The 72,089-nt window shown below is 33.1% G+C and overlaps 2 long non-coding RNA genes across 3 annotated transcripts; one reads left to right on the forward strand and one right to left on the reverse strand.

Annotated features, from left to right (window-relative positions):
- Nucleotides 1–35,941: 35,941 nt before the first annotated feature.
- Nucleotides 35,942–36,691, forward strand: LOC149987515 (uncharacterized). Its single transcript, XR_016498127.1, has 2 exons — nt 35,942–36,069; nt 36,280–36,691. It is a non-coding gene; the product is annotated as an uncharacterized LOC149987515 (long non-coding RNA).
- A 366-nt stretch (nt 36,692–37,057) lies between these two features.
- LOC141046395 (uncharacterized) lies at nt 37,058–38,466 on the reverse strand. 2 transcript variants are annotated; one of them, XR_012219325.2, is made up of 2 exons: nt 38,125–38,466; nt 37,058–37,761 (listed from the first exon to the last, which is right to left on the reverse strand). It is a non-coding gene; the product is annotated as an uncharacterized LOC141046395 (long non-coding RNA). The 2 variants fall into 2 exon arrangements; XR_012219324.2 differs by having other exon boundaries at nt 37,952–38,464.
- Between the last annotated feature and the right edge of the window lie 33,623 nt (nt 38,467–72,089).

The following is a 72,089-nucleotide window of genomic DNA, read 5'->3' on the forward strand; positions in this document are numbered from 1 at the left end:
AAAGATATCATATCGGATAGGGGAACTCAATTTGTGTCGAGATTCTGGAGGACTCTTTTCAAGATTTTAAAAGTGGACATAAAGCTATCTTCAGCTTTCCATCCTCAAACTGATGGACAAACAGAGCGCGTAAACCAAGTCTTGGAACAGTATTTAAGGTGTACCATCAACTACCAACAAGATGATTGGACAAACCTTCTGCCATTGGCAGAGTTTGCTTATAATAATACGGTACATTCCTCCACGCAACAAACACCTTTCTTTGCCAATTATGGCTATCATCCACGACTTGATACTTTTGATTTTTCAAAAGTTGATAATCCTGCAGCAGAAGATATGGCAAATCGGTTGTCAGAGTTACATGCAATAATGAAGGCGCAGTTGAAGAAAGTTCAAGAACGACAAAAGATAAATGCAGATGTATATCGTAAAGAGCAACCACAACTCAACGTGGGTGATAAGGTATGGCTACTTCGTCGCAATATCAAGACCACTCGACCTTGTGACAAATTGGACTATCGTAGGCTTGGCTCCTTTTCTGTTTCTGAACAGATCAACCCAGTTGCATATCGGTTACATCTACCGGAGTCAATGAAGATCCATCCTGTATTCCACGTGTCTCTTCTTGAACCATATAAGACAGTGGATATACAAAAAAGAAGACAAATGCCACCGCCTCTTATAGAAGTAGATAATAATGAAGAATTTGAGGTGGAAGAGATATTAGACTCAAGGCGGCGCCGAAATAAGCTGGAATATCTTGTTCATTGGTGCGGATATGATATTAGTGAATGCACATGGGAGCCATCCAGGAATCTAGCAAATGCATCAGTTAAATTCAAAGTTTTTCATCAACGACATCCATCAAAACCAAGATGAAAACCTCTTTTATAAAAGAGACAAGATTGAGGCAAGATAACATTCAATTTCCTATCCTTGTTTGTAACTTCTTTACATTTTGTGACGCTAATTAGATGGAGAGCCAACAACCAGCGGATTCAACTCAAGAACCTTCGTTTGCTGACTTATCGGATGAGACATTGCGATTGTTACAACCTTCAAGACGACGCAACCGAGATGAAGACCCTCAAGAACGACATGTTCTTCCTCGAATAGATGGTGAGATACAACGCGTTTGGTATCACGACCTTGGAAGAGATTCTCGATGTTTGGTGATATTATTGGAGATAGGAACGACTCCTGATGGTGTTTCAAATGTATTATTTGAAGAAAGTTATGAAGGCCTCAATAGTGATCAAATAACAGGGTGGTCTTCTCGCCCTGGAATGGGACACTATCGATGGCTAAGAGGACCCATCAACTATCTTCGAAGAGAACAAAGATCAGAGTATGTAGCAAATACAATTCGCCGCATATTAGATTTTCTCAATATATAATCACCGCTCCTCGTGGAACTCGTCCCTAGAAGGGGGGGTAATGTCACGGACATACATATAATTACCTATATGAATAGATAAAAGTATGTAAAAGTAGATAAAAGTAGGTTAATTGTGTAATATCTTCTAGAGAAGCTTCATAGATGCTGCTTTGACTTTATAGGAGTCTATAGTTGACTTTTAGGTTAGAAACTTGGTCAACAAGTTAGCCATGTGCCACACATGTTGGAAGCTTAAAGAACAAGCTAACTACGTGGTCCATCCATAGAAAACTTGCCTTGCAAGCAAAGGCATGTGGCTTAGAAAGTCAACATATATTGGAGGTCTTATAGAAAATCGCCACGTGGCTTCTAGTTAGATAGTATATATAGAGGCAAGAGTGAAGCCCTCTTCACTCTTGTCAACTCCTTTCTTGCTTCTAGTCTAGTTTCAAGGGTCTCTAGTTTTCTTGTATTTTGGCAATAGCCATTCCAGTTTCTTTCTTAATATACATATTTCTATTTTGTCCTATTTCTTTTTGAGAAAAGTCTCACTTACTCTTTAGCTTTCATCGAGTTTTTGTCCTTGACAGTCTGATGCATCTGTTTCCATAAAAAATGGCTTAGAAAAATTGATGCAATACAAGATTGGTGCAGAAACAAAGGCTGTCTTCAAAGCTTCAAATGCTACTTTTACTTCTTGATTCTATTGAAGTTTGTCTTTACAAGTCAAACGTGTAAGTGGAGCTATAACTTCAGAGAAGTCTTTGATGAAGATCCGATAGTAGTTAGTAAATCCCAAAAAGCATTGGACATCTCTTATCATTTTTGGGATCTTCTAATCCATAATAGTTTGAACTTTTTTAGGATCTATTATAAGTCCATCATTTGAAATGATGTATCCTAAGAAGTCGACTTGAGTAGTGTGAAATACATACTTTTCTAACTTGGCATAGAGTCCCACATCTCTTAGTTTTTGTAATATATGACCAACAAGAAGTTCATATTCTTTTATGTTCTTAAAATAGATTAAGATGTCGTTTAGGTAACAGATTACAAAATCATCTAAAAACTCCCAAAAGACATCATTCATTAGATGTTAGAATATTGTTGGTGCATTTGTAAGTCCAAAAGGCATGACATTGTATTCAAAATATCCATACCTTGTTTGAAACACAATCTTCCATTCATCTCTTTCTTTGATGCATACCAGATTGTATGCTCCTCGTAGATATATTTTTGTATAGATCTTAGCTTGATTCAACTGATTAAAAAGTCTAGATATCAAAGATAGTGGGTAGCTATTTTTAATAGTGATTTTGTTGAGTCCTTGATAATCGACACACATCCGCAATGATCCATCTTTTTTCTTCACAAATAAAATTGGAACTCCTACTGAAGATTTGGAATGGCATATGAAGTTCTTGACCAAATTCTCTTCAATATACTCCTTGAATTCAGCCAACTCATTTTGAGATAAATTGTAGATTGGTCTAAATGGCGATTATGCTCCTTCTTGAAAGTCAATTGAGTAGTCATAGGAACAATGTTCCGGAAGAGTATTCGCATTCTTCTTCTCAAATACATCTTAAAAATCTTGATATTGGCTTGGAATGCTACTTGAAGTCTTTCTACTAGTAGAAACAAGTGTGGCATAAATAACACAAGGTGATCCTTCTTTTGCAGTATCCAAGAAAGCTCTTGCACCTACAAATATAGGTTTAATTATACTAGACTTATGACTTTCTATTTGATTAACTATACTCTTAGTTATACTTTCAAAAAAGTCAAGACTATGAGAAATCCAATCTATTTTAGGATTATATTTTTCTAGCCATGATAAACCTAAAATGACTAGATTAGAAAGAGATTTAATGATATTAAATATTACAAAGCTACTATGACCATTAGTTCCTATTTTTATAGAAAGAGTTTCATTAGTAATATCTCTTAAAGACAACGGACGACCATCTATGATTTTTGCATGAACAAGTTTAGTTTTCTTCACTAAAAATATGCTATATCTTTTAGCAAATTCTTCATCTAAGAAACATGCTGAGGCTCCTAAATCTAGCAAAATAGAGGCTTTGTGATGTTTAGGTCTTAGAATAACATTTATCGTAAAACATAGAGAGGGTTCTGAGGAGAAGATAGGACCTTCACTAGGCATTGTACAAGGTTCCAACCACACGGTTCCTATTGTAGCTGGACAAATTCGTTTTTCGACATGTTAACTTTTTTGATCGCCGTACTCCTCATTTTATAGTTGCGTCACTTCTTTAGGCAATGTTGAGCAGTGTACTTAGGTTCTCCACAATATAAGCACAATCCTTCTTGACAACAACGAGTCTTTTCTTGCTTAGTAAGAGGTTTGAAACGTACCACATCAATTTGCATATTATCTATTTTCAAATGTATGTGCTGAAGAGATGTTGGTGTTGCCATTGAATTATAGTAATATTGAGGTCCACTTATATGGTTCTCAAATTGAAATTCAAAAAGACGATTGTTGCACTTCACAACAAAGTCAATTACTTGATTTAATGTTTGAGGATCAAGTAAGTTGAGCATTAATTTTTTTACCTCATATTGTAATCCGTAGAAAAATTGGCTTATAAGTGTAGTACCATCCCACATGATATCAGTTGCAAGTTATCGAAATTTTGAAACATACAACGTTACTGATCAATTGCCTTATTGAAAAATATGGATCTTGTTGGTTGCAACACAAATTACATCATGTTGTCCATACATGGATTGAAACTCTGCTAAAAAAGCCTCTAGATTATCCAATATTGGATCTCGTTATTCAAAAAAAGATGAAAACCATGATAATGCTGAACCTCAAAGAAGCGTACCAATGAATCTAACTTGCGATCCTGGAGTTGGATAGCTTTGGGATTGAAGTTCAATCACAACTTGTACTTGATTGATAAATCTTCCAAACTTTGATCTAGTGCCATCAAACTTCTCGGGTAGGATAATTCTTAGTTCTCTAATACTGGAAAGGTATTCCATCATAGGAAAAGGGACATAATTTGATGCAGATGTTGAAGCAGCTCCAATCATTTTTATATCTTTACTTCTTGCCAATCTTGTTCTTCTTTATGGTGATAAATTGAATTGATGCATTGCAAGCATTAACTTCCTCAATTGCTCTTCCATTTGTGCCATTGCACTCTTCATTTCAACAACTTCTACTATAATAACACTTACAAAAGAAAAGATGTCTAATATCGTTGAATACAAATAGAAGAGAGGACTTGAGAACAAAGAAAATACTAAGGACAATATCAGTTTAGAAAGGATAATCTGTAACTTCTAATATGCTTATATCTTATCAAGAGAAAGAGATAATCCACTCTTAATTAAGATTAGATAAAGCTCTGATATTATAAGTATACTCTTGTCAATCTGGTAACGATAAGAATATGATAAAAATAAATAAACAAGTGAGACTTCTCTCAAAGAATGATGAAAAAATAGAAATATCTTGATATGTATATTAAGAAAGAAATTAGAATGGCTATTGCCAAAAGCTAACAAAACTATCTAACTAAGGACTACATGGCGATGTTCTATAGAACCTCTAATATGTATTGACTTTGTAGGACACATGCTTTGACTTACAAGACAAGTTTTTCTACGTGTGGGCCACATAATTAGCTTGGTCTTCAAGCTAACATGTGTGGTACATGGCCAATTTATTGACTACGTTTCTAATCCAAAAAGTCAATTAAAGACACCTATAAGGTCAAAGCAGCGTCTATGAAGCTTTTAAGAAGCTTTCATAGCAAATATTCTAGAATTAACCTTTTTTTACTTCTATATATTTATACATATAATTACTGGCTTACATGCATATGTCCATGGTAGTTTCATAATTTTGATAACTTGCAACTAATATTAATTGGAATGATACTACACTTGTTAGTCAATTTTTTTATGGATTACAATATGAAATAAAAAATTTTAATATTCAACTTATTCAATTTTTAAATATTGAATCAAGCAATTGATTTTGTAATGAAATGTGACAATTAACTTTTTGAATTTTGATTTGATAGTCATATAAGTGCACCTCAACATTACTATAATTCAATAGCAATACCAATATTTTTTCAATATATACATTTAAAAATATAAGATATGCAAATTCATGTCGTACGTTTAAATTTCTTATTGCACAAGAAAAGACTCATCTTTATTAAGAAAGATTATACTTGTATTATGGAGAATCTAAGCACACTACTAAAGAAGCAATGTAATCACAAAGTAAAGAGTATGATTGTTAAAAAAGATAATATGTCAAAAAATGAATTTATTGAAATATAATAGGAATCGTGTGGCTGGAACCTTGTACAATACTTAGTGAAGATCTTATTCTTTCTTTAAAATCCTCTATTTTTTTTACAATAAATATTATTTTAAGACCTTAACATCACAAAGCCTCTGTCTTATTAGATTTAAGAGCTTCAACGTATTTCTTAGATGAAGAATTTGCTAAACAACATAACATACTTTTAATGAAGAAAATTAAATTTATTCATATAGAAGTCATAAATGATCATCCAAGGTCTTCAAGAGATGTTACTTATGAAGCTCATCCTATAGAAGTAACAATTAATGGTCATAGTAGCTTAATAATATTTAATATCATTAGATCTCTTTTTAATTCAATCATTTTAGATTTATCATAGGTAAAAAAATATAATCCTAAAATAAATTAGATTTCTTATAGATTTGATTTTTTTAAATTATAATTAAGGAAATACTTAATCAAGTAAAAAATTATAAATCTAATGCAACTAAACTTATATTTGTAGATGCAAGAGCTTTCTTGTATGTTGCAAAAGAAAGATTACCTTATGTCATTTATGCCACACTTATTTTTAATGGTAGAAAGGCTTCAAGTGGCATTCTAAGCCAATATCAAGATTTTTAAGATATATTTGATACTCTTCCAGAACATTGTTCCTACAATTGCTCAATTGATCTTCAAAAAAGAGCTGAACCACCATTTGGACCAATCTATAGTTTATTACAAAATCAATTGGTTGAATTTAAAGAGTATATTGAAGAAATTTGGTCAAGATTTTCATATGCCATTCCAAATCACTAATAAGAGTTTCAATTTTATTTATAAAGAAAAAATATAGATCATTGAAGATGTATGTTGATTATCAAGGATTCAATAAAATCACCATAAAAAATAAGTACCTACTACGTTTGATATTTAAACTTCTTAATCAATTGAATTAAGCTAAGATCTATACAAAAATAGATCTAGAAGGATCATACAATCTCATATGCATCAAGGAAGGAGATAAATAGAAGATTAAGTTTCAATATAAGTATAGACATTTTAAATATAATGTCATACCTTTTGGATTTACAAATGTATTAACAACTTTTTAACATCTATTGAATAATGTCTATTGAGAGTTTTTAGATGATTTTATTGTTTTTTTCTTAAATGACATCTTAACCTATTGTAAGAATACAAAAAAATATAAACTTCATGTTTGTTATATATTATAAAAACTAAAAAATGTGGGACTCTATGTCAAGATAAAAAAGTATGTATTTTACATTACTTAAGTCGACTTCTTAGGATATATCATTTCAAATCATAGACTTATGATGGATCCTAAAAAAGTTCAAACTATTATAGATTGGAAGATTTCCAAAACAGTAAGAGATATTTAATATTTTTTATGTTTTGCTAATTACTATCAGATCTTCATCAAGAACTTTTCTCAAGTTGTAGCTCTACTTACATGTTTGATCTATAAAGACATATTTCAATGGAATCAAAAAACAAAAGTAGCATTTGAAGCTTTAAAAACAACCTTTATTTTTGCACTAATCGTATATTGTATTGAATTTTTTAAGCCATTTTTTATAAAAATAGATGGATCAAAATTTTCTTTATATACTATATTATCACAAATGAGAATAAATGATAAACTTCATTCAATAGATTTTTATTCAAGAATTTTTTTAGTAATCAAGATCAATTATAAGATTCACAACAAAGAACTTGTAATTATGGATTTATTTCAAGAATGGTGCTATTATCTAGAAGGCACTTTTAATCTAGTCACTATTTATATGGACCATAAGAATCTTAAATATTTTATGTTAACATGTATTTTGAATCGTTGTCAAGCTTATTAGAGCATGTTTTTGTTAAGATTTGATTTTAAGATCACTTATTGATTCGAAAAAAAATAAAATTTATTAGACTTCCTATCTAAATATTCTTATCTTATATTAAAAGAAGAAAATGCATCTTTTGATTGACAAAGAACAATTTTCTTAAAGCGAGAGCATTTTCATCTTCAAATAATAAAATCAATATTAATTATTGATTCAATCTTTGTAAAAAAAATTCAATCAAGTATATCCTTTGATTTTCTTATTTATGATATCAAGAACCCTTCTTTTAAGTCTCATAATACTTCTAAGTTCAAGTTCAAAAATAACCTACTTTATTTCAAAGAATACCTATATATTCCAAAAAGAGAAGCACATTTATGTGTTTTTCAAGCACATCATGACTTTCTAGTGATTGAATATTTTGAATACAATAAGAATTTGAAGCTTATATCTAAAGATTTTTGGTGGTTGCAAGTGTAGAAACTATTAGTAATGTGATATTTATTCAAGGTCAAAAACTCCTTGCTTTTGATCTTATGGACTTCTCCAACTATTGCCAATACCTAAACAACCATGGTCTTCTATTTATATGGATTTTATCATAGATCTTTTAATCTTAGATTTGTATGATTTTATATTTATAATAGTAGATTATTTTATCAAAATGAAAAATTTTATACCATGTACAAAATATATCACAAGTGAAAAAATACCTAAGTTTTTTCTTGAAAATATCTATCACTATCATAAATTATCCAAGGATATTATATTAGATAGGGAGACTCAATTTGTATCAAGATTTTAAAGAATCTTTTTTAATATTCTAAAAAAAGATATAAAATTAGCTTTGGCCTTTCATCCTCAAATTGATTGATAGATGGAGCGTATTAATTAAGTTTTGGAGCAATATTTGAAGTATACCATCAACTATCAATAAGATGATTGGATGACTCTTTTGTCATTGGTAGATTTTGCCTATAATAATATGGTACACTCCTCTACTTACTAAATATCTTTTTTTTACTAATTATGGATATTATCTATGATTTGATGTTTTTGACTTTTTAAGAATTGAAAATTTTGTGATGAAAGATTTTGCAAATTATTTCTTAGACCTAAATACAACAATAAAGGCGAAATTAAAAAAAGCTTAAAAAAATGAAAGATAAATAGAAATGCTTATTGCAAGAAATAACTTTAATTCAACTTAAATGATAAGATATGATTATTTTATTATAATATCAAGAGTACTTGTCTTTATGATAAGTTAGACTATTGTGAACAAATCAATCAAGTTGCTTATCAATTATACCTACTATAGTCAATGAAGATCCATCCTATATTCTAAGTGTCTCTTCTTAAATCATATGAGATAATGAATAAACTAAGAAAAAAAATAGATACCACCTTCTCCAATAAAAGTAGAAAATAATGAAGAATTTGAGATGGAAGAAGTTTTAGACTCACAGTGGCACCAAAATAGGTTGTAACATCTTGTTCATTGGCATGGATATGATATTAGTGAATGTACATAAGAGCCAATAAAAAATCTTATAAATGCAACAAAAAAAATAGAGGCTTTTCATCAATGACATCCATCAAAATCTAGATAAAGAATAGTAAATCTTTGCTATAAAAGAAACAAGATTAAGAGAAGATAATATTCTATATTCTATCATTATTTGTAGCTTTTGTATATATTGTAGCACTAAGAAGATGAAAAACCAATAATCAGTAGATTCAACTCAAGAGCTATTATTTTCTAACTTGCTAGATAAGACATTGCAATTGTCTCAACCTTCAAGATAATGTAATTAAGATGAAGATCCTTGAGAATGACATATTCTTCTTTGAATAGATGGCAAGATACAACATATTTAGTATCATGACGTTAGAAAAGACTTTGAATGTTTGGTGATTTTATTAGAGATACGAAAAATTTGTGATGGTCTTTCAAATTTTTTATTTGAAGAAAGTTATAAAGGCCTCAACAATAATCAAATAACATGGTGGTTTTTTTGCTTTGGTATATAACATTATCAATGGTTGAAAAGATCTATCAACTATCTTAAAAGAGAATAATAATTAGAGTATGTCAAAAATATAATTTGTTGTATCTTAGATTTTTTTAACATATGATGATTGCGCCTCATGGAACTTATTCCTAAAAAGAGAGATAATGTCATGAATATACATATTTACTCTAGTAATTACCTATATAATTAGATAGAAATAAGTAAAAATATATAAAATTAAATTAATTTAATATTATCTTCTAAAGAAGCTTTCTAGAAGTTTTATAGATATGGTTTTGACTTCATACATATTTGTAATTGACTTTTAGGTTAAAAACTTGGTCAATGAGTTAGCCACATGTCATGCGTTATTATGTTGTAATACAATTATATGATGAAAATATAATCAAAAATAAATTTTTAGTTAATATTTAATTATCTTAATTCAATAATAATTATAAATATTTAAATATGACTTTTATTAAAGCCTCTTAGTTTATTTTCTTATCTTAATGGCTAGTAGATTAAAAATTGATTAATAATTTTATCTTCTAGGATGTACAAATTCTTTTACTACCTAAAAAAGACCATAAATTAATAAAATTAGGTTAAAAGAGATAAATAATTAATATGGTTGATACTAGGATTAAATTGAAGATAGTGTTGGGCTAAAAAATCTCTAGGATAGATTAGATTGATACTTGAGGGTCGACCATTTGTAGCACAAGATTGATATCAAACCTCTAGCCACTAAAACAATCACTTAAGACAAAGTAAGAAGGCAATCAAAGATCGACAATTAGAATTGGTGAGTTAGCTTCAAGTTAATTTCAAAGGTTTAAGGCTTATTTTCAAAAGATTTGGAATGACTTTGCAATTATTGTTCAAAGTTAAGGTTTGTATCGCTGACTTGAGATTTATATAATATAATTAGAGCTAGCATTTTTGACTAATTCGTGCAATTGATGTCACATCTATAATTTAAAATTTGATAAAATTTAGTTAATTGAGTTTATTAAGTGTGTATAATTTTTTTTATTAATTTAATGATATAATTGAAAGATATCTAGATTTGAGTACAAGAGGGTATCAAAAGTTGGTAGTTTGATGTTGGATAGGGTTTCTATGTTATTTGAAGATCTACTAGTTGGATCAAGGTAAAATTTGGCATGGTAATAGAAGACTTTAAGATCAAGCTATACACCAATTTTCAATTGAAATTAATAATTGTAGATGAAAAAATTGCTACTAGAACATTTGCATCAACATTGAAGTTGGTAGCCAAATGACATTAGTGTGGTTTTTGAGATTTCTCTTTTAATCTGTAAGTTGGATTGAATTAAATTTTTTGAATATATAAAAGGCTTATAGTGGCATTTGTGTGCAAAATTTTGCACCAAGTAGACTATCAAATTAGGAATTACAACTTGCTAAAGCTTACTAACTAAGATTAGGATTTACAAAGAGAAATCAAAATTACCTAATTATGAAAGTATTAAGGCAATTGAGATTTATGTATGATTGAGGTTATTAAGAAGAGTATTTTTGAGCACTTTGTATTTATTTTTAGTACTTTTGAATTAAATTCAAATTTTATTCTTTTTATATAGATGAAACCTATTAAGATTTTTTAAATATTCATAGAATACGACTTCACCTTCTATAGTTAGGTGCCCAATGTATTTTCAAACAAGACAATACATATTACAAGAATATGTAGATAGCTTGTGGAACAAGCTAATTATAAAGCATACACATAGAAAACTTATCTTGCAAGTTAAGACATGTAGTTTGCAAAGCCAATACATGTTGGAAGTCCTATAGAATGTAGCGATGTAGCTCTTAGGTAGATAGTAAATAAAGAACCAAAAATAAAGCCTTCTTTACTTCTGTCAATTCTATTCTTGTTTTAGTCTAGATTCAAGAGTCTTTAATTTTCTTGCTTTTAGCAAAGCCATTTTAGTTTCTTTTTAATATACATGTTTTCTTACTTTTATTTTGTTATATTTCTTTAAAAAAAGTCTCACTTGGTTATTTGTTTTCATTGAGTTCTTGTCCTTGATACTTCTAATACAACATTGTTATTGTTTTAACGTAATTGATCATTCTTTTAGAAACATTCAGGATATTAATCATACATTTAGAAGAACTACAATAGTTTTTGATAGAGTTTTTTGTCAAATATTACCAATGGTTGTGAAAGAAATTCAAGAAGAAATTGTAGCAAGATCTTTTTGACATTTAACACTTTAAAAAAAAACATGAAGTTAAATTCAAAAGCACTTCAAGCAAATATCAAGTTTGTTAATTGGCTTCTTTAGGTATAGAATGCTTACACATGTTGTATATATTAATGATGGTGCATTTTAATTCTTTATGGCTGAATTATTATTAATTAATATTTTTATTTTTTACCTATCAAATTAAAAATAATATAAATTTATTGTCCAATAATGTAGTTATGCTTCTTGATTATATGATTGTTGATCAATAATTAATGTCCTTACTTCATATTGTTTATCCAAGGTTGGCAAAATACAGTGTTGTAAATAATGCCTTCTTAAGAGATAGAATCATTTTATCCACACGGAATGATGATATAGAGAATGTTAATAAGAAGATTATGGCTATATTTCTAAAAGAAGAAAAAGAATATGTAAGAAATAATAAAATTGTTGTCAAAGAATATGTAAGCAATAATAAAATTGTTGTCAAAGATGGTGTTGACAATAATAATGTTTATCTAGTTGAATTCATTAAGTTTCTTAATCCATGTGGAATAGCTAGAACAAGGCTTTGTCTTAAGATTGAGACTTTGGTGATGCTACTAAGAAATATTACTCTTTACTAAGGACTTTGCAATAGAATCCATTTGATAATTACACAACTACATAGATCAAGTTCTTGAAGCAAGAATTCTTAGAAGAAAATGATGTTCATTTCGTGAATTACATTAACTTTTACAACAAAAGAACTTCCATCCATTCTAAAGAAAAAGAAATTTCCAATCCGTCTTGCAATAATAATAAACAAATTCTAAAGACAATCAATGAGGCACGTTAATTTGGATCTACAACAACCTATTTTTTTTTCCATGGTCAACTTTATGTAGCACTCTCTTAATGCACTTCCTTCCATTCTATTAAGATTCTTCTTCCTAAAAATGACAATTTAAATTCCACATTGAATATTGTTTTCTCAAAAGTTTTAATTAGATAAATATTAGTAATTTATTTTTATATTTTGTATTTTAATTAATTAATTTATTGACTTTAGTGCATCTTTAAATATCTTAATATACTCTTATGATTTTTAATGTAATTTAATGTTTTTTTAATATTTTCACAAGTAGTTCCTTGAACAAAATTAACTACTTTATTGGGGCATATTATGGCTTTACCTATCCTTCTTCGTAGCTGAAAGCTCAATTGTATGTTTTATTGTGTTTTGAATTTGAAAAATATGCTTTGACTCAAAAAATGCTTCATTTGAATCACACATTTGAAGTAAAATAAGATAAAACAAAACCAGAAACTGTGACTTCTCCGGACAAAGGAGGTTCGATGGAGCACAGACAAGACGGGACTGGCAGTTCGGAGGTGACTAGAATTTCGAGCTTCAAAGGATGGACCGGTCGAATTCTGGAGAATCCCGCCCGATTCTTACGAGTTCAACGCACCTTGAGCTGGGAATCTATTAATGGATTCTAGTTATAGATAAATGCTACCACTTGAGTCTAAGCGATGCACATGATTGGCAAGGGTCTGGTCCACGCGTTCGTATTCCCCCATGGACCGCGCAAGTTCAACGGACCCTGGAACATGGATCTATTAATAAAAATCGCAGTTTTGGATGGTCGACCCACTTGTTGCCCCGAGAGCGCCGCATGGATCTCGCACTGGTGGACCCGTTTCCAAGCGAATGGAAGGAATCTCAGCGTGGCTGGGTTGACGAAGGTGGTCTCTGCAGCTCTTTACGGTGCTTAGCCTGCACCCGGCTGTGTCGGCGATGACAGTGGCCACGCCACCCATTCCCCGAAGCCATGTGATCAGTACTTGAATCTGGTTTACTGCGTAATTCATTATTCCGTCATAGTTCATGCACCTGTGATGTCTTTCACGATGAATGATGGCCCTCTCGGCCGACCGCTAGGCCCCACAGAACCGCGCTGTGGGTCCTATCGAAAGCTCAGCAGAAGATACGTGCTTCGGCAGGCGGGAATCTTCACAGTACTGTTCTTTCGAACGGCTCGCCGAACGTAGAGAGTACCGGAAGTTTGACTAATATAAAATTTTCAGTCTTGTAAACCTGAACTCTTCCAGGAGGGCTGGCGACTTTCGAGAGGATCGACGATTGGAGTGGCGGCCAAAGGTGCATTGGGACCTTCGATAGCTTGGCGGGCTTCAATCATGAACTCGCCAAGGTCTGGAGGGAAGTTTCGCAAAGAAGTGATCTCGGTGCGATGATTGGTTTGTCAGGAAGATCACTAGAGGTGGTTCAGTAAACATGTTGGATGTGGCACCTCGCAATGACTATTACATGAAAGTTTCGTCAAAGATAATCAATCATCAAATCCTCTAGACACGTGACACTGATGTTTAACTGCATTCGGGCATCAACTCCTGCGAAAGGAAGAAGGAACACGTCTGGAGGGCGAAGCAGGAAGTGGATGTGTGTCATAGCCAAGGCGTCTGTCAGGATGGAGCCACGTGCATGGATATGTAAGCTACATCAAGTCCCAAGTCAAATTTTTAAAGTATTCATGCAGTTGGGGCTTCCAGAAATCATAGGATAGTGAGGTCCAGCAATCGGCGCTCAGTGCAATTGATCACTCGAAATTTCGCTGCTGAACGGTGGACACAGGAGATGATTGAAAGCAGGTGTCCTATCCAGTCTAGCAACTTGACTGTCCAATAGCCTAGAGCCAAAGTGGATGCACCGATAGGTAACATAAGACGATTTCCACATGTATTAAATCAGTACTTGACAATGCATATTGTGCGCCAATAACCAGTTAAAATATTTCGCCTTCTGCATTAATGAATTAGTTGCAGTAATAGCGCCGGTAGAGAATTGGGATATCTAACATGCATTCGTAGACAAATGTCCAAACGGAAAATATTGAGACACAGCCCAAGCTGGATCGACAATCTCATTGGGTCTTAATCTGTCAAGAGTATTTTCAAGTCGAGACTGTAAGTATCATGTATCCCGTAGGTGGCGAAGATTTGCTGATAGCCTATCATACGATTGAAGCTGTGTGAGACGACAGAAGACCTGTACCAACACTTACCAGAAATGGAAGTTGTACTTCGTCAAACTATAAGGTGTGACATGTAACGATCAATGCATCACTGTCACTGCCCTTAGATAGTAACAAGGTTTCTTCCACCCAATCAGTCACCAAGATCACTCAGTTATACATCCAAGATCCAGGAAAGAAGTGCAGTGATCAATGATCCATTCCAACCGACCATGTTGAATATGACTCGATCAGCCGTGGGGATCGAGTTTCCAGCTTCCAACATGCACTTGGTAAAGTGGGAGAAGCCACATGATTCAAAAATGAAGATCATGCACAAACTTCCTGTGTTGAGATTGAGGGAGATTTCGAAAACATTTTCTTCAACTTTTAAAAAATGTGAAGTGGTAAACAGAATAACAAAAACAGGAATTGAACCATGATTGATTTTTACCACACATTGTTCAGTCTTTCCTTACTATTGTTAGATTTACTAATACATGTTAGTAAATATAGAAATACTACTTCTCTCCACAAGACATTGTATGTATTGTTATGTATATAAGATATTGTATAATATTGTTATGTTATATAAGGCTCTTATTATTGTTATGTAATCAAGTTATTTTATTAATGTACTTCATTGTATGTATTGTTATGTATATAAGTTATTGTATAATATTGTTATGTTATATAAGGCTCTTATTATTGTTATGTAATCAAGTTATTTTATTAATATACTTCATACGTTATTTTATCATTCTTAGAGTTCTTTCTCTTATATGGTATCAAAGCACTAATTTTCCTTCATTTTCTTTAATGTAAGTGGAAAATTTCACCCACCATGTCTTTTCATAATACTTCTTGATCTCTATTAATATCTTCATTGTTTGCAAATAATTATTGTACTTGGAATATTAAATTGGAGGCTCTTTTGAATTGAATGGAATTATAGAGAGTAATTAATGGCACTAAAGTTGCATGTGATGCAAGCAATTTGATGAATCATATTTGGAGTTTGAAGGATGTAAAAACCTATGCAAAAATATGTTTGTATTGTGGAGATAAATAACTTGTGATATTATGCAAACTACCTACATCAAAGGCAATTTGGAATCACATCATGCATATATGCAAACAATCAAATAAAGCTTTTTAGATACATTTCGATAAGAAACTTTGCTACTTAACAATAGATGAGAATGAAGATCACGCATTCATTAAAAATTGACAATATATCCTTAAAAAAGCTACCATTGCTGATGTATTTTTAGTAAATCACAACAAGTAATTTATTATTGAGTGCTTTACTTGATTCATAGAGTACATTTATGACCACCTAAGATAGAATTAATGACTTAAGATTTTTAACATTACCATCTAATATCTTACAACAAACAGATATTAATTATTTAAAATAAAATAATTTAAAAATAAATATATTTTATGTAAAAGAAAAATTTATTAAGCATAATAAATCCCCAAATACTTGAAGTTCAAATAGTACATCATGTCAATAGTATTATTCTAAATCACCCTTTTCTTTACATTTCAATTAACTAACCAAAAATATTATTTATTATTATTATGAAAAGCAAGGACATAAACTCCCAAAATATCACAAAAAACAAAGAAATCAAATTAATAAATAAAACTTGTAAGATCTTATATTGTTGAGGCACTATTATACCTATTTATTGTAATATTTGTTGATATTTTTAGTTAATTGTGATATCTAGATTCTAAAGCCAACAACCACATGTCTCCTTTAAGACACCTTTTCAACAATTGAATTTCATTGATTATACCAAAATTTATTTTATTAGAAGATATCAATTCACATATTACTTAAAGCATTGAATTTGTCATCTTACAATTCAAATTTGATTGATATATATAAATTTTAGATATTTTGTAAATTCTAGGATTAAAAATAATCTATTATTAATAACTCAAATAATTAAAGTTAAATATAAAAAAATTATTTTTTTAAGTAATACATATATAATCAATAATAAATCATCTTACTCTATTGAGGTTGATTATTTTTCAATCTTTAAATATAATAATCTACATTCTTTAGATGAAGGAATTTTATCAACATTATTTCAATTTAATATATACAATAATCACCATCAATGCTTAATGATAACTTCATAGTAACTAATTGTTAGGGACATAGTCCTTAGAACCTTCTAGAGACAAGTTTCTAGAACCTTCTAGAAGCAAGTCTCTGGAACCTTCTAGAAGCTTCCTAGTTAGTGGAAGTTGCTTGAGAAGCTTCCTAGTTAGTAGAAGTTGCTTGAAAAGCTTCCTAGTTGGTGGAAGTTGCTTGAGAAGCTTCCTAGTTGGTGGAAGTCGCTTGAGAAGCTTCCTAGTTGGTAGAAGTTGCTTGAGAAGCATCCTAAATAGGAGTATATATTGGAATCTAGGCTGAAGAGTTCTTCAGTCTCGACAACACATCTCTTGGAGCTCTAGCTCACCTCTTTGGTGTTGTTCTTATATTCATCTGAATAATCTAGTTCTTGCCAATTCTTCTTGAACTTCTTGTTAGATCTCGAGCCTGTATTTCTGTATCTATGATAGTTTGTCGAGACTGAACTCATCTCAGATATCAGAGCTAGTTTCTTCCTTGTTAGAGTGTGGATTACCCCTCTGCTTGAAGGTATACTAGCATTTTAGAGGTTGTGGATTACCCTCCTCTAAATTGATACTTCTTTTGTTACAATATTGGAGTCTTATTCTTCTTGGAGAGAGTGGATTATCCCTTTTCTTGAAGCTCTTTAGACATTTTAGAGGTTGCGGAGTATCTTTTTCTAAACCAATATTGTCTTCTTGTAGAGTCATTTCTGTCCTTCTCTTAGAATGGCTAGAGGCCAAGACATTAGTATGACAGAAAGTTTGGAGTCCAAGTTGGATGCTATCATGAATGCCCTCGATACGTTATCGCAAAGAACTACAAAAATTGAAGGAGTCGTGGGAAGGCTTCATAATGATGGAACATCTAGGATGGCACAATCTAGGTTGCACCAACCTCAAACTTCTACACTTGGAGAAGCAACTTTGCCTCAGGTTCGACAAGCACTATTAGTTCTACAATATAAGGAGCTCGGAGTTAGCCTTCCGGGCAAGTTCGATGGTATGCGTTCCAAGTTTTGAAGATTTGTCAATCAAATCAGGTTGATAACAGTTTTACAGCCCGAACGCTATCCAACAGAGGAGTCACATGTTGGGCTTGTTGGAACCTTACTTACAGGGTAAGCTCTATCATGGTTTGCTCCTTTGTTTGAGAAATGATCATCCATATTAAACAACTTTGAAATCTTTTTGGAGGCGTATGAGAAAGCATTTGGTGAACATGACAAGGTTCGATGGGCTACAACAAAGATCCGGTCACTACGACAAGAGATGCGCTCTATATCAATCTATGTATTGGATTTCAGGTAACTAGCATGCGACATCAATTGGGACGAAAAAGCATTTTTAAGTCAATTCTATTGGGGTTTAAGGGACGATGTGAAGGATTTGCTGCTAACTCTTCCTGATCCGCGAATGCTCAACGAAGCTATTAGGCAAGCTAAAAAAGTGCGATAACCACCTATTTCAACGTCACCAAGATCAACGCTCAAGACAACATATGGTTTGTCACACCCCAAGTATATGTTAGGGACATATTCCTTAGAACTTTCTAGAGAGAAGTTTCTAGAACCTTCTAGAAAACAAGCCTCTTGAACCTTCTAGAAGAGAAGCCTCTGGAACCTTTTAAAAAGAAGTTTCTAGAAACTTCTAGAAAGGAAGTCTCTGGAACCTTCTAGAAGAGAAGTTTCTAGAAGCTTCTAGAAAGGAAGCCTCTGGAACTTTCTAGAAGCTTCCTAGTTAATAGAAGTAGCTCGAGAAGCTTCCTAAGTAGGAGTATATATAGGGATCGAGGCTGAAGAGTTCTTCAGTCTCGACAACACATCTCTTGGAGTTCTAGCTCACCTTTCTGGTGTTGTTCTTGTACTCATCTGTTTAATCTAGTTCTGCCACTTTTTCTTGAGCTTCTTATTAGATTTCAAGTCTGTATTTTGTGTCCGTGACAGTTTGTCCAGACTACACTAACTTGAGATATCAGAGCTAGTTCTTTCTTAGTAGAGTGTGGATTACCCCTCTACTTGAAGGTATACTAGCATTTTTTAGAGGTTGCGGATTACCCTCCTCTAAACTGATACTTCTTCTGTTACAATATTGGAGTCTTATTCTTCTTGGAGAGAGTGGATTACCCCTCTTCTTGAAATTCTTAAGGCATTTTATAGGTTGTGGATTATCCTCCTATAAACCAATATTGCATCTTATAGGGTCATTTTTGTCCTTCTTTTAGAATGGTCGGAGGTCAAGACATTAGTATGACAGAAAGTTCGGAGTCTAAGTTAGATGCTATTATGAATGCCCTCGCTACGTTATCACAAAGAACTGCAGAGATTGAAGGAGTGGTGGCAAGGCTTCATAATGATGGAGTATCTGGGATAGCACAATCTAAACTACACCAGCCTCAAATTTCGGCACTTGGAGAAACAACTTTACCTCAGGTTCGACAAGAACCACTAGTTCTACAACATAAGGAGCATCAAGTTAGCCTTCCAGATAAGTTTGATGGAACACGTTCCAAGTTTCGAGGATTCGTCAATCAAATCAGGTTGATAACAGTTTTACAGCCCGAACGATATCCAACGGAGGAGTCACGTGTTGGGCTTGTTGGAACCTTACTTACGGGACAAGCTCTATCATGGTTTGCTCCTTTGTTTGAGAAACGATCATCCATATTAAACAACTTCGAAACCTTTTTGGAAGCATTTACGGAAGCATTTGGTGAATACGATAAGGTTCGATGGGCTACAACAAAGATCCGGTCGCTACGACAGGGGATGCGTTCTACATCAGTCTATGCTTCGGATTTCAGGCAATTAGTATGCGACATCAATTGAGATGAAGAAGCGTTGATGAGTCAATTCTATTGAAGTTTAAGAGATGATGTGAAGGATTTGTTGTTAACTCTTCCTGATCCACGAACGCTCAATGAAGCCATTAGCCAAGCTGTGAAGTGCGATAATTGTCTATTCCAACATCGCCAAGACCAACGCTCAAGACAACATACAATTTGCCATGCTCCAACTATGTCGGCAAGCGGTGTGAATTCGCATTCAGAGGTGGAAGACATGCAAATTGATGCAGTACGTATCAAATCTCTTATTATAGAAGAAAAAAAGTGACATATGGAGGAAAATTTATGCTTATATTGCGGTGGAGAAGGCCACAAAGTCGAAAACTGCCCCAAAAAGCAAAATTGAGGGATAGTCAAGACTAGGGGAGTATTTGTTCAGGAAAACGAGGATGCCCAATCACAGTAGGAACCGTGCGGCTGGACAATGAAATATCCCAACAACAATCAGGTTCCTTTCTTTCTGCCCAACCTGCACTTTGTTTTATAATCCCTCTGTTTATCGGCCCTCAAAAACTGAGAACCTTAGCACTACTAGACTCAGGAGCATCTGCTTGTTTTTTAGACGAAGAATTTGCAAAGCGTCATAAGATCCCTTCAGTACAAAAATCAAAACCTGTTCATGTTGAGGTCATAGATGGGCGACCTTTATTGTCTGGTAGCATCACCCATGAATCAAAACCTATAGAAGTAACGTTTAAAGACCATAGTAGTCATATTATTTTTAATATTATTAGAATCCCATCAAATCCTATTATTCTTAGTCTTTCTTGGTTGGAAAAACATAATCCATTGATAGATTGGAGGTTGCGGAAGATGACTTTTCCTACAAAACCACCCAAAAAAAAACCTAGTAAAAAACCTCGAAAAAAGAAATCCTTATTCATTGGAGCAAGAGCGTTTATAAGATCATCTAAGGAAGGCACTCCATTTGTCATTTATGCGGCTCCAACTACCAAGGAAAAGATCTCAACAGTAAGTATACCGGAGCAATATAAAGATTTTGAAGACGTGTTTCAAAAGAAGAACGCCGACATACTACCGGAACACCGACCATATGATTGTGCCATAGACTTGCAAGAAGGAGCACAACCACCTTTTGGCCCAGTCTACAATCTATCGCAAACCGAGTTGGCAAAGTTACAAAAGTACATTGACGAGAATCTAGCCAAGAACTTCATTCGTCATTCAAAATCATCAGCTGGAGCACCCATCTTATTTGTGAAGAAGAAAGATGGATCATTACGGATGTGTGTGGACTATCGAGGCCTCAACAAGATTACAAAGAAAAATCGTTATCCATTACCCTTGATTTCTAGTCTCTTAGAACAACTTCGACGTGCGAAGATCTTTACAAAAATTGATCTAAGGGGAGCTTATAATCTCGTACGAATCAAGGAAGGAGATGAGTGGAAGACAGCATTCCGTACAAAGTATGGTCATTTTGAATATAATGTCATGCCTTTTGGTCTTATCAATGCTCCAGCAATTTTCCAACATATGATGAATGACATCTTTCGAGAACACCTTGACGATTTTGTTGTCATCTACTTAGACGATATTCTAATATTCTCTAAAAACAAGGAAGAGCATGATGAGCATGTTCATTTGGTCTTGGAGAAACTACGCAAGCGAGGACTATATGCCAAATTAGAAAAGTATTTATTTCACCAGACAGAGATGGAATTTTTGGGGTTCATTGCGACTACAGAAGGTTTGAAGATGGACCCCAAGAAAGTAGAAGCAATCATGACTTGGGAGGTTCCGAAGACGGTTAAAGACGTACAATGCTTTCTTGGTTTTGCTAACTTCTATCGAATCTTCATCAAGAATTATTCTCAAGTTGCTGCTCCTCTCACTCGATTAACATGCAAGGATAAGTTGGAATGGGGACCTTTGGCGGAGAAGGCGTTTCAAGATTTGAAGACAACATTTACTACAGCTCCAATTTTGGTACATCCAGACTTTACAAAGGCCTTTTATTTAGAAATTGATGCTTCAGATTTTGCTTTGGAAGTTGTGCTTTCACAAATGAGTGAAGATAAGAAGCTCCATCCAGTTGTATTCTATTCTCGGAAGTTCTGAAATCAATTATGAGATCCACGATAAGGAACTTCTTGCTATAGTGATTTCTTTCGAAGAATGGCGTCACTTTCTTGAAGGAGCTACACATCCAGTAACCGTATATACGGATCACAAGAATTTGAAGTATTTCATGACGGCTCGAGTTTTAAATCGGTGTCAAGCTCGATGGAATATGTCGCTATCTAGATTCGATTTTGTTATCACTTATCGACCTGGAAGGCAGCAAGGACTATCCGATGCTTTATCAAGGAGATCGTATCTTGCACCAAAGGCTGGAGAAGCAGCGTTTGATCAACAATGTACAACATTATTGAAGCTAGAGAGATTTCAACTTTAAGCTACTATTGTATCATTTGATGGTGACTTCCTAAACCAGGTACGTGCTATGACCATTAAAGATTCAGTAGCCATTAATATCAAGCAACGTACCAATGACGACAAGTTCAAGGTGGAGGGAGATCTTTTATACTTTGAAGAGCGATTGTACATTCCAAAAGGACTAGCACGACTCCGAGTTCTTCAATCTCGCCATGATTTTCTAGCTGCGGGACATTTTGGATTCAACAAGACCTTGGAGCTTATTTCCCGAGATTTTTGGTGGCCCCAAATGTGGAAGGATGTGAAAGATTTTGTCCTCTCTTGTGACATCTGTTCAAGATCTAAGAATCCTCGGCATCGCCCTTATGGACTTCTACAGCCATTGCCAATTCCACGTCGACCATAGTCTTCAATTTCTATGGACTTCATCACGGACTTGCCATCATCAAACTCATTTGACAGCATCTTTGTCATGGTAGATCGGCTTACGAAGATGGCACACTTTGTTCCTTGTAAGAAGGCATCGTCCAGTGAAGTCACAGCAAGACTCTTTCTCGATAATGTGTATCGATATCATGGACTACCAGATGATATCATATCAGATCGAGGTACCCAGTTCGTGTCAAAGTTTTGGAGATCTCTCTTTGAGATATTGAAGGTGGATATCAAGCTTTCTTCAGCTTTTCATCCTCAAACTGATGGCCAAACGAAACGGGTGAACCAAGACTTGGAGTAGTACTTACGATGCACCATCAACTATCAGCAAGACGATTGGACTGCATATCTACCGCTAGCCGAGTTTACATATAACAACACCCTCCATGCGTCGACTCAACAAACACCATTCTTTTCCAACTATGGGTATCATCCGAAGCTTGATTTATTGAGTCCGTCAACAAATAACAATCCAGCAGCTGAAGGATTTGCGAAGCAACTATCAGAGCTTCAAACTATGTTGAAGCTTCAATTACAATCTGCTCAAGAATCCTATAAGACGTCTGCAGATAGATTTCGGAATCCAGCACCTACTTTCAAAGTTGGAGACAAAGCCTGGCTTCTTCGACGAAATATCAAGACCAAGCGACCATGTGATAAGTTGGACTATCGAAGATTGGGACCATTTATCATCCAGAAGCAAATTAATCCAGTGGCATACCGGCTGGAATTACGGGCCTCTATGAAGGTACATCCAGTCTTCCATGTTTCTCTGTTAGAACCTTATCGAGAGTCATCTTTTCCTGAAAGAGTGCAATGTCCACCACCTAGTATTGAAATCGAGAACCACAAAGAATACGAGGTTGAAAAGATATTGGATTCACGGCGAAGGTGGGGAAAGTTAGAATATCTTGTTCATTGGTGCGGCTATGACATTAATGAGCGAACGTGGGAGCCAGCTAAAAATCTTGCGAATGCGCCACAAAAGGTACAGGAGTTTCATCAACGACATCCTGATAAACCTAAATCAATTCGACGATGGATTTTCATTGACTCCAATAGATGTACACGATATGCAACTGGATTGATTTGTGCAGAAATAGAAAATAGTCCCAACCTTCGATAGTCCAACTTGTCACAAGGACGAGTCGTCTTGATATTGTGACGAAGTAGCCATACCTTATCACCCAAGATAAATGATGGTTGTTCCTTTTGATAGACATCCGCATTGACCTTTTGTTGTTCTTGAGTCTCTTTTAACTGCGCCTTCATCGTTGCATGTAGTTCTGATAAATGAATTGCCAAATCTTTTGCAGCAGGATTATCAACTTTTGAAAAGTCAAAAGTATCAAGTCGTGGATGATAACCATAATTAGCAAAGAAAGGTGTTTGTTTTGTAGAAGAATGTACCTTATTATTGTAACCAAACTCTGCCAATGGCAAAAGAGTTGTCCAATCATCTTGTTGGTAATTAATGGTACATCTTAAATATTGCTCCAAAACTTGATTAACACGCTTCGTTTGTCCATCAGTTTGAGGATGGAATGTCGAAGATAGTTTTATATCCACTTTAAGAATCTTGAAAAGAATCATGTTTCTTGCCAATGCGCCACAAAAAGTATAAGAGTTTCATCAACAACATCCTCATAAACCTAAGCCGGTTTGACGATAGCTTCCTTCTGAAGCTTGCTCATCCAAGAATATAAGAAAGGGGGAGATCACCACCAAAACTCGTAGTTGATAAAGTAAAATTTTTTCAATAGCCTTGTGATATGCATAGCAAAGAGATAGATACTATGCTAGTCAGATTATCTCAATCGACTAGCTCACGAAGGTGACCCCGAGATGAAGAACCACCTATACTACAACGACGACGAAGGATACAGAGTAACCGATCACTAGTGATTGTATTTAAATTCGAGCCTACTTATGATGGTCAGCAAGAAGGCGTATTTGCAAGACAATTTCACAATGAAGACACGAAAGTTCATACTTGGTCAGAAGTCGAAGGCGTGGGCCTCTACCGTTGGTTTCAAGGGCTGATCAACCACTTGCCTCGTGAACAATAGTTGAAGTTCATAGCAGAAGTTTCTAGAACCTTCTAGAAGCTTTTTAGTTGGTGGAAGTTGCTTGAGATGCTTCCTAGTTGGTAGAAGTCACTTGAAAAGCTTCCTAATTAGTGGAAGTTGCTTGAAAAGCTTCCTAGTTGGTAGAAGTTGCTTGAGAAGCTTCTTAGTTGGTGGAAGTTACTTGAGAAGCTTCATAGTTAGTGGAAGTCACTTGAGAAGCTTTTTAGTTGATAGAAGTTGCTTGAGAAGCTTCCTAAATAGGAGTATATATTGGAATCGAGGCTGAAGAGTTCTTCAGTCTCGACAACACATCTCTTGGAGCTCTAGCTCACCTCTCTGGTGTTGTTCTTATATTCATCTGATTAATCTAGTTTTTGCCAGTTCTTCTTGAATTTCTTGTTAAATCTCAAGCCTGTATTTTTGTATCTGTGACACTAATCAATAGCTAACTCTACTCTTTTGACCCTCGTTAGAACTCAAAGTAACAATCTCAGCTTCAATAGGGCCTCACATCAAAGGAATGACCTTGGTCTTGAAATGGCCACAATTCATTGTAATTCATTTCAATTATAGGTTGTGACTATTGCATTAGCTTTGCTGGATAGCAAATGTGTCAATTCATCCCAATTATAAGTAATTAGCTTACCTAATTCAATTCTATCAATTTAATGTATTGACTCAATTATAAGTTTGAGTGCTCCTTTTATCAAAGCTTTAGCACTTGCTTGGGCTACATTGCTCAAGTCCTATGTCTCTATTAAGGGTAACAACAAACCTTGAACTTGTGATCTTCACTAGAGCATCAACAACTCTTTACAAAAAAATAAAGCTCTTCCATTGTTTCTATTGTATCAAATAAACACTCCAACATTAAACCATCATTTAACTACATTATTTAATTCTAATGTGGTGACAACCACTAATTTTCAATGGTCATAGTGATCTTGAATTCTTATGTTTAACAATGATCCTATGGTCAATAATAGTTCTTTTATGGCATGGTCATCGAATAGCTCCATTATAGTATAGGCATGCCTAACTATTGCCGAAGCAAGCATGGCCCAAGCCAATGTGACCTGAGTCAATGTAACCTAAGTTATTTATCCATAATTTTTATCAATATGGTGGAAGCTTATAGGGCTTAAGCCAATGTAGTCTCTGTTGTTGTATGATAACATAATTATATGATAAAAAATAAAAAATTGATGTTATTATAGAAAAGCCTAGTAAAAAGATGTAATAAAAAAATAATGATAAATTATAGGAAGATAACAAATAGTTTAGTTTTAATATTGTCTTTTGTAGAAGAGACTTCTATTTATATTGTTGAAGCACAAATGAGCCAAATCAAAGTAAATAAGATAAGAAATTAATATAGATATATTTAAAAAATAATTAATAATAAATTAAAACAAAAATTATATCAAATTATCAAAATTTAATATCTAGAGAGGACCAATTGTCAACTTGAGTCAAAATTCAATCCTAAAGCACAAAACTACATGCTTGTGGTAATTCTATGACTCTTTTATGAATTAAAGAGTAGAATTTAAAAACAAACATAAAGAAATATTTTTAGGCACTAGTTTTATGTCATTTAGATCAATATTAAAAGTTTGAAGGATTTTCAAAGTTAATAATATTTTTAATAGATTTAGATTTTGATAAACAAAAATATATTTATGAATTTGAGGATTTCTTGAATTTTGTAGTATGTGTTTTGGTGAAATTTAGATAGATTATTTTTTTTCTTATTATTAATGTGTGTAAAAAATTTGAATTAAATTTAGTAGTTAGATTGAAGTATATGAAGGTTTTTGTAGGATATAGAATCAAAAATTAGAAATTTAGGATCAACAAGTGATTTTGAGATCTAATAAGATCTACTAGTTGGATTGAAGAAAAATTTAAAGAGTTCACTTAAGACTTTAATATCTATATGCAATCCAATTTTTGAAGCAATTGAACTATTTATCAAGGAGAAATTGGTATTGAAAGATTAGCATTTGAATTGAAGAGGGAAAGCGGCCAATAATTTAGAGATTTAGAAGCTTTTTTTGCAATTAATAAGTCTAATTTTTCTTAAAATTTGTATGTTTGTTAATTTCTTTTTAAATAAATTTTGGATAAAATTTTAGTTAAGATCTATAGTTCAATTAATATTTATTAAGACTTAAAATAGTTATAGTAATTAATTCAAATTTGTTTAAGATTTTCTTGGAGTTTTTTATGGTTTTGGATTTTATTAAGATTTGATTTAGGATTATGGTTTAGAGTTTTTTTAGGATTTAAAATTTCATTAGGATTTCATTAGGATTTGATCTAGAATTTAGTTAAAATTTATTAGGGTTTCAATTAGGATTTCCATTAGAGTTTGACCTTAAATTTGATTAAGGTTCATTAAGATTTTGATTAGAATTGGATTAGAATTGATTAAGATTTATTTAAGATTTATTTAGATTCTCTATATTTAGTATTTAAAAAGAATTTTTGATTATTTTTTTTAAAATTTTTTTATTTGTAGAATTTTTTTTGAGATTATTATTATTTCTTTAAGGTTTTATTTTTATTTTTTTAACACTTCTTTATTATATTTCTTTAAAATTAAACTTATTTTTATTATTTTTTTAACTTCTTTTAAATTTAATTTTAATTGATTAAGATGTGATTGATATTATTAAAGATTACTTAAAGTTTATTTAGGACTTTATTAGACTTAGTAGAATTATTATTGCATTTCTACTTATCTTCTATAGCTAGGTGCCCAATGCCTTTTCAAGTAAGAACACATGTAATACAACATTGCCAATATAAGTACTTAGAAGCCTTTGAACTTCAGCAGTAGCTAATAACCTTTTGTTGATTCTATTTCAAGTTCAAAGAATATTATGACAATGTGGCATCACTAATTGGAGAACCTTAATTACCCTAGCATATAACATATGATATGCCATTGATTTATTTTTAATTTATCTTTATTAACAAATAATCTATTTATTGTGAAAGTTGTATTTATGGTAAACATAGTAAAACATCTTTACTCAAAATATCCGCCACACATGCAATAGTATTGTTGGCCTTGGTCTATTTCTATCTTTGTAGTTTTATGGCTACTTCTTCTCTAGAAGGGACTTATTACTTCTTATTATTTTTGATAGATTACTTCTATTTCATAACAAAAAAAAAATTCAAAAATAATTTAAAGTTTTCTTTTATTTTTTAAAAATATTATTACCTTTTTAGTACTCAATTTGGCTAATTATTATTTATAATTTGAATAAATAATTATAAAAAATTTATAAGTAAGAAATTTTTTACTTATTATAAATTTCATGGTATTATTATTTATTTTATGAGTCCTTATATTCTTTTCAAAATAGTATAGGTGAGTATAAAAATTACTCTCTTATCAATTTGGCTCACATTATATTATATGTGGGCAAGCTTAATATTAGTTATTGGACCAAAGTGGTTTTTATTGCTTGATATTTATAAAATCTCTCTATTCACTTTTCTTTGCCAAATATTACTTTCTATGAAAGGTGAACTAGTCTTAAACCAAACTTCCATTATTTACAAATTTTTGGATTTTTAGCTTTTTTTAAAATACCAAATGCTAAACATATCAAATTTAATCTTCTTACTTCATAATGCTTATTTCATAGGCTCTATCTTAGGTTCTACCATAAAAAATGTCCAAATATTTTCAAGATTTAAAAAAATAAATAAGACATCCCTTAAATCGGAGCTTGAGTCTTTTTATTCCTATTTGAATGATCATATATCACAACCACATTTTGATTCTAATTTAAGAGTTTTATTCTTTGTAGATCTTACTAGTCATGAAGAAACTATTATGATGGATGAGACAGAATTGTCTTCATCAAGCTCTCTTGCACCTCTTTTAGTTATCCATGAGATCTTTGGACTTTCTATTTTTAAATCCAATTTATTAAACTATACTTCTATTGATCTTTGAAGGAATTTTTTGAAGGCCAAACTACTTTGATGATCCACACCAATTACTCATAGATCTTGGAGTACATCGAAGTTCAACAATACCATTTTATATATTAATGGATTTCTAGCCATTTTAGCAGACCCACTTTCAATTAATGAAGAACTTATAAGCAAAGATGCCTCACATTGGCATCTATGAAAAGCAAATATAACTCTTTAATCAAGAATGTCACATAGAAGTTAGTACTTTGTATTCTAAATTACTCTATTATAAGTAGTAAATGGCTATTCTATTGAAAATATAATTCGAATGGTTTTTTATCCCACTTTAAAGCATGATTTGTTATTCAAGGCTTCCTGAAATAAGAAGATCTTAATAACTATAATAGAATTCTAAATAAGTTTCAATTAAATTATGATAATATTAATCAATCTTTAATAAAACTTCAAAAGAAGTCTCAAGAATTTACAAAAGAAATATGAAGAAATCACTAATTAATTTTTAAAAATATATATATATATATATAATTAAAAATATCAAAAAAAAATGTAATTGAATCTTAATCAAATCTTACTACGACCTTCAAAAAATCCTAATGAAATTCTAAATCAATTCTAACCAAACCTCAAACCAATCCTAACAAAGCCTTAAACAAATTATAAATTCTAATAAAATCTTGATCAAATCTTAATCAAATCCTAGATCAAACCTTAATCAAATCTTAAATCCTAAATCTAAATCAAATCCTAATAAAATCCTAAATCCTAATTCTAAATCAAATCCTAATAAAATCCTAATAAAATCCTAAATCTTAAATAAATCCTTAACAAATCCTATAATAGATTGAAACCTCAATAAATAATAAATAAACCATTTATATCAATTCAAAATTTGCACACTTTTTAATACCTTAGTTAGAAACAAGTATAAGAAAAATAAGATCAATTGCACTTATTAATTGAAATAAATGTAAGATAATCCATTCAAAAGTTAGGCAACTTATTTTTCCAACCTTGATGATAAGCTCCTAATACCAATATCTCATTTTTAAATTATTGAATTACTTTCAAAATTCACATAAATGTTAAAAATTAAATCTACTATATATATAAAAAAATTTGCTTCAATCCAATTGGCAAATTATTAAAGATCTTAGAAACTCTCACTAAGCTTTAAACTCTAATTTTTGAGACTATTCTTGTACTTTAAAGATTTTATTTTCATAAAAGAATTTCTAATACTATAAGATTTTACTACCTGCCTATCTTTTATCTATATTTTTCTATTATATATTTTCAATTAAGCTCTTCTATAATAAAATACTTTCTTTCTTCTTTTACCTAATGGTGATATTATTACATAACACCATCATCAAAATAACATCTCTTTGTCTTCTTTTTGCTTTAGCTACTCACTACAACTTTCATATTAATCAAATGGATGTTATTATGGCTTTTTTAAATGAATTTCTTAAAGAAGAGATTTACATCACTCAACTCAAAGGCTTTAGTATACCTGGTCATGAGACTAAGATAAGTTATTTATTTAAATCTTTATATAGCATTAAAAAATCTCTTGTATATGATATGATTTCTTTAATGATTTTTTATTCACTAATAGATTTTTAAAATTAATTTTAAATTTCAATGTTTATTATAAATGATTATCTACATGTGTTATCTATCTTAGAGTTTTATATTAATGATGTAGTTTTAATCTTAAATGATTTATCTTATTTCATTTCAATTGATCTTAGAGACCATATACAAGAGAAGGATTCAAGACCAAGAAATAGAGTTAGCTCGACATTAGAACAATAATTAGATACAAAACAAGAAAGTCTTGGCCAAACTACAAGAAGTGAGTTGTCGAGATTGAGGATCCCCTTAGCCTCAATTCCTGTATATACTAGATCCTAGGAAACTTCTTGAGAAATTTTTATGACACTTGGGAACAAAGTAAGCCTAAGATCCTTCTTTGGCAACTTCCTAAATTATCTAAAGCCTCCAAGAACCTTCTAGGATCTCCTATGACTTTCTAGAACTTTCTTAGAATCTATTGGAACGTTCTAGAACCTTCTTAGAGCCTATTAGAATCTTTTGGAACCTTCTAGAATCTTCTAGGATCTACAAGAATCTTCTTAAAACCTTCTAGAATCTCCTAGAACCTTCTCAAACCTTCTTCAATTGTATGCTCGTGAGAATTGAAGTGCTCTTTTCTTCTTGTTTTTCTATGATAAAAATACAATTACATGGTAAAAAATAAAAAAATATGAATATTATTATAGAAAAACCTAGTAAAAATATATAATTGAAAAATAATAATAAATTATAGAAAGATAGTAAAAAATTTAGTTTTAATATTATTATTTAAAGAAAAGACTTCTATTTATTTTGTAAAGGCATAAATAAGCCAAATCAAAGAAAATAAAATAATAAATTGTTATATATATATATATATATATATATTTAAAAAATAATTAAAAATATGTTAAAATAAATTTACCTCAATTTATCAAAAATTGATATCTAAAGAGGTCTAATTATCAATTTGGGTCAAAATCAAACCTTGAGGCACAAAGCTGCATACCTATGGCAACTGCAAGGTTTTTTTTTTGTAAATCAAAGAATGGAATTTGATAGAAGACTTTATAGAATTTCTTGGAGTATTAGTTTTGGATAATTTGAGTTTGTATTGACTTTGTAAGAGCTTTGCAAAGTTAGGATTATTTTTAATAAATTTGATTTTATGAAATAAAAAATTGGCTTACATTTGGAAAAATTTTGTAAGTTTGGTAGTAGATCTATAAGTAATAATTTATGAGTTTGTATTTAAAGTTTTTTTTATTATGTGCTATAAATTTGAGCATGATCAGCTGGTTAGATTGAAGGTTATTGAAGTTCAAGTGGGTTGGAATCTCAAAAATGGGATTTTGAAGGTTAGTGAGGATTTCTGAGATCTTTAGCAATCTGCTAATTGGATTGAGATGAAATTTATGTATGTGGATAGTAGACTTGATTTTTAACATATATGTGAATTTTAAAAGATATTTAATAATAGAATTAAGAAATTTTGGCTTAGAAAGATTGACATCAAGATTGGAAAAGGAGTTAAGCTAATACCAAAGTATATTTTATGATTTATCTTTTATTTGATAAGTTTGACTTTCTTAAAAAAAAATTTGCTTATTTTCATCTTAATGATGGAAACGTATGCAAAATTTGAGTTAAAAACAATCATTTGATTATTAATTATGGAGGTTTCAATGTGCTATATAATTTAGTACAAATTTGTTTGAGATTTAGGATTGATTTTAGATTTAGGATTTTATTAAGATTTTTCTAAGATTTGTTTAGGATTTGATTAAGATTTATTTAGAATTTGTCTAAAGTTTTTCTAAAATCTGATTAGAATTTGTCTAGAATTTATCTAGGATTTGATTAAATTTTTTTTAGAAATCTATTAAGATTTGTATAGGATTTTATTAGGATTTATCTATGATTTGTTTAAGGTTTGATTAGGATTTGAATAAGATTTTATTAGAATTTATCTAAATTTTTTTAAAAATTTGTCTAAGATTTTTCAAGGATTTTATTAGGATTCAATTAAGATTTATTTAGAATTTAATTACAATTTACTTAGGATTTCTTTGTGATTTTTTTTATAATTTGTTCAAAAATTTAATTAAATTTAATTAATATTTAATTATATTTATTATGCTTTAATTTTAATTTAGATATGATTCTATTAGAGTTGTTAGGACTTATTATTGTAATTTACTTTTACTTTCTACAGCCAAGTACACGGTATATTTTCAAGTAAGACTTTATATAATATGACAATGGATAACAATAAAATTGAATACATCTTAGATATTCAAATTTGCCATAATTATGCCATAAGCACTTTAATTCTCTCTTAAGTCATTCATGGCATTAATTCTATATGTGTACATTATTAGAAGTCTACAATATCGTATCAATTGTACTAGGTGTAACTTAGCCTTTGTTGTATATCATATGATACAATTTAAGGCTAAGTCTAGTCCAATACATTGGATGGCTTTAAAGCATATACTATGTTATTGAAAAGAAACTCAAAATTTTAGACTATGCTCTTCAAGTTATTCTTTCACATCTCCAACACAACTTTATTGTTGGAATGATGCAAATTATGCAGGAAATATAGATGCTCACAAATCTACTTCTCTATACTTGTTTTACCTTAATTCATTTCTTTTAAGTTGGCATTCTAAGAAACAAGCCATGGTAGTATAATCAAGTATGGAAGCAGAATACTTTGCAGTGGCAACAACTTTAAAAGAATTGATATGGCTTCAAATTCTTTTCAAAGAAATCAGACATTAAGTAACTTTATCAAGTACAATTTATTGTCACAATCAATCATGTATTGCAATGATACAAAATCCATATTTCTATAATTACACAAAACATGTTGATATCAAGTATTATTACATTTGAAAAAAAGTAAAGACAAATGAAGTTGTCTTGAAGTTTATACCTACAAATGATATGAAGGTGAATATTTTAACAAAGTCACTCCTAAAATCCAAGTACAACAACTTCATAAAAAATTTAATCAATATCAAAAATTCAAATATAATTTAGTCTATGATGATTAAAAGAAGGTGTTAGATTTACTATTACTTAGTAGATTAATTAAATACATATTAAAAAATATTAATAAATATAGAATTACTATTAGGTAGTTACAAAATAATTACAAAGAAGTTATAACTACTTTTCTCCACAAGACAATATATAAGGCTCTTATTATTGTGATGTAATCAAGTTATTTTATTTTTATACTTCATATGTTATTTTATCATTCTTAGTGTTCTTCCTCTTACAAGTATCTGAACTTGGATGCTTTGTTTCTAACCTTCAGGCTGCCCTTTTCCTTGCTGTGCTTGACATGTGTAAACGCAACCTCACAGTCTTTGCAACTCATTGCTCCTCCACTATTGATAGAATCAGATGTAATTTTATAACAATGGGGAGCAGTCAGCTTCTTGAAATCACTTCCACATATCCACTGAGAAATGCAAGATTCAATAGACAAGACCTTGACAATTTGTGTCCAATTTGCTAATCATCAACCTGTCATAAGAATGGAAGGGATTAGAATAATGATCTCAAAACTACTATTAAATTGGTGTTATGAGTGCTTCTAAACTCTAAACACACTTCACTTCTCACGACAAAAATTGAATCCTAACAAGTTATTAACTTGGTATTTGACCATTTTACTCTTTGTAAACTCTCTGAAACTTCTTCAGCCTGGCCACGAATTTCACGTTCTGTGATATATACTGTCTTTTTCTTTTTCTTGAATAAGTAATTTTGATGCAGTAAAACTGAAATGACTTGATTTAAGAAAAAAATTGTAAGAAATATGTATTCAGAAGTTTCCATAACACTAACATGGCTAGGAGTGAAAACCTTATCACAAAAAAACTGAAATCTGTATCAAAATTTTAAATCTATTCATCACAAAATCTAGGTATAAATGTTTCAAAGTTGCTAAAGTAAACAAGCTGGATTAAATTTGAATATTATTTACTTATTTTATATTTAAAATATATTTAAAATATATTTTATGCCTTTATTTTTCTTTTCTCTTTAGCTAATAGATCCCCATTAGCAAAGATTCATTTGTTATGGGGATTTTACGTCTAGGATTCAAAAGACGGATTTTTTTAAAAAGCTCTTAAACTACTAGGAGATTGTAAGTTGCGTCCAAAATTACAGCATAACACTAAAAACATTGGTAGTTCAAATCTAAGTTGTGAACTATCAATCATCTTTGATAGATCCTCGGACCAAATATATTCTTGATATGTTAAAAAAAAAAAAAAAACAATTGGTCTGCAATGACCCTCAAATGCTGGTTCTGCAAAAACTTCTGAAATTTTTCCATAAAGGTTGGTTGTTTGAATCCTAATTATCAAATCCCATTCACCACATGTGACAATGACTCACTTAGGGTTCATCAGTCCAAGTGTAAAAAAAATAAAAAAACAAAAACAAAAACAAAATAAAAACAATTAACCAACTTTATAGATACTTTTTAGTGCAAATTACTATCTTTTGGTAATTTAATGGTATTCTGTTCCATATACTTTTTAATCAAAGTAATATTTTCACCAATTAGAAACCCTTCCATGCCATTTTACCTACTTCCTTAAGCTGGAATCCTTCTGACTATATTACTTCTTGATGAAAATTCCAAACCCCAAATTACTGCTTTTTCTGAACTGGAAAGAACGGAAAGCCTCTTTCATAACATTCAACAAACAAGCAATTTGTTTCCGTGCTGCCCAAAATGGCTTCTCTAAATGCACAAAGCACAAAGTTTGACTCCAAGTTGCTGTCCAGGGTTATCTAGAAGCAAACGACACACGTATAAGACACCCTCTTAGGTCCCAGTGTCGGCAACGCCGGCTTTTTCTCCCTCGACCTTGACGAGCGTAAATATGACAATGAGTAAAGCTGAAAGAAAAGACAAAGAGAAAGAAGAGGAAAAAAGGGGAAAGAAGTACAATGCTGGAACAAAACACGGAGACATGCACCAATCACACCCACTGTCCTAGGCTTTTCCCATCTAAATCCAGAGCCTGCGATTGTTACAATTGTAAAGTGACTGTTCAAGGATTGGGTGTGAGAAGAGCAGGCTGCAACCTCATGATCCTCGCAATTCCTTAGCTCCGCAATCTGCACAACTGGACGCGCTTTCTCGCATCTATCGCGGCGTCAGAATCATCCGGGAGCAGAGATGTTGACAGAATCTTAATCCGGGCTTTGACCATCCGGAGTCTGCTCACTACTTGTGACTTGGTTTCTGTGATTCGGAAGATACCCGGCATCTAGCGTGCGCATCCAGCATGTCCGATCGGCCATTGGTTATTGTACTAAGCGGCTCTTTTGATGAAACTCATTAATTATAGTCTGGATTTAAATTCCGATGTTTGTGGAGCTAGCTAAAGTGTGACTGGTCGACCAGGCTCTCTTAATGTGTATTATTTTCTCATTCATGTTAAAGTAGTGTATGATCCAAGTTTAGGAATCTAGATAACCTCTAATGAATCTCCATGTTCGTTTAATAAAAACTAGGTAGTTTCTACGGAATACCCTCGTGTATGTAACATTGCTGTGCCTTTCCGAGAGTTATCGCTCTTGTGCTTGGCCAACACGTTCGAACGCGGAGTACAGTGCTTCGAAAGCTGTGCCACCCACTGGACCTAACTGTCATGCTTGTGAAAATCTCTCCGGCTCAGTATGACAATGCTTGCTTTCTTGCATGGCTGTCGATGATTACCTAGCCCAGGTCTCCCATTATTTGCTTGACTCTGGACTCGATGGACGCTATCTTCTGGACCTTCTGGGTCCGCACCCACCCTACTGTGTGTGTGAGTCTCTGTTCTCTGTTTTGAACCGGAAGTTGATGTTGTGTTACGATTAAGGGTTGAATATTTTAGAAGGCTTCATGAAAACATGCATGGTGTTTTGATATTTATCCTGCACAGAGTGCTTAGACAGGCTATTGATTGAAGCAGCTTGTTCGGAGGGGATTGACAATGGAGATCGATTAAGTTTTCGTGGGTGCTTTAAACACACAGATCGATAATTGTAAGGATGAGGGGACATGTAATGAGGCATTTGCTATCAAGGGAGGAGCTCGTTGGTTGTGTGTCAAAGAATGGTCCTGGAGACTTAGATTTCTTCTAAGCGAGTCGGGCAGCATGGTGTGCTTAAGTACGGTGTATTATTCTCACACGCCTCTGCTCATTTTTCTCGCTGGACATAAAGTGGTCCAACTCAAAGTAATTTTTACACGATGGCGGTGAGCTTTATGAATCCGTGATTTCAGTCGCCAATCCTTGATCTTTAAGAACGGAACATCCCTGAGGCAACCTCGAGGAAGTCCCAAGGGGAGCAACCATATACGCTGTTTACAGTTTCAACAAGTACTTGTTTAAACCTTTAAAAAAGAACTGAACAGAAGCTCGCGGGCTTTGAACACTTGACGTGCACGTTTGTAGTCGTCTTTTTGTTTACTAATCAGTGAATTTGTCTGGTTCCACAAATTTATGGATGTTCTCGTTTGGAACGCATATTTGAAATTTACTGCAATGACAAGGCCACTATGAGTCCACTTAAATAATGCGAATGATGAGCAGAAGAGCTATCATGAGCAGTTTTCTTTATCCTCCAACACCTCGCATTAGTTCAGTTTTGGAATCCAAGAGGCTAATGTAGCCAGTCCCGTGCAGTGATCAGACAATCTTGAACAAAACCTCAGATATCCAGTTCGTTAAACAAGTAAAAAATTCAGCAGCTCGCATCAAGCTTGTGATTGGCACAGTATAACAACTCTGATGGGATTACGCACCAATATCAAGAGAAATTTGTGGAAGACGCACTTTTCTTTTGCATATTATCTTCACAGCGTGTACCGTACAGTTCCGAGAAACTGAACAGTCAGACGGCAACAAACTAAGACACTGCTAAGTTGTGCTAATACGAAAACTATCAAAACAAAATGAATTGGTCGTTTGCCGGCTCATGTATGAGTTGATCTCAAGCAGGTGATACATCGAAGATGTGATAGTACCTCGTTCTCTATGAAGCCAGTAAGTTTCTTTGACCACGTCGACCAGAACTACCTATTTTTCACGAACAGAATCTCGAAGGAAATTCAGAGACTAGGCAACACTATAGCGACCTCTAGGTTTTACCCAACGACAATAGCTACGAAAAATTAATCTCTACTTCTTGTTGCATTGCACATAATATCAAGTCTGACCATTAGAAACACAAAGTCATTCCTGGGTGGTTCCGCTTTCCTGATTACTAAAGTCATCTTGTAGAATATCGTGGAAGTAGGAGGACCCCAACTCATCCTGAATGTCGGATAGGAGCTCTCTGACGTTGATTAACTCGTTGCTATCCCGATCTTCCAAGGTAGATTCAATCTGCTCCCGGACCTTCTTCCCCATCTGGTCCTCGATCGCAGCAAGCAGCTCTCCTAGGTTTGTCCACTCCGGAAGGTCTTCCAACGCTTCGAACAGTTCGTCAGCCATTTTCTCGGTTTAGTTTCGCTTCGATTGCACAAACACGGAAGAACCCGTTTCAGATTCAAAACTGCATCACCTTCTAAGATAGCGTCGAATACAAAAAATTGCCTTTTCTCTGTTCTAATCTCGACTCATACAATAAATTCGAACTTCGAATTGTTACACTTCATTCAGAATCTATAATGATTTTCTCACATTCAGCTAGTGTACGCACCAGCATAAGTAAAGACTCCACAGATTGGTTGGGCTACTACGTGGTTCCAGGTCACCAATTCAGCCCAGTACTAAACAATAAACCCTACAATCGGTTTGCGTAACAATTCCCTCTCTAATCAAACAAACTTCTGCCAGTTACGATAGAAGTCAAGCAAATTCCAGTTCCCGTACTTTCCGCTTCTTCTTGATTTCACCTGTTGTCCTTGTTGAGTACTTAATTACGAGATCTGAACTAAATTGAGTAGCAGCTGGGTGAGCCTTGTCTCGAGTACTATCACACAAAACAAAGCTTTTGAGCTCGAAAGCAGCAAGGCCTGCTTTATACTCTCCTCTCTAGGAAGGATGGTCCGCTCTCATTGGCTACTAGCGGCTGGTAAGCCTCACTGTTCGTCTAGCTACGCTCCAGAAACAATGCTCGTTCTGAAATTCAGTATTCAAGAATTTCTCTGGCGCATTCCTTCTCCAGATTCCCGGGCCACACCTGTCCCCCCAGCAGCTTCCCTGATAGAAAAAACCTAGTCTAGGCTTCTCCCCCAGAAGCCTTGACCATCAAGCCACCACAAAACTATAAAATAAGAAAAAATTGGAAAACACAAAACAAATCCAACAAACATCACTTTCCAGGCAGACATACAGTGCACAGATTGTCGAACGATCACATTCCCTCCAGTCGTTAAGGAAAACGAACCAATCGAGCAGAAATCTAGCTATAGTAAAACCACTGGCGGTAGAAATGGTTCACCTGTCCGTGATATACACACATTTTAGATTGAATGCTTTGTATCAGTGGGGTTAGAGGGGAAGTTACTGCTGGTGCGATGCCCCAGAGCGCAGCGGAAGCACCATATTCCCGGCTTCCTGACGACACTGAATCGATAATCGTGCCAAATACAGACTCCTCCAATCCAATTCATTACTCAAGAAGGTTCAGATATTTTGAAATCCCACCTTGTGCAGATCACTGCCATTTTGCCCCCCATCTCCGCTTCCTCCCCTTCATCTTCTGTACGTTCGCCATCACGCGGCAACCAGATCATTCCCCATAACTTCCCCAATAGTCTAAAATCTTCTAAAACTTTATGACCTCCTTGTTGATTTTCGTTTCCTTGACGAACACTTCAACCCACATTCAGTGGTGAAGAAATTACCATGATTGAGCCTCATCACCAGCTGAATTACGTCGTTCCGTGTCAGGGTCAACAGCGTCAAGTTCCTGGATGATGACTTCGAGGGGGACGTGTCCGGAGAAGCTTCCATGGGGGGTTGACACCGTGGACTGCGAGCAGCGGCGTCTCTTTCGTTGGCTTGACCCCCATGACTGGTCCACCACTTTACGTTGCAACGGGCATCATCCGAACCTCTCTTCTGGGACAGAATCCGGGTTCCAGTTTTAATTTTTTGTTTCATTGGTTTTCACACGAGAAGATTGTGGCTTGCAGTGCCTCGAGCTGAAGCTCTCCCTAGCTGCCAGACCTGCCATGCCCTGAGGACTCCTGTAGCGAGAGCATGGGCTTGCCGTGCTTCGGTTGCTGCATCCAAGACCACCCCCAAAAACCGATACAACTTGATACGACAAACTTGATGTGCCACCAGTTGAACATCAGTGATGTCATTCCATGGCCTAAGATTTGTCCTGCTAGTAACAGAATTACTAATTCTTCGGGCGTTGCCTAAGTGCTTGCAATGTGAGGGGTTTTCCCTGTCGAAGCCCTGGTCTTTAGGAGGCCGTGACTCTGGGGCTGCATTGTGCTGGAGAAAAAAGTAGCAGGGAACAGTTGTCATGGCTCTGTTGCTATTGATTTTTCACGAGCGTACTTTGTAAAAATAAAGAAACAATCATAAGAACAATGAACAATAAGCTACGTGATTAAAGCAGGTTCAGGGTCATGTTAAGTAGCTTCATTGTCAAACGTTTACTTGTTAATGAACGTCGTCAAAGATAATTGGGGGAGTGAGAGGCATGTTGTCGATTGCTTCTTGAGAATAACAGAAGAAATACGATGAATAAAATAAGGTGTTTTATGAAGACAAACAAACTTGCGAACTTATGCATGAACCATGTGGAAAGAAAAGTGTCAGTTAGTTTCAGATTACATACTCCAACATTTGTATCACATTCCTCCGTCATCCTGTGTCCAAGTGACCAGAATGAGTTCATGAATATTAAACCTCTTCACCCTTCTTCTTAATTGCGTCCTAGTTTGCTTTCTGGGCTAAACTTGCAGATGAGAACCAAAGTATATCAAGTATACATGTGTAATTGCAGGCTACATCAAATTTCAATAACATAAATATCATTCAAATAAAAAAAAAGGAACAACATTATTTAATTAAAAGACACAATATTTATAAGAATAAATTGTAACTTTATTTGAATAAGTTTTATAAAATCTTTGTATGTAGAATTTAATAGAGTCACCAATCTTTGATTCTCAATATACAATTTCTTACTTTTCTTTATTTTTTTTTTTTTGTAAAACAATTATATTATAATTTATTATAGATTTTGAGAACTTATTATTACCATTACCATTTTTCATATATAAATAATATTTTCTTATATTTTTTTATTATACAATAGTATATTAGTAGTTTCTATTAGATTCTTAAAAATAATAGTATCAACATTTTAATTGCACTTATGCCATTAAAATTTCTAGTATAATATAGTGTTATTTGAAATATACGAAATCCTATTATAGACCATAATTCTTATTATTATCTTATATAAAAATGATTACAAAACTTGAATCTTTGTAATTTTAATTATTACACTTAAATTTTGATATTTATAGATAACATCTTAATTAAATTTTTATAAGATCATTGCATATTTAAGACTTCAAAAACTTTATTCAATTTCTAAAGTCAATAATTAAAAAATTGTAAGAGTCCTATCAATAAATTTTAATCAATGGATTAGTTAAAAACATAATTTTAAGTCATTTAAATATGAAAATATTAAAAATATTCTAATTTCAAGAATCTTTAGTCTTCTTGTCTTTAGGAACAGCTATTCCAACTCCTTTTCAAATATATATCTTTTTCATTTTTTTAATCATCTTTCTTAGATATAAATCTTATTCTATTTATTTTCATTTATTTATAAACTGATATTGTTTATAGAATTTAAACAAAACACATTGTAATTTGATATCATTTTATCTGGCAGCTTATAAATCTCTAAAAACTTTAGTTTTGCTATTACTCTACGCACAACATGTGCACCAATCTGTTTTCAAAATCATTATCTGGGCCAAAACCTGTCCAACACCTTTAGTTACTTGGCATGATTAGAGGAGAAACCCTAGCCACACCACGATATGGTTCAAAGGGTGTATTAAAACATAGTATTAATTAATCAGTGATGTGGTGTAACAGTAATGTTAGCGACAAGGTCACATCTAGTCAAGGAGTCGCGACTCCTATAGTTGCATCTCTCTTGATTGGAAAACCATGTGAAACAGATTTACTTTACAAGAAATACATAATAATATTCACACACTTATAAAAATATTTCTAATTCTGCTCATACTGGATTTAGATCAAACTTTGGCTGGCTGCCAATTTGTGTTGGAACACTCTATAGTGTTGCAAAAAGTGTGGGGTATCCATTTGAGTTCGATGAATATCCAGTAAGAGTGTTTCAGTGAATTTGCTATCATAACTAACACTTGATTTTACTAAGAGTCACGGTATGAATTGTATGTTCAGTAATAAAGAATGTTGCATTAAGAATTCAGTAGTTGCTAAAAGGTTGCAACGCATGGCAATGCTCGACGCAGATTTTATGTGGAGATGCTACTTTGCCGCTAGATAGTTCGATATTTCAGAATTGTGGGGACAAGGAATGAAGTTGCCGCTTTTAAGGGGAGACCTGATGCGGAGGTTTACTAGTATGATTTGGAAGTTGAATGAAGAATTTAAGATCTTAAAGGTTCTGGCATTAATTCATGGCATTTTGTTTCTTCGAAAAAACGCAAAGGTAGGTAGGATGGTCGGCTCAGATATCGTCAGGGCTAGATGTAACCCATGCCTCAAGAAAGAGAATCTGGTTCTCACAAACATGTACCCGGATTACGTGGCATAAGTCTTGTTCAAACCAGAGGATTGACAACCAGCAAACACAAATCCCACACCGTCTTGATGAGACGTATGCATTGCATTTGGAAGACGCGTCACCACCCTTCTCACTGAGATTTTGCATCTAATGATCAATTGACGAGTTTAGGCATTTGCAGTGGAGGATGTGTATGCAAAAGATGAATGTACTTGAGAACAGTCGCGATTGCAAGCCACAACGTCCGTGTGATTGTCGGGTTGATTTCTGTCAACGAGGTTTGTAAGGTTTAGATTGACGACAAAAGCAGTGATAGCAGAAGATTGGGGTCTTGTGGCGACATAATGTGTTTGTAGATTCAAGCAGTGAGGACTACTATGAGGGAGTGCAGGCAGAGGTGTACTTTTCTATGCGAGCTAATGTATGTGGAGTAGCTAGTATGATCTGTATAAGTTTGCAAAGACATTTGCAATCGAACACCAAGGAGTTATGCAAAGTTTTGCAAGTATACCCAAACGGGTGTTGAGACCTCAAACAACTAGTTGCGAGTTAGGGACGATGAACACTTACAAATTGATGTTCCCTGGAGCGCCGTAGGAGCACGATTCTAAGTTTGAATTTCAAGGTTCCTTCATTGCCCCGCTATTTAACAACGATTTCAAGAAACGGCAACCTTCAAAGACATCAATGTAGTCTCCAAAGATGGACTATTACAACACGGACACTATTTTGGAGGACGATATCTCAGTGTTCACCACGAGAACTTGCACTATTAATACGATCTCGGACTAGCAAATCCGCTTGTTAGATGATTTATAGATTTAACGATGAAGTTAAAGAAAACTGAGGCGGGCTTGAAATATTCTCCAACTTCGAGCTCTCTAGACCTAGAGAGCCATAAAATGCATCAGACAATGAGCACATAGTTGTAGAGCAAGGGGGGTCTAATGATCTTAAAATCAGATTGAAGGTGAAAGAACTGGAAGACTTGCTCACGGCTGAACAAATCCAGATTGTAGCTGCACAAAAGAAATCAAAGATTAAGAATGAGGCGCAGAAAAAGATTAAAAATGAGAAGGTTCTCTTTCTCGAGACCCAAGATCAACTTGTGAATAACTTCCACAAGGGACATGGCTAAGTTGAGCAAAATGGAAACATGATCTTTCAACTGGAAACCAGTGTTAAAGAAACACAAGAGAGTGTTCTTCATCTTGAAAATGGTGTGAAGACTATTTCTCGAAAGAACTAAGAATTGAAGTAGGTAATTGCAGACTTGGATTCTCTCATAAAAGGTACCATCGGTTAGATCTCTTGTCATGCGAGCAATAAGCTACAGTCGGACAGTGAAGTGGTAGACCTTGACAAGGATCTCAACAGGTATTGAAATAAAGAAGACATTCTAAAACAAGAGCTCCTCTTGTATAGATGCATGTCATAAGCTCGAAAAGAAGCATCAGCCACAAAACCTTTGAAATCTAGGAAGCAGAACGCTAAACTAGAGCGAGTAATTCACTACAATAGAAAACAAGTTTTTATACAACCAGCTAAGCATGACAATGACAATGATCACAATATCTGGGAGAAACACGGATGATACAACCAACAGCGCCTTCTGAGCCTCTAGCGTTCTGAGCTGTTTGGAGCGCTGTTGGTTGATTGTCCAGAGCCTTAGTGGGCTTCTGTTCGAGTGCTCAAAATAGTTAGAATACCGAATTGGTTGTGAGTTGATTCATTGTTAGAGGATCTTGGATTTCCTTAAATTAATCTCTACAATTCAATAACTTCAACTCTATGTATCATTAGAATTGGGAAGCATTGAAAGGATCATCCACCCATACATAAAAATATGTATCCTGTTTATTCAAAATAGTTGAATTGTCAAATAATTAATCCTATTCTACTTCATATTGGAAATATGTAAAAAAAACTTCACTTATTATCTGACAAATAATTAATCCTATTCTCTCTTCATCTTAGAAATATTTTCAAATTTAATAAGTATATAAAGTTGTCTAAAAATTGAATGATTATTATGAACATTAAAACTTTGGACTTCCATTTATAATCTTAATAATACAAAGATTTAAGACAAATCAAAATCCATTACAAGAGTAGAAAAGTTTGCATCTTATATGCTTTAGCACCTGTAGAGTGTGGCTCTAATTCTAATAATCAATCATTATATTTTGTAGTCTCTTGTATAACAATTACAGCACTATTTGACCTTAGTACAAATGGTAGTTACTTTTTGATAGAAGAAAGAAGTACTATGCCTACAGTATTATTTTTTGACCTTATAGAAGATATTTTTCTATTACCACTATTATGTTTATTTTATTAATTTAATAAAAAAATATTTTATTGTAAAAAATATTAATAAAAATAAATTTTGACCAATTTATCTTCTAAAATCTTAAACCAAAGCAACCAACATAAGTTGATTTTGAAGCTTTTTTGTAAGTTTTTATTTTCAACATAGAACTTGCCATAGCTTATTAATAAATGATATTGTTAATATTGCCCAATAGCCATGGTTCTTTATATTTAGATTAAGTCAATGGTTATTACAACATTCTTATAAGGCTTATAAAAAGAATTCAAATAAATGTGTTGAGGTCCATTACATAATCCAAAATAAAATGCTATTAACCTTATATGAGATCATAGATAGCCATAATATAAGTCATAAAATCCATACCATGTTATTATTTATTTTTATTAAGCTTTTGGTAAGATCTAATGCTAAAATCCTATACCATGCAAATTCCTTAATTGCAAAATGCTTGAATTGCATGAAAAAAAGACATAATTATTTTGTCTTCTAAAATATTGCCAACTAAGTGAAAAATCCTTGTTACTTTCACATGTAGTATTATCAAATCTATTATAAAGAAAATATATATTTATAGTACTTTATGGACCAATTTTTATATTATATCACTAAAATTGGCTTATTATTATATATGAAACTTAGAATATAAAAAGAAATTATAAGAAAAGCATTTAATAATTAAAAAGACAAATAAATAAATAAATAAATAAAATAGTAAATTTAATTAGGTAGACTACTTTATTGAAGTTTAATATGATGTAATAGCTCATCTACAATTAAAACCTTGGTCAAGGCTATAATCAAAATATAAGTAGCAATTAACATTAACACTTTGCTTGAAGCACCAAACATATCAATATATAAAATATAAGTATTGATGCCATAAATAAAAGTAATTTAAAACTTAGGTACTTGATCTAATAAATCAAATGTATTGAATTTCTACTCAAGAGGAGCAACTTTGGCTTCTAGAATCTTTTCTTAATCCATGTCATAGACATATACATTTATCCCAATAGTTACTTATATGATTAAGTAAAAATAGGTAAATACAGATTAATTTCATAAAATCTTCTAGAGAAGCTTTTTACAAGCTTCATAGATGTGGTTTTAACTTTAGATATGTATAGGATAGAAACTTGGCCAAAAGCCAATCACGTGTTGGTAGCTTATGAGACAAGTTAATTCTGTGTAATAGCTTGTCAAACAAGCTAACTATGTGGCGCATACATAGATAACTTGCCTTGCAAGTTAAAACATGTAACTAGCAAAGTCAACACGTTTTGGAAGTCCTATAGGATATTTCTACGTAGCTTCTAGTTAAGAGTATATATGGAGGCAAGAATGAAGCCTTCTTCACTCTTATCAACGCCTTTCTAGTCCTTAGTCTTATTTCAAGACTTTTCAGTTTTTTTATTTTTGACAATAGCCATTCCAATTTAATATTATATCATCTTTGAGTGACTTTCTAGTTTCTTATAGTGATACAAGAATGTATTGAGGATTTTTTTTTTTTTTCAAGATTCATGACTTTGACAGTTTGACAAGAGTGCTAACATATTGTTTCTATCTTGTTCTATAAGTGAGTAGATTATTCTACTTTTATTATTGTATTTTGAAAGTTGTAGATTACCTACCTTTAAACAAAAAATCTTGTTTTCTAACATTGATATTTTCCTCAAAGAGAGTCGATTACTTCTCTTTGTGGATATTTATATTAGAGGTTGCGGATTACCCTCCTCTAATTTAATTTTTTAGATTTCTTTGAATTGTCTATGGAAGGAAAGATTATGGATGATACTTCTAGCAGAAGTGAGAATAGATTTGCAACTATTGCAGATCTTCACAAGCTTGTTAAGACTCTTAGGGCAAAAATTTCATGCATTATCAATGTCAACTATGGGAGTACTACTTCTATACCTTTGGAAGAAGTCTAGAGTCTATGTCAAGAAGTTGTGCAGTTGAGAGAAACAAGTTGATCAATCTCACAACTAAATTAAGGGGGTCTTACTTCTAAAAGCTTAAGAAAGGCAAGAATTAGTATGCCTAAGAAGCTTGATGGAATAAGATCAAAATTTGAGGGTTTTTACAACAAATTAAGTTCTATTTAAGGTTATATCTTTTCCAATATGAAGATAAACTTACTCAAGTCCGCTTCATATGTGCACTTCTATTTGAAAGTAATCTTTTTTGATTTGCACCTATGATGGAAAAGAATTCATGACTTCTTTATGATTTAAATTCATTCTTAAAAGTATTTATGGCTATATTTGGAAAAAGTATTCAAAAATAAGTACTATAGACTAAATTCTTATCTTTACAATAAGGATCACGATCAGCCACCACATATGTTGAATTCCAAAACCTTGCTTGCAACATGGATTGGAATAAAAAAGTACTTATCAATCAATTTTGATATAGGTTGAAGGATAGCATCAAAGATTTGTTATTAACAATGCCAAAAGCAAAATCTTAGGAACAATTGATTGCTTAAGCCATTTCATGCAACAATTGATTATTTGAAAGGCATCAAGAACAAAGACTTGGTGGGAGAGGAATAAGTCAAGTAATGGCAACAACTCCTAAGTTTTTTGAAACATATTCATGAAGGTCGGAACCAATGCAAATTGATACAATACGTTTTAAAATTTTTATAGAACAAGAAAAGACTCTACATTGCTAGCAGAGTTTATGTTTGTATTGTAGAGAAGCTAAACACACTGCTTAACATTATCCAAAGAAGCAATACAATTACAAAATGAAGAGCACAATTACCAAAGAAGATAATGTGTCAAAAAATAAGTTTCTCTAAGTAGAATAGGGACCATGCACCTAGAATTGTGTGCAACACCTAATAAAAGTCCTATTTTTTCTTTAGATTTCTCACCTTGTTTTATCATAGATGTGTGTTTAGGACCTAAAAATGACAAAATCTTTGCCTTATTAGATTCAAGAGCCTCAGCTTATTTTATAAACAAAGATTTTGTCAAAAATCAAAAAATAACATTAATCAAGAAAACTAAACTTGTACATGTAGAAGTCATAGACGGTCATTTGTTGTCTTTTAGAAATATTATCCATGAGACTATTCCTTTAGATGTAGCAATTAAAGATCATGACAGTGTAGTAATATTTAATATAATAAGATCTCCTTCCAATCCGATTATTTTAAGATTATTGTAGCTAGAAAAATATAGTCCTCAAATAGATTGGATTTTTCATAACCTTAACGTTTTTGATAGTATAATCCAAGATCAAGTTAGTAAAGTGGAAGTACATAAGTCTAGTACATCCAAATCTTTACTAGTAGGTGCAAGAGCTTTCATGCATACTACAAAAGAAGGATCATCTTTAGCTATATATGCTATGTCCATTTCTAATGATGAAAAAATGTCAAGTTGTATTTTTAGCCAATATCAAGAATTCCAAGATGTTTTTGAAAAGAAAAATATAGATATTCTTGTAAAGCATTGACCTTATGATTGTTCAATTGATCTATAAAAAAGAGCTCAACCACCATTCGGACCAATCTATAGCTTATCACAGAATGAATTAGCTACATTAAAGGAATACATTAATGAGAACTTGGCAAAGAACTTCATACGCCATTCTAATTCTCTAGCCAGAGCTCTTATCTTATTCGTGAAGAAGAAAGATAGATCTCTGTAGATGTGTATGGATTATTGAGGATTCAATAAGATCACCATAAAAAATAGGTATCTTTTGCCTTTGATTTTAAGACCTCTTGACTAATTCAATCAAGTAAAGATCTATATCAAAATAGATCTATAAGGAGCATATAACTTAATTTGTATCAAAGAAAGAAATGAATAGAAGACTGCTTTTTGAACTAGGTATGGACATTTTTAATATAATGTCATGCCTTTTGGACTCATGAATGCATTGACCACTTTTCAACATCTTATGAATGATGTTTTTTGTTAGTTTTTAGATGATTTTTTCATTTGCTATTTAGACGACATTCTAATTTATTCTAAGAATATAAAAGAATATGAACTTCATATTTTTCGTATGTTACAGAAACTTAGAGATACAAGATTATATACGAAGTTGAAAAAATATGTATTCTACATTACTCAAGTTGACTTTTTAGAATACATAATTTTCAATGAAGGCTTTATGATAGATCCCAAAAAAGTCCAAATTATCATAGATTAGAAGATTCCAAGAATAGTATAAGATGTATAATACTTTTTGGACTTTGCTAATTATTATTGAATCTTCATTAAAAACTTTTTTCAAGTTGCAACTCCACTTATACATTTGGCTTGTAAAGACAAACTTGAATGGAATAAAGAAGCAAAAGCATCATTTGATGCTTTAAAGAATGAATTTATTTCTACACCAATCTTACATTGATTCAACTTCTTCAAGGAATTTTTTGTGGAAATAGATGCATTAGACTTTGCTATTGATGTCGTGTTGTTATAAATGGATACCGATGATAAACTCCACCCAGTAGCTTTCTATTTCGAAAAATTTTCAGCAATCAAGATTAATTATGAAATCCATGCTAAAGAGCTCTTTGAAATCGTAAATTCATGTCAAGAATGATATCATTATCTAGAAGGCACCTCAAGTCTAGTCACTGTTGTCATGATGTAATATGACTATATAGTGAAATTATAATCAAAATTAAATTTTTAATTAATATCTAATTATTTTAGTTTAATTATAATTTGAGGTATCTAAAAATGGCTTTTAAAAAAGCCTCTTAGGTTATTTTTTTTATCTTAATAGTTAGTAAGTTGAAAGTTAGTTAGTAATTTTACCTTCTAGGTTGTAGAGACTCTTCTACTATCTTAGAAAGACCATAAATTCATAAAATCAGGTTAGAAGAGGTAAATAATTATTATAATTGGTACTAGGATTAAGTTGAGAGTAGGTTGGGCTAAGAAATCCTTAGGATAGGTTAGATTGATATCTTGAGGTCGGCCGTTTGTGAGATAGGATCGAAATCAAACCTTTGGCCATAAAAACAATAGCCTAGGGCAAAATAGAGATTCATTTGAAGATTGGAAGATAGGGTTTGAGAGCTAGCTTGAAGTTCTTTCCAAAGGCATAAGGATTGTTTTTGGAAGATTTTTGAAGACTTAAAAATTATTATTCAAAGTTAGGATTTGTATTGGTGATTTGGATTTTATATAATATAATTAGGGCTAGAAATTTTGGCTAATTTGTGTAATTGGTGTAACATCTACAGTTGAAAATTTGATATTGTTTGGATTATTGGATTTTCTAAGTATATACAATATTTTGTGATAATCTAATTTTTGTAATATCTAGTTTTGTGCACAAGAGTGCTTCAAAAGTTGGCAGTTTGAGGTTGAATAGGATTTCTATGATATCTGGAGATCTATTAGTTAGATCAAGGTGAAATTTGGCATGTTATTGAAGGACTTAAAAATCAAGCTGCACACCAATTTTGAGCCAAATTTAACAATTCAAAAGGGAGAAATCACTACTGGGATTTTTGCTTCACTTTTCAAGTTGGTGACTGAGTGACATTAGTACAATTTTTGGAGGTTTTCTCACAACTTATAAGTTGGATTTGGCTAAACATTCTTGAGCATATAGAAGACTTACATTGAAAATTGCATGCAAAATTTTACATCAAGTGGATGGTTGGATTGGATGTTCTAACTTGTTAAAGCTCACTAATTAGGATTGGGGCTTACAAGAAAAATCTAAATAGCTTAAATATGAAAGTAACAAGGTAATTGGGATTTATATATAGTTAAGGCTATTAAAAAGAGTATTTTTAGCACTTTAGAATTGAAATTCAGATTATATTCATCTCATATGGGTGAAACCTATTAGGATTTCTTGGATACTTGTGAAATACAACCTCACCTTCCATAGCTAGGTGCTCGATGTATTCCCAAGCAAGACAACACGTAATACGACATCATGTATATGGATCCTACGAATCTCAAATACTTCATGTCAATAAAAATTTTGAATTGTTGTCAAGCATATTGAAGCATGTCTTTATCTAGATTCAATTTTAAGATTACTTATCGACCTGAAAAAATAACAAGGTCTATCACAAGTCCTTCTAGACATTCTTATGTTGCACCAAAAGAAAGTGATGTATCTTTTGATCAACAAAGAAAAATTCTCTTGAAGCTTGAACATTTTCATCTTCGAATAATAAAATCAAAATTGACTATTGATTCAATCTTTGTCAAGTAAATTCAATTAAGTATGTCCTTTGATTCTCTTGTTCATGATATCAAGAATTCTTCTTCTAAGTCCTATGACACTTCAAAGTTTGAATTTAAGGACAACCTATTATATTACAAAGACCACCTATATATTCTAGAAGGCAAGGCACGATTATGTGTCTTTCAAACTCATCATGATTTTTCAGTAATCAAACATTTTGGATACAATAAGACTTTGGAGTTAATATCAAGAGATTTTTGGTGGCCTCAAATGTGGAAGGCAATCAAAGACTTTGTACAATCAAGTGATGCTTGTTCAATATCCAAAACTCCTTGCCATCAACCTTATGGACTTCTTCAACCATTATCAATTGCAGAACAATCATGGTCTTCCGTTTCTATAGATTTTATCATAGATCTTCCAATCTCAAGTTCATATGATTCTGTATTTGTAATTGTAAATCACTTCACAAAAATGGCACATTTTGTATTATGTACAGAATCTAATTCGAGTAAAGAAACAACTAAGCTTTTCATTGATAATATCTATCGCTATCATGGATTGCCAAAGGATATTATATCAGATCAAGGGACTCAATTTGTATCTAGTTTTTAAAGAATCCTATTTAAGATTCTAAATGTAGACATATATCTTTCTTCAGCTTTTCATCTTTAAACTATAGACAAACAAAATAGGTGAATCAAATTTTGGAGTAGTATTTCAAGAGTACAATCAATTATCATCAAGATGATTGGATAATTCTTTTAATATTGGCAGAGTTTGCATACAATAATTTGGTACATTCTTCTACTCAACAAATACCTTTCTTTATCAATTATGGTTATCATCCACGACTTGATACTTTTATCTTTTTAAAAGTTGATAATCCTACAGTGAAAGATTTAGCAAATCATTTGTCAAAGTTACATGCAACAATGAAGATATAATTAAAAAAAGCTCAAGAATGACAAAAGACCAATGTGGATGCCTATCAAGACCTATCATTTGCGGACTTACCAAATGAGACATTGCAATTGTCACAATCTTCAAGACAACAAAATCAAAATGAAGATCTTCAAGAACAATATGTCTTTCCTCAAATAGATGGTAAAATATAACATGTTTGGTATCATGCCCTTGGAAGAAACTCTCGATGTTTGGTGATTTTATTAGAAGTAGAAACAACTCTTCATGATATTCTAAATGTTTTATTTGAAAGAAGTTACGAAGGCCTTAATAACAATTAAATATCAAGATAATCTTCTTGCCTTGATATGGATACTATCAATGGCTGAGAAGGCCTATCAACCATCTTTGAAGAGAGCAAAGATTAGAGTATGTGGCAAATATAATTCGTTGCATTTTGGACTTCTTCAACATATGAAGACCACTCTTCATGAAACTTTTTTCTTGAAAGAGGGATAATGTCATGGACATATATATATTTATCCTAATAGTTACTTATATGATTAAATAGTAGTAGGTAAATATAGATTTATTTTATAAAGTCTTCTAGAGTACCTTTTTAGAAGCTTCATAGATGCAGTTTTGACTTTAGATATATTTATAGGAGAGAAACTTGGCCAATAAACTAACCACGTATTTGTAGCTTGTGGAATAAATTAACTCAGTCTAGTAGCTTGTTGAACAAGCTAACTATGTGGTGCATACATAGATAACTTGCCTTACAAGTTAAGACATATAGCTAGCAAAGTCAATACGTTTTGGAAGTCCTATAGGACATCCCCACGTAGCTCCTAGTTAAGAGTATATATTGAAGTACAAATGAAGCCTTCTTCTCTCTTATCAATGTCTTTCTAGTCCTTAGTCTTGTTTTAAGACTTTCTAGTCTTCTTGTTTTTGGCAATAGTCATTCCAGTTCAATATTATATCATCTTTGAGTGACTTTTTAGTTCCTTTCATTGATACAAGAGTGTATTGAGGATTTTCTTTTTTTGAGATTCATATCCTTGATAATCCATTAGAATTTGCTTAGTAAGATACAACCTAAAGTAATGATCTTCATCCTAATTCATCTAGTTATAATGCAAATACTTCAATTGCTTCTTTTTGGTCTTCATTACTTTTGGCTTGGCCTTGTTTTTTCTTCAAATTTCTTAAGTTTTTTCAACTTCTTGCTATTTTTTTATTTATATAAATTTCAATCAAAATATGAAAATATAATTTTATAGGTCTCAATTATTTTGAAAACATAAAAAAATTACACCATTTTTAAGTATAAAATATAAAATTATAATAAAAAAATCAAATAAAAAAATTAATATTTTAGAATAATATATATATATATATATATATTTATATATAGATGTATGTATATATTTTAATATTTAATATATTATTTTTATATTTTTAATTAATAAATATTAAGTTTCAAGATGATTATATAAGCATCATGATTTAAAAATAATAAATAAAAAAAACTCATTATTTTAATAGTACTTTAGGAATTTTTTATATTTAAGAGTTAGAAAATTTAATTAATAGATTAAATTTTATTTTAATAGTTCAATTTTATAGAATTAAGTTAACTTAAAAACATAGATTTTACCTATAATACGAACTTATACAACCAAATTAAGATAATGACTTAATATTTAAATCAAAAAATTTGTTATTATAAGAATATAAGAAAGTAATCTTTTTAAAAATTAAAACAACATAGTATCAATGAAAAATAACAATGAAAATAGTACAAACAAGAATCCAAGAATAATAGAATTTCAAAAAATTAATAGCATGCAAATAATAAAAATAAGAGAAAAAACCTAAGAAAATAGAATATATATATATATATATATATACATATATAAAAGTATATATACCCACACATGGATTGAGCAGCCAGTGGCTTCAAGGGTTCAATTGGAGAGTTTGAAGCAGCTTTGAGTTGTACTGCAAAGATGGAACCTATTCTTAAGACCAAAGGTCGGTGTTTCCTGAGTAGTAAGGTAGAGGTAAGGTAGACAGCAAAAGACTAAAAGAAGAAGAAGCAAGAAGTTGATTTTCCTCTTTTATAGTCAATGGGTGCCGGAGACCTTCATCGAGAATGTGGAGGTTGTGAAGCTTATCCATAACATAGAGGATGTGCGTGAGGAGCAATGGCGCCTGCTGTGCAACATTTGCAAAGAAAAGCGTGGTGCTCGTCTCCAAAGTAGCAATGGAATGTGTGCAACAGGAAAGGTACTGAGGATATTAGATATGGAGCCTACTGCTCAAAGCATTTGGCTGCTCATATGGGAAAAGCATCGGTGATACTGAATGACGACGTTGATGCCGGCACCTCTCATTTGCAGCCAACAAACGCAATGGAAAATGCCACTAATGCTGATTCTGTAACAAACACTGGGTCCTTGGACGTAAAATCTAAGTCCGCTAACTTAGATTTTACGGACTTAGATTTAATCTAAGATAGCGGATATCATAAACAAGGAAAAAAATGCCTCATTCTGGCTCTGCTTGTGGTAACAAAGGGGGTGAGGAGCAGCAACAGCATTGTCAGCATGTGGAACATGGAAGGGAAACTCCGTGTCATGCAATTGAAATTGAAAGTTTTGAAGAGGATGCTTCACATACCGAAGCCACACATTTAGACAAACAGCATAACGGAGTGCTACAAAATGGTATTCCTTAGGCTTTGGAGCATCCACAATTTGAGCAAATATTGAGAAATTGACTTACTAGTGTGACGAACCGCTAACTGTCAGACATTGATCCTCCCATTGGTAAAAAACCTTCCAAGTTTTCATCAAGAGTTTCACTGAATGATGCTACCGACGCTTTAGAGAATCAATTGGAACAGATGCGAGCAGCAGAGAAGGAACGTGTGCTAATATGGCCACCAAGTTCCAATCTTTACTGGGAGATATTGATTTCGCAAAATTCTCCATTTGACCATGCAGTGAGAAACGTCACAATGAAGAGCAGGCTGTCTCGGGGGCTGCAACTGCTGCTGTGGCTGCTTCTCCAAGAGTTGGCCATATCAAACGAGATACCTAGTCTCTTGTAACATCGACAAGTAACCCATCGAGTCCATCACATGAAATTAGCTTTGATTATGGTTCTGGTGTGCAGTCAAGCTCGATTCGCCACTTCAAGCCACTTGTTTCAAGGTTTTCCATGTCTCTAGTAGCTCGTGTCACAGCTGCAATGTGAATTTTCATCAAGAGTGGTATGGAATGGGGTGTAATCCTCCGAAGATCTGGTTTTGCCAACCTTGTGCAGAGCTGCATCGATAGTCTTAAAGTTTGAGACAATCGTGTTAGTGGTCAGGCTAAAATACTCTAAACAAAGTGTGCCTTTTGCAGCCGTGGAGCAGTGGCTCTTCAGTGTTCAATCGACAATCAACGGGTTCATATCTCTGCGCTCAGTGGATGCCTGAAACCTAAATTAGCAAGGATCTAGCGTGGATTATTCGGGCAATTATTCACCAAGTATGTTTATTTAATAGAGAGGTGATCTTCTTTTATTTTAAGCTCTAATAATATAGACTCCAACTAATTATAATTCTTTTTCAAAATCTAATAATTAATAATAGTGGACACTTTTAATTTTTTTAGATTGAATGGATAAATACAGTTTTGTAACAATTCAAATATCTATTGAAAAAAAATATAATTGTGAAGACCATGGTTAGTAATTTTGTTAAAAAAATAATTTGTACAAAAAAGTTTTGAGTGTTTTTCAAAATTGAAGTCCTCTCATATGAGTCTGATCCAAGTTTCCCGGCGATTGCTACCTCATGCGCAATATAATATCCGAAGTCAGTTAGGGGAGCATTCTCCAACCAGTATCCATTCATCACCATGCAGGTTGCTAGCAAAGGTGGTAGTAATAGTCACATCAAACATCCGCACTCTTAGCTGATTGGTGATACAAGCACGTTGGGCACGTCCTCCAATTCACCACTTCTCGGTCTTTTATGCAGGTCGCTCGCAATGGCATCACACGTCGCACCATACAAGAAGATGCACATTCCCAGCTTCACTGACCAGGTTGGATCCGACTTGACCGAATTCTTGATCTACAAAGACTATCAAGTGCATGGCATCATCAGAAGGTCCTCCAACTTCAACATTTTGCCGTTGGAGCATAACTGCATCGACTCCCATCAATCCAGCTTCCACATGAAACTGCACGACAAAGATCTATTGAACGTGTCCGCATTGTGCAAGTGGGTAGACTCCATCTGCCCGGAGGAGGTTTACAACTTGGGAGCGCAGTCTCACGTGGGTGTATCGTTTGAGAACCCAAACTAGACAACAGATGTGGTGGGCACTAGCACTCTGAGGCTGTTGGAAGCTATTGAATCCACATCCAGGCCACTTGCAGATTGGTAAGCTTCAGAACTGTGCCAAACGCGCATTGCGCGATATGATCACCTTGATCGACACACTCATGGACTAGGACCGCAGACCTCTTAACCTGCAAAATGACGACAATACTTGTGACTCTGCTCAACCTCAAGACATGGCGCAAAGCTGTTCAGGGATTGGACGGTCATGTTGCGAGGCCATGGTGACGGGCATGAGGTGATTAACAACGGTGGTGGTTGTTGGATGTTGTGTACGTGAAGTACTACCAAGCCGGATTGTCAGAGAGATGTACGGTGCCACTCCTCCACCTTAAGACAAGACAACAGTGCTCCATCCGCGCAACTCTTACGCCGTCGCTAAGGTGGCGGGGCATTTCTACACCATAAACTACTGTTAGGGGTACGGCATATTTGCTGTTGGTGAGAGTCCATGAATCCGGGGTCCACTAATACCTTCATGCGCTTTGCCGTCTCTAAGTCGCTATCCACCATCGTTGCCACCAATTGCTTGAACTGCACCTTCGGCTCCCACCTCAACACCTCCTTCGCCTTCTTTGCACTGCCCCGCAGATTGTCCACCTTCAAAGGTCAAAAGTACCTGCAAAGCTGACACAAGTCACACACATACATTCCTCAACAACTTGCACATCGTCCATCCAATTCCACACCATTCACCCCCGTCAATCTCCCCGCCCACGACTCATTGCACTATTCCTTGACAACCATCGGAACTGCCTCCCTGCCCACTCCAACTCCTGCCGTTAGCCCACAACACTGTCATCCCCCGCTCAACAACCCAGTCCCCAAATGCCATCATGTGAGCGCCCCCTACTTGGGATCAATCTCCACATACTCCTTCCAGTTCAGCCCAATGTAGCCAAATCCCTCCTCTGGAAACTCATCTAGAGCACATATAGTAGAAAATCACTTCAAAAATCATAGTTATTATAGATGAATGATAGAGAGATAGTAGAAATTTTAGCCTATGCTGCCCTTATTGTTGAAGGAGTTTCTATTTATTGACTTTATATATCTTAAAAGTTAGAGTTTGAAAGTCAATAAATATATCTATGATTTTGAGTAATATGCTAGTTGGATTGAAGTGATATATTTGTAAGCTAATAATTTTCATAATTTTTTAAAGCAAGAAAATGGTGCAAAAAAGAAATATAAGCACCAAAAGATTGACATGAAGATTGGAGAATGAGAACAATCAATACTAAAGTAGATTAGATTTTTTTTTATTTTATTTTTTTTTTCTAATATCTATGTGTAATTCCCTTTAGGTTTTGTATACTTGTTGCCAACTAAAAAATTAATAAGTATGAAAAATTTAAATCAAGATTAATGTTTGCAAATATGCTAAGGTATTTTATTAAGATTTGATTAGAATTTATGTAGGATTTTTTTAATATTTTGTTAGAACTTGTTAAAGATTTGATTATGATTTTAAAGAATTTTATAAGAACTTATTTAAAATTTTATTATTATTTTATTGGACTTTATTTAGGATTTAATTAAGATTTTTTAGAATTTCTTTGGATTTTTTAATAATTAATTTAGATTAAATTAGGATTTAATTAGGATTATGAAAGATTTTAAAAAAATTTAAGTAAAATTTGTTAAAATTTAATAAGATATATATATATATATATATATATATATATATAAGATTTTTCTAAGATTGATAAGATGTAATTTGGATATTTAGAAATTTGCCTAGTTTGTTTAAAATTATCATATACATGTTTCTAAACACCATATGCATTATTTTTGAATTATAAATTTAACTTTAATATAAGTATAAATCCTTCCATAGAAATATGTCTAATAAATTTTTGGATTAATATTTACATAACACAATAATATATTTTTTAATAATAAAGAATTTCTATAGCAAATTTGATAAATATAGAGTATGTGTTTATAAATGTATCAAGTATTTGGATTGGCTTTTACATGTTTGTATGGCATTGGCTTACAATACTATGTAATATTACATATATGCTTTTATTGTGTGGCTTAACCATTAAGTATAATATTACATATGCCAATATTTGGTTGTTCAAAGTGTACTAACACAAGGATATGTATATCATTAGGATGTTGATATAGAGTGTCTTTTATTGTGTAGGCTTTGAAAAGCCTCTTTATAAAAGATATAATAAGTAATATTACTTACAATAGTAAGTAAATATTATAAGATATGTAATTTCTTCTTCACAAGCTTTGTGGCAATATGGCAAAGGATTCAAATTACTTATATATATTGTATTTAGAAATGAAGTTGATATATTATAATATGAATTAATTATATAATTATTTATTTTGAATTATAATTTTTATAAGTATAGATTGTTTTATAAGAAATTAGCTATTAGATTCTTAACTATCATGATTTTTAAAGCTAACTCCAAAAATTATCTTTGTAAGTTTTTTCATTCATAAAGTACTAGTATCTAATACTTACAAACAACTATTTTAAAAACAAGGCTTAAATTGGCAAAAAAACAAACATATTTTATAAAGATAAATTAGCCATTAAAAAAAAAGTATTGATTTAATGATATTAAAAATATAAATGGTTGAATGCCAAAGTTTTACTATTGCTTAGGATGCTCTAAATGTAATACTTACATAGAATACTTATTGTGGCTATCAATGCACTCAAGCAAAGAGGATTATTGGGACTTAATGGTGGTGCATCAAATTAAAAGTGCTCAAATATATAGTCTAGAATATACATCTATACTTATTTTACAACATTTTAAAAAAAAAAAAATTATGATAGTAACTTATGCAAATGTATTCTAAGCTTTATTGCACCTTGATCTCTTTGGTTATATTATCAATATAATAAGAGAAAAAAATCTAAATATCTCAAAGATCTTTGGTCAAGACCTTGATATAAAACTTTAGTATCAAATGCTAACCTTCCACATACAACATGGTCATATTTTTAAGATGGACAATATAACTTGTATAAGCTTTTATAAACAACCATTTTTATAGAATCTCAGTTTTGTAGAAATACTGTCACGGACATACTCATGTAAGCTAGTAATTACATATAAAAATAGGTCGAAGTAAGTAAAAGTAGGTAAAAGTAAGTTAATTCTATAGTATTTAATATAGAAGCTTCTTAGAAGCTTCATAGATGCTGCTTTGACTTCATATGTGTCTTTAATTGACTTTTTGGATTAGAAACGTGGTCAATAAGTTGGCCATGTGCCACACATATTGTTAGCTTGAAGATCAAGCTAACTATGTGGCCCACACATAAAAAAACTTGCCTTGTAAGTCAAGGCATGCATCCTACAAAGTCAACACATATTGAAGGTTCTATAGAACGTCACCACATAGCCCTTAGTTAGATAGTATATATAGAGACAAGAGTGAAGCCCTCTTCACTCTTATCAATTCCTTTCTTGCTTTCAATCTAGTTTCAAGGGTCTCTAATTTTCTTGTCTTTTGGCAATAGCCATTCCAATTTCTCTTTCAATATACATACTTGTTTATTTATATTTTGTTACCTTTCTTTGAGTAAAGACTCACTTATCTGAATTGCTTTTTCATCGAGTTTTTATCCTTGACAGATTGATAAGAGTACACCTACAATATCAAAGCTTTGTCTAATCTTGATTAAGAATGGATTACCCCTTTTTCTTGATAAGATATAAGCATATTAGAAGTTACAAATTACCTTCTTCTAAACTAATATTGTCTTTAGTATTTTCTTTCTTCTCAAGTCCTCTCTTCTATTTGTCTTGAGCGATATTAGACATCTTCTCTTTTCTAAGTGTTATCGTAGCAGAACTTATTGAAATGAAGAGTGCAATGGCACTATTCCAAGAACAATTGAAGAAGTTAATGCTTGCGATACATCAACTCAATTTACCACCACAAGGAGCAACAAGATTGGCAGGAAGTGAAGATATAGAAATGGTTGGAGCTACTTCAATATTTACACCAAACCATGTCCTTTTTCCTATGGTGGAACGCCCTTCCAATGTTAGAGAACCAAGAATTACCCTATCCGAGAAGTTTGATGGCACCAGATTTAAGTTTCGAGGATTTATCAATCAAGTGCAACTTGTGATTGAACTTCAACCCCAAAGCTATCCAACTCTAGGATCGCAAGTTAGATTCATTAATACGCTTCTTTCAGATTTAGCACTATTGTGGTTTTTATCTTTTCTTGAAAGACGAGATTCAATATTAGATAATCTAGAGGCTTTTTTGATGGAATTTTGATCCATGTATGGAGAACATGATGCAATTCATGTTGCAACCAATAAGATCCATATTTTATGACAAGGCAATCGATCAGTAATGTTATATGCTTCATAATTTCGATAACTTGCAACTGATATCAAGTAGGATGATGCTGCAGTTATTAGCCAATTTTTCTACGGATTACAATATGAGGTAAAAAAATTAATGCTCAATTTACCTGATCTTCAAACATTGAGTCAAGCAATTGACTTTGCTATGAAGTGCGACAATCACCTTTTTGAATTTCGATCTAAGAACCATACAAGAGGACTTCAACGTTACTATAATTCAATGGCAACACCAACTTCTCTTCAATACATACATTCGGAAGTAGAAGATATGCAAATTGATGCAGTACGTTTCCAACCTCTTACTGAGCAAAAAAAGACTCGTCGTCATTAAGAAGGATTATGTTTATATTGTGGAGAACCAAAGCACACTACTCAACATTGTCCAAAGAAACGACGCAATCACAAAATGAGGAGTATGGCTGTGAAAGAAGACAATATTTTGGAAAACAAGTTTGTCCAGCTACAATAGGAACCGTGCGGCTGGAACCTTGCACAACATCTAGTAAAGGTCCTATTCTCTCCTCAGAGCCTTTTCTTTATTTTACATTAAATGTTATTTTAGGACCTAAATATTATAAAGCCTCTACCTTGTTAGATTCAGGAGCCTCGACATGTTTCTTAGATGAAGGATTTATTAAAAGACATAACATATCTTTAGTAAAGAAAACTAAACCTGTTCCTATAGAAGTCATAGATGGTCGTCCATTGTCTTCTAGAGATATTACTCACGAAATCCTTCCTATAGAAGTAATAATCAATGGTCATAATAGCTTTGTAGTATTTAATATCATTAGATCTCCTTCTAATCCAGTCATTTTGCGTTTATCGTGGTTAGAAAAATACATCCCTCAAATAGATTGGATTTCTTGAACTCTTACTTTTTCTAAAAGTATAACTAACACTATAGTTAATTAAGTAGAGAGTCATAAGTCTAATATAATTAAACTCGTATTTATAGGTACAAAAGCTTTCTTGCATGCTACTATGAAAGAATCACCATATATTATTTATGCCGCACCTGTTTCTATAGGTAGAAAGACTTTAAGTGGCATTCCAAGCCAATATCAAGAATTTCAAGATGTATTCAAAAAAAAGAATGCGGATACACTCCTGAAACATCGTCCCTATGATTGCTCAATTGACCTCTAAGAAGGAGCACAACCACCATTTGGACCAATCTACAATTTATCACAAAATGAGTTGACTGAACTCAAGGAGTATATTGAAGAAAATCAAGCCAAGAATTTCATACGCCATTCTAAATCTCTGGCAGAAGCTCCAATTCTATTTGTGAAGAAAAAAGATGGATCATTACGGATGTATGTTGATTATCGAGGATTCAATAAAATTAACATCAAGAATAGGTATCCACTACCTTTAATATCTGGATTTCTTGATCAGCTGAATCAAGCTAAGATCCATACAAAAATAGATCTTCGGGGAGCATACAATCTAGTATGCATGAAAGAAGGAGATGAATGGAAGACTGTGTTTTGAACTAGGTATGGATATTTTGAATACAATGTCATACCTTTTGGACTTACAAATGCACCAGTAGCTTTTTAACATCTAATGAATGATGTTTTTTGAGAGTTTTTGGACGATTTTGTGGTCTGTTATCTAGACGACAGCTTGATCTATTCTAAGTATCTAGAAGAATATGAACTTCATATTCGTCATATATTACAAAAATTAAGAGATGCATGATTCTATGCCAAGATAGAAAAGTATATATTTTACACTACTCAAGTCAATTTCTTAGGTTACATCATTTCAAATGATGGACTTATGATGGATCCTAAGAAATTTCAAACTATTATAGATTGGAAGATCCTAAAAATCATAAGAAATGTCCAATATTTTTTGGGATTTGCCAACTACTATCGGATCTTTATCAAGGACTTCTCTCGAGTTGCAGCTCCACTTACACATTTGACTTGTAAAGTCAAACTCCGATGGAATCAAAAAGCCGAAGTTGCTTTTGAATCTTTGAAGACAGCGTTTGTTTTTGCACCAATCTTGTATTGTGTTGATTTTTCCAAAGCATTCTTTATGGAAACAGATGCATCAAACTTTGCTCTGGGTGCAGTTTTATCACAAATGGGAACAGATGACAAACTTCATCCAGTAGCCTTTCATTCAAGAAAATTCTCAGTAACAGAAATCAATTATGAGATCCACGACAAAGAACTTCTTGCAATCGTGGATTCTTTTCAAGAATGGCATCATTATCTAGAAGGCACTTCTAGTCCAATCACCGTGTATACGGATCACAAGAACCTCGAGTATTTTATGTCAGCATGCGTATTAAATTGTCGTCAAGCTTGTTGGAGCATGTCTTTATGAAGATTCGAGTTCATCATCACTTATCATCCAAGAAAACAACATTGATTGTCTGTTGCCTTATCTAGAAGTTCTTATCTTGCATCAAAAGAAGGAGATACAGCTTTTGAGCAACAAAGAACGGTTCTCTTGAAGACGGAGCAATTTCATCTTCGAGCAATAAAATCAACATTGACTGTTGATTTAACTTTTCTTAAGCAAGTCTAGTTAAGTATGTCTTCACACCCTCTTATTCATGATATCAAGAATAATTCTTCAAAATCTCATGATCCTTCTAAATTTGAATTCAAAAACAACCTACTCTATTGCGAAGGACACCTATATGTTCCAGAAGGAGAAGCACATTTACGTATTCTTCAAGCTCGTCATGACTTTCCAGTACTAGGATATTTTGGATATAATAAGACTTTGGAGCTGATATCTAGGAAATTTTGGTGGCCTCAAATCTGGAAGGTAGTCAAAGATTTTGTACAATCATGTGATGTTTGCTTAAGATCAAAAACTCCTTGTCATCGACCTTTTGGACTTCTTCAGCCATTACCCATTCCAAAACAACCATGGTCTTCTGTTTCTATGGACTTCATCACGGATCTTTCAATCTCAGGTTCTTATGACTCTATATTTGTAATAATAGATCATTTTACAAATATGGCACATTTTGTATTGTGTATAAAATATATCACAGGTGAAGAAACAGCTAAGCTCTTTCTTGACAATATCTATCGCTATCATGGATTACCCAAGGATATTATATGAGATAGGAGAACTTAATTTATATCAAGATTTTGGCACACTCTTTTCAAGATTCTAAAAGTAGATATAAAACTAACTTCGGCATTCCATCCTCAAACTGATGGACAAATGGAGCGTGTTAATTAAGTTTTGGAGCAATATTTAAGATGTACCATTTATTACCAACAAGATGATTGGACAACTCTTTTACCATTGGCAGAGTTTGCTTATAATAACACGATACATTCTTCTACAAAACAAACACCTTTCTTTGCTTATTATGGTTATCATCCATGACTTGATACTTTTGACTTTTTAAAAGTTGATAATCCTGCTGTGAAAGATTTGGCTATTCATTTATCAGAGCTACATGCAATGATGAAGGCGCAGTTAAAAAAGGCTCAAGAACAACAAAAGGTCAATGCAGATGTCTATCAAAAGGAACAACTACCATTCCTCTTGGATGATAAGGTATGGCTATTTCATTGCAATATCAAGACCACTCGTCCTTGTGACAAGTTGGACTATCAAAGACTTGGACTATCTTCTATTTCTGCATAAATCAATCCAGTTGCATATCGTTTACATCTATCGAAGTTAATAAAAATCCATCTAGTATTCTACATGTCTCTTCTTGAACCATATAAGATAGTGGACAAACCAAGAAGATGATAAGCTCCACCTCCTCTTATAGAAGTGGACAATAATGAAGAGTTTGAAGTAGAAGAAGTCTTAGATTCAAGGCGACGATGAAATAAATTAGAATATTTTGTCCATTGGCACGGTGTCGTATTACGTGTTATCTTGCTTGAGAATGTATCGGGCGTCTGGCTGTAGGAGGTAGTATGGTGTTTTACTAGTACTCAAGCAGTCTATCGAGTTCTTGACTACCCAAATATAATCTATATCGGATTGCAATATAAAAGCTTAATTCCAATATAAAATGCCTAAATACCCTATATAACTTCAATTTCTTTTGTTATTTTTATTTTATTTTATTTATTTTATATTTTTTTATTTTATCTTTATCGTTAATTACCTTAATCCTAGACCATGAACTTCAGCAAGCTATGATCCTCAATCTGCCCTTCTGACTTGTTGTGAAACATCTATCACTAGTGTCTCTCCAAGTCCTTTCGAATGCTCAAGAAGTTCCAGTTCAACCTCACTTATAGATTGTGAGGCTATACTACAATCCGCATCGATGTCCCTTGACCGCTCGTCGGTATTTCTCTTATCCCTATCGATAGGTCCCTAGTTATCATAGAAACCCTAAACAACCTCCAATTTTCCAACTCCCAAAACCTCTTTAAATTATTGGCAGATATCCTCTATCCCTGTAGTCAGATTAACACAACCACGCATGCATTCAGCATATTCAACCTTCTAGACAACTCTGAATTTCAACCACAAAAGTATCTCCCATTCCATCAACAATCAAGAGTACCAGCCTTTCTTCTCTTATGGAAAATCCAGTTCACCAATACAACACTAACTTTCAGCAATGATTGCTTCAGTCTTCTCAAAATCCTATGAAGAAAAAAAATCCCAATTCTCTGTCCTTTTTTGAAGCATGAAGCTAGCTCTCCCCCTTAAAATCTTGATTCTCTCCTCTTCATTTCTTAACCTATCCTCTCCTTTAACACTGAGAAGATGCTATTCTTCCGCCTTGGACTCCTCGAATTGGAGTAGTCGACGGAGCTTTCTTCCCCCCATTTTTGCCTTTAAGAGATCTTTTTACCGAAAGAACGTTCTCAAAACAATACAAAGAACGAAACAACCTGAAATAAAATTGAAGCCTATAATCGGACCACATTGGGTTGCCCGACCAAGTCAAGTCTCATATTGGGTAAGAAGCCCGTATTAGGACCTAGATTAGAGGTCTTCTGAAATTGGATTCAATTGGCTCTTCGAACCAAGCTCACCCGTCGTTGAATTGGTCCTTTCGCTTTCTACTGACTCCCGTTATTGGAATCAAATAGAGCATTTTGTTATTGGTGAGTATGCCCTGGCTGACTGTAACAAAGGTGACTGAACCTGGCCTCTTAGTATTTGCACTGGAATTGGCTACCGCTTCTAATACCCAAGGTGACTAAATATTAATAAATCTTCTTCATTTATATTTTCATCATATAGACGTGTTACAACATGACATCCACCCCCTCTAAACCTGTGCATCCTCCAGTATGCACCAATTAACCTAGTTACCGTTTGATTCATAATATATTCTCCAAATCTTTGTCTAGTCCATCTCCACCGTCTCTGTTATCCAAATCAATTTCATCTTCCTACTGCGGAATATCTATATCTTCATTACGGTCTTCTATATTTATTTCTGCATATCTTTGTTTAAATAATTTCACTCTCTTCCCTGCAATTGATATTTTTAACCTTGTGCCATCTAACTCCCGTAATAAGTAAGTCGCATTATCATGAACAATTGTTACCACATACGGTCCAAACCAACGTTTTGAAAACTTTCGTAAAGTGCTATATTGGTTGTTCAGACTACTATCATAAACAAGTATCCAATCACCTTCTTCAATTGCTTTAGGTCTCAATCAATGTTGCTTATCGAATGGCGCCTTATTTTGTAACCTTGATCTTTTTAACCTTTCCAATGCAATCTGCACATCTTCCAATCTTTGCTCCAATTGTCGAATCCTAACAGCCAGAAGTTCTTCTCTTATCAATCCAGCTTCCCATGGTAGTATACTCCAAGTAAGTACCTTTTCTTCAATCGACATAATTGATTTTTGACCTGTCATAAGTTCTACTAGCATATATCCTATCACCAAACTATGTGCTGTTCGATCAGCCCATAATGCAAATGACAAAAGCCGTGGCCACTTTCTAACTTTTTCATTATAAGCTTTAACTAATGCTTTCACAATCGGTGGGTGACCACGTTCGCTTTTTGCATTCCCTTCCGGATTATAAGCAATAGTTAGTGATAATTTAACTCTATATCTTTCAAAGAACTTACAAGCTTCTTGTGCATTTAATTCTCCACGATCTGCAGTGATTTTTCCTACGCATCTTTAGCGACAAATGACATTTCCAAGCAAAAACCTACAAATTCTCTTTGTAGATTTTGTCCTCAATGCTCTTCCTTCTACTTGATTTGATAAATCTTCACGAGCTAAGACCAAATATCTCATCTGCCATAATCCAACTAGCATAATAACCAAATCAACAACCCATTTAAAATGAATAGCTAGAGGATATGTAGGATGAAGACCATCTCGATGTTGGATATTAGAATACGATTGATAGATTTCACATGACTCTACAAATAAGAGCACATCTTGATACATATTTTTCCACCAATATCGTTCCTTGAGTTTAGCAAAAGTAGTCCAGATTCCTCTATGCCCTGCCCATAAACTATCATGAAACTTTTGCAATAATTTTAGTTTTTCTTCTTTTTTGCCTATCACTCGTTGTGGCATCCCAATTCCTTTCTTCGGTCTCTTCCATAAGAATCCATCTCAAAGCAAAAATCCATATGTTTTTTTTCATATTTGTTTGAATTTTTTTGTAGACCAATTCCACTACTTAGTCAAGGTATTCAAGTAATGATCAATATCCAATAATTCTCCTTCATAAGATTCTTCAAGAAATAGCTTGTCTTCTCTGTTGAAATTTGAGATTGAATAGAATTTCAATCCGACGTCATCAATGTCGTCAACCATTTCGTCCTCCCTCTCGTATCTTACTCAAGATAGTATGTCTACTACTAAATTGTCCTTTCCAGTAACATGCTTAAATTCTGGATTTAGTGACTTAATATAAGCAATCCATCTCAACATTGCAATATCTGGCGTTGAACAGTTAGTAATCATTCCAAGCAATGGCAAGCAATCTATTTCAATTCCTATTACTGCCTTAATCAAATAGTCCTTTTCAGCTTTTATAGCGAAAACAACTCCCCAAAGTTCTCTTTTGACTTACGAATATGCACGCTGACGAATACTTAAAACTTTAGCTTCAAATCGAACTGTAAATCTATTTCCACTTGAGTCATCTTGACCCATAACCCATCCAATGGTAATTGGACTAGTGTCCACAATAAGAATCACTGGTCTATTGCACTTATAATCAACCTTCCTCAATATTGGAGGTGACATCAATAATTTCTTCAATCTTTGTATTGCTTGAATATGCCTTTCTTCTCATTTAAATCGGTAGCCCTTACATAATAATTCATATAATGGATCTGCTATGTGAGCATAATGAGGAATCCAGATTCGATAAAATATACATGCACCTAAAAATCTATGAACTTTTGTTAAAGAATCACAATCTTCTTTCATCCATCCAATTGCATCAACTTTAGTCGGATCTGGTTTTCTTCCATAAGATCCACATAAATGTCCAACAATCACAATCTCTTGTACTCCAAATACGGACTTCATATCCGATAATGTAAGATGAACTTCTCCAAGCCGAGTTAAAATCTTTTCACAATCTTGTATATGATCAACAACATATTTGCGACACCTCCTCGTATCTAGAGTTTCATCCTTGTCTCCTTCTCTGCACCCTTTTATGGGAACATCATCCAGAAAAGGTATAGTCTTCTCCAGAATAAAATCTCTCAATACCTTATTCATTCCATTCATCATATGCGCAACTAAGTTGGTCACGCCTTGAGGAAGAGTGTACATTCTAACCAATCCAAGTGGTGTCCTCATCGTTGTCATATCTCTACTTCCTTCAACAAGTTGAAATTGAACATAACCTGAATACAAGATACCCATTGAATAGATCGCCCTCCCTGCAAACGCCTCAGTAAATTCATCTACAATAGGTCTAATTCTTGCATTCTTGACAGTTACTACATTCACCGGTTGCATATCTTGAATAAATCGTAGTGACCCATTCTTCTTAGGTACCGTAAACCATCGACTAGAATATGGCGCAAATAAGGGTTCCAATATTTTCATCTTCATCTTTTCCTTTATTAGTTCCACTAATTTAGGTAAATGTGTCCTCGGTATTGGAATTGGTCTTAGATTCCAAGGTACATGCAGTACAGTGAAGATAACCATAGGTATTATAATATTTGGATCCACACACCCAATTTCATAAGATTCGAAGGCAAATGATCTACCTTGTTTAGCCAACATCTTTTTGAAGCAAGTAATTTCCTCCGGCAATAAAGAACCATCAGAACCAATCTTCAATTCTTCAAAAGTCTCTTTAGTAAACTGATGTCCAATACTCATTGGATCTCTTAAACTTGCTTCTTTTGATGCTTCTCCCATTTTTTCTTTAGAATCATCTGGTAATGGTCCGGCAACAGGCTTTACCTTCTTATCTGCCGTTTTATATCTCGTTTCTACAGTGACTTCTGGTGCTTGAAAAGATTCAAGTATGGTATAAACCTCTCTTGAATGAATCTCAATAATCTTATCATTATCTCCTAACCCAATAGATGTAATCAATACCAATGAATCTTCCAGTCCATTTTCTTCATAAATACCTAAAATCCTCTCATCATCTTGTAATGTACCTAACTTACGTAATTCTCCTTCAATATTATATAATCTTTTTCTTTCTTTTCTTTTAAAATCATCAACTTTCTTATACATAATATTTCCATTCTCGAAAATATCAATAAAACTTGCATCAAAGGCACCTTCATCTCGCGAGAGTACCTCCTCTTTTGTACCTCCATAATCTTGCTTTATAGTGGTACCTCTCCAAAATCCTTAAATCCTTCAACAATCTTTGGCAATGGTTTCTCCCTCAACCTATCTCGATTCCGTTCATGGTTAGGAAGTATTGTTAGAAATTATACAGCTTTCCTCCCATCTTCGCTACGTACCCTTGCATAAGCAGAACCATCGTCAAGTACTTTTGTTTCCATCCGTGTTGCCATAATATAAGGTTGTTCTAAAATCAACGGATAAGACGTTGTATCTTGAACAAAATAATGTTGCTCTATCGCAACATCCCCAATTCGAATTTTGACATCTCGACAAGCTCCATATAATTCGCCCCGTGTGTTATTAGCTCCTTGTATTACCCATCCATGTTCCATATCAATTGGCCATTTTTGCTTCTTATAAAGATCTTTAGACATAAGATTTATTTCAGAACCATGGTCGACTAAAGCAACAATTGGTTCTTCTATATCTTCTACTTTCACCAATACCTCAGTAGTTGCCCTTGTCCAATGCTTTCGAGTATAATGGCTTAAAGTTTCCATTTCCTTATTACTATAATCTTCGAAACGTACTCATTAATTATACCCATTCCTTTCATTTGTTGGTTGCTTGTAACCAAAATCAAGGTCTTCTTCATCTTTATATATTCTTCCATCAATAGCATGACTCATTCCAGTTTCATCCAATAATTACCTCTTTCGCTTAATGCTGTCGATGATAACATCATGAAATTCCTGCTTTGCAATTTCCAAAACTTCCTTCAATGTGAATTCCACCTTAGCATTTAATATACAATCTTTCAACACTCCTTTCAAATTTGTTGCGACTTCAATGTCAGAAAGTAGCTTATAAGCAATTGATTTGCCTTTATAGGCAATTCTTCTGAAGCTGCCTCCCGAGCCTTATTTCCTCGAGTTTACCTCTTAGAAGAATTTCCTTCTCTCGTATCATCAAAATTTCCTCGTCTCTTTTCTTCCATCAAAGCTTCATGTTGGCTCTTAGCAATATATGCATGAACTGAAAGAGACTCAACAGAATCCTCCCAACCTGTTGCACCTCGTATTGTAGCTACAGTCCTCAATAACGCTTCTCAAGGTAATTTCCCTTCTTGCATTGTAGAAATGGCAGAAGCCCAAAACTCACTAGTTTTTGTACTTCCACCAAGGTTATCATCTACTCTAGCACTATAACTCGCACTTTTTCGTGCTGATGTTTCATGCTCTTTTAAGTAATCTTGAAGCAATGCTCTCATTCTTTCCTTGCCAAAATTGGTTTGAAGAAGATCCTACCTATCTTTTAATGCTATTTTTCCATCTTTCCATCTTTCCAGTAAATAATTTCTTGCCGTATCATATTATTAAACTCATTGCAATCTTTTCTAGTATGTGAAGCGTCATCACACCAAATGCATCTTTGTACATATCCTTGTTTTGAAACATTCTTCAAATTGTTTGTAGAAGTATTCTCTTCAAATCTTGCTAATTTGATTTAAAGATCTCGCATTCCTCGTATAATTTCTTCCATTCCCATATCTGCTTTCTTTGATAAGGATGTTGAAGGTTGAACTGTAGGCATTGTTGGTGGTGTTGTACGTATTGGAGCTTTGGGTGCTTGTACTATTTTTGGAATATTATTCCTATCCTTCTTCCTTTCTCTTTTTACAAGTAACCCTACCGCATCTTCAACGTTCTTCCACTTTGTTGTCAATCCTTCATCTTCTTCTTTATCTTCAAGAAGGAGTTTTAATTTTCCTTCTAATTCTCCATCAGCAGCTTGAAGAAATAGATCAACTTTGTTCGGCTCCAATGTCAATTTTTCTGCCTTCAATAATTGAGAGTATTACCTCTCAAATTCCCTTAGTAGCTCTGTTGCTTATAAATTCTTATTAGGCCGTTCAATTCATTCCAGAAAGAGCTTCTTAGTAACACAATTAGCATCTTTCAAGAAATATTTGTCTTTCAATGCGTGTGAAAAAACCTCCCATGAATTTCCATAATAATCCGTAATCAATGTAATATGATCTCTTATCTCCGGTATCATAGCAAGTCTAAATAATTCAACCATTTTCTTCTCAAAAATCCGATTTAATTCCATTTCACGAACATAATATCTTCAATACCTTGAAATATTCCTTCCATCAAATTGATCAATTTTATTGACCACTGCTTGCAATGCTTTGGTTGCCAAAGCTTCTTTTCGATCATTGCTTTACTGTTGCTGCATTGATAATGAAAAGGCTTGAAACATACTAGCAATAGATGAATCCATGTGCATACCTTTTCCTTTAGAAGAACCTCTACCAGAAACTCCTCTCAAAGATCCTTCAAAATTTTTATTTTCATTCTCCATAAAAATAAAAATAAAATCAAACGAAATCAAATACCTTCCACCTCAAGCTTTCACGTTAGGTTCACCACTTATGTCATATTACATGCTATCTTCCTTGAGAATGTGTTGGACGTCTGGTTGTAGGAGGTAGTATAGTGTTTCGCTAGTACTCAAGCAATCTATCGAATTCTAGATTATCCAAATACAATCTATATTGGATTACAATGTAAAAGCTTAATTCCAATATAAAATACCTAGAGACCCTATATAACTTCAATCTCTTTTGTTATTTTTATTTTATTTTATTTATTTTATATTTTTTTTATTTTATCTTTATCGTTAATTACCTTAATCCTAGACCATGAACTTCAGCAAGCTATGATCCTCAATCTGCCCTTCTGACTTGTTGTGAAACATCTATCACTAGTGTCTCTCCAAGTCCTTTCGAATGCTCAAGAAGTTCCAGTTCAACCTCACTTATAGATTGTGAGGCTATACTACAATCCGCATCGATGTCCCTTGACCGCTCGTCGATATTTCTCTTATCCCTGTCGATAGGTCCCTAGTTATCATAGAAACCCTAAACAACCTCCAATTTTCCAACTCCCAAAACCTCTTTAAATTATTGGCAGATATCCTCTATCCCTGTAGTCAGATTAACACAACCACGCATGCATTCAGCATACTCAACCTTCTAGACAACTCTGAATTTCAACCACAGAAGTATCTCCCATTCCATCAACAATCAAGAGTACCAACCTTTCCTCTCTTACGGAAAATCCAGTTCACCAATACAACA

The sequence above is a fragment of the Physcomitrium patens genome, chromosome 17 (assembly GCF_059467195.1).
Source record: "Physcomitrium patens ecotype Gransden chromosome 17, ASM5946719v1, whole genome shotgun sequence".
Lineage (NCBI taxonomy): Eukaryota > Viridiplantae > Streptophyta > Bryopsida > Funariales > Funariaceae > Physcomitrium > Physcomitrium patens.